General features: G+C 30.6%; 7 protein-coding genes across 19 annotated transcripts; 2 read left to right on the forward strand and 5 right to left on the reverse strand.

Moving 5' to 3' along the window:
• Positions 1–4263: 4263 nt before the first annotated feature.
• LOC107912945 (codeine O-demethylase) lies at positions 4264–6483 on the reverse strand. The gene is made up of 4 exons (XM_016841341.2): positions 6096–6483; positions 5756–5997; positions 5349–5673; positions 4264–4769 (listed from the first exon to the last, which is right to left on the reverse strand). The coding sequence occupies exons 1-4, from the start codon at positions 6366–6368 to the stop codon at positions 4506–4508; spliced, it is 1104 nt and encodes a 367-aa protein (XP_016696830.1). The 5' UTR covers positions 6369–6483; the 3' UTR covers positions 4264–4505.
• Positions 6484–10881: 4398 nt separating this feature from the next.
• LOC107912947 (uncharacterized) lies at positions 10882–15880 on the reverse strand. Of its 10 annotated transcripts, none has more exons than XR_005907774.1 (9): positions 15731–15880; positions 15070–15189; positions 14931–14974; positions 13991–14532; positions 11880–13905; positions 11695–11799; positions 11437–11614; positions 11076–11339; positions 10882–11008 (listed from the first exon to the last, which is right to left on the reverse strand). XR_005907774.1 is itself a non-coding variant. In XM_041085398.1 (9 exons), exons 2-8 carry the CDS (start codon positions 15175–15177, stop codon positions 11133–11135), a joined length of 3210 nt encoding a protein of 1069 aa, XP_040941332.1. In that variant the 5' UTR covers positions 15178–15189; positions 15731–15880; the 3' UTR covers positions 10882–11065. The 10 variants fall into 10 exon arrangements, 9 of the variants coding, with proteins under 9 accessions (XP_040941332.1, XP_016696837.2, XP_016696832.2 ...); XM_041085398.1 differs by having other exon boundaries at positions 10882–11065; positions 11133–11339; XM_016841348.2 differs by having other exon boundaries at positions 10882–11339; positions 13991–14431.
• A 641-nt stretch (positions 15881–16521) lies between these two features.
• Positions 16522–18096, reverse strand: LOC107912948 (pentatricopeptide repeat-containing protein At2g13600). Its single transcript, XM_016841349.2, has one exon. It carries the CDS (start codon positions 18094–18096, stop codon positions 16522–16524), a length of 1575 nt encoding a protein of 524 aa, XP_016696838.2.
• A 2474-nt stretch (positions 18097–20570) lies between these two features.
• On the reverse strand, positions 20571–22038 carry LOC107911340 (probable glutathione S-transferase parA). Its single transcript, XM_016839194.2, has 2 exons — positions 21672–22038; positions 20571–21186 (listed from the first exon to the last, which is right to left on the reverse strand). The coding sequence occupies exons 1-2, from the start codon at positions 21984–21986 to the stop codon at positions 20842–20844; spliced, it is 660 nt and encodes a 219-aa protein (XP_016694683.2). The 5' UTR covers positions 21987–22038; the 3' UTR covers positions 20571–20841.
• Positions 22039–38396: 16358 nt separating this feature from the next.
• LOC107912949 (WRKY transcription factor SUSIBA2) lies at positions 38397–44814 on the forward strand. Of its 4 annotated transcripts, none has more exons than XM_041085403.1 (6): positions 38412–38950; positions 40147–40308; positions 41518–42404; positions 42499–42657; positions 42793–43574; positions 44243–44814. In XM_041085403.1, exons 1-5 carry the CDS (start codon positions 38627–38629, stop codon positions 43544–43546), a joined length of 2286 nt encoding a protein of 761 aa, XP_040941337.1. In that variant the 5' UTR covers positions 38412–38626; the 3' UTR covers positions 43547–43574; positions 44243–44814. The 4 variants fall into 4 exon arrangements, with proteins under 4 accessions (XP_016696839.2, XP_040941337.1, XP_040941338.1 ...); XM_041085404.1 differs by having other exon boundaries at positions 44332–44814; XM_041085405.1 differs by having other exon boundaries at positions 44390–44814.
• Positions 44815–49371: 4557 nt separating this feature from the next.
• LOC107912950 (protein METHYLENE BLUE SENSITIVITY 1) lies at positions 49372–50157 on the forward strand. Its single transcript, XM_016841351.2, has one exon. The coding sequence runs from the start codon at positions 49633–49635 to the stop codon at positions 49945–49947; it is 315 nt and encodes a 104-aa protein (XP_016696840.1). The 5' UTR covers positions 49372–49632; the 3' UTR covers positions 49948–50157.
• A 4993-nt stretch (positions 50158–55150) lies between these two features.
• LOC107912952 (tyrosine-protein phosphatase DSP3) lies at positions 55151–57671 on the reverse strand. The gene is made up of 5 exons (XM_016841352.2): positions 57282–57671; positions 56821–56914; positions 56379–56436; positions 56239–56282; positions 55151–55903 (listed from the first exon to the last, which is right to left on the reverse strand). Exons 1-5 carry the CDS (start codon positions 57431–57433, stop codon positions 55646–55648), a joined length of 606 nt encoding a protein of 201 aa, XP_016696841.2. The 5' UTR covers positions 57434–57671; the 3' UTR covers positions 55151–55645.
• Positions 57672–72089: the final 14418 nt, after the last annotated feature.

Below are 72089 nucleotides of genomic sequence, written 5' to 3' on the forward strand. Positions count from 1 at the left end.
TACCCCTATTAACATAACTCAGACCTGGACGGATACACGGATCCAACCCATACACTGGGGATAATATACAGTGTTTCATCGGCCAAAATCGGAATACACCTTAGGGTAACAGTAATAGTTAGGTACGAAGTACCTCTTCGGAACGAATCCAGAACAGTCACAGTAGTCGACACATATAGTGTCTCATCGACACACAGTCGGAATATCCCTGAACACTTCCAATCCTATGGCATGCCAACTATATCCATCTAGCCGGACACTGTTAATAGGGTATTCAAATCATTTCATTTTGATACAGAAATAGTAACAATTTTCATCATTTTATTTATCATACATGCTAACAATTAAAAATAGCGATTACTTTTATTAAATTATTAAGCATGGTTTATAGAAATACAAACCGAAATTCTCGAATTTACTCGATATCCTCGTTCACTTTCTCCTTTCCCTTCTTCGATGATGTTTCCGGTGCTACGTTAGCTACGGAAAAATTAACATTTAAAATCATCAATACATATCATTTAATAATACACTCTTCTATTTTCCATGTAACTTTTATAAAAATTCCAATTTAGTCCTTCCGCCATAACCATTCTTTTTCTTCAAATAAATCTCGTATTTTCATTTAATACCTACTTTAAACAAGTTTCAGCTATTCATATTCAATATAAAACATCAATTCTACAATTTAGACAATTTAGTCCCTACATAATAAAACTTATATCTCTTTTTACAATTCAATCCTTCTCCCACTTCTAACTTGAATTTTTATCCCTTTATATCATAATTCATCTATTTATTCAACTTATTAAACATCTAAAATTTCACTATCTTCCTAAATTTCAACATAATTCAAGTAGGACTTTGTTCTAGGATTTCAAAAATATCAAAATTATAAGAAAAGTGACTAAATTGACTTACCACTTGAACTTCAAACATCAAAACCCTATTTTTCCTTTCTTTTTCTTTCTCTTTTTCTTTCTTTCTTTCCCTGCTCTGTTTCGTCCCTTTCTTCGTTCTTTTTCTTTATGTTTTATTTCTTTTATTTTTTTATTATTATATTATATCATTATTATTATGCTTTTATATTATAGATATTATTTCTTATTTAAAAAGTAATTACATATTTATACATACATTTGTACCAATCACAATAATGCAAATGCACTTATACATACCACACACTTGTCACATAAGGCTTATTTGCTAATTTAATCCCTTGACTTTTGTATAGTTTATAATTAAACTTTTACCGTATATTCAATCTAGTCCTTTCACTAAATTAGCTTTAATTCAAGCTAATTCACTTAATCAAAGTCTAATTAACTACACTACTAGCTTCGTAAATATTTCTAATAAATATTTACGAATTCATTTTGCGGAAATTATAACCCGAAAATTCAATTTTTTGATGACCTTAAAATTTAGGTCATTACATGTTTATACCGGAGAAAGCCGTGGGTAAACTTAGTCTTTCAGTTAGAAAATTGATCAAGAAGATCAACATAATTAATTCCAAAGAGGTTCCAACCATTGGAGTAGCATAAGGAGTTGAGCTACAAATCGGCGAGTGGAAAGGCAATGAAGACGTTGAGGTAATTCACTTAGATGATTATGAATTCGTGCTTGGCTTGAATTTCCTTACCCGAATTAATGCTTTTTTTTGTCTTTTTTCTGATTGCGTAACACCCTGTTACTGACCCAATCGCCGAGTCTGAGTCACCAAGTGTCAGATTTGTTGCCAGAGCAACTACAATCAACTACATTCCATTTATACTATTAAATAACTAATTTCAACCAATACATGCATACAATATGATATACAGTCGTTTCTACGTTTTTAACGAGCTTACGAAAACTCTAAAGCTAACTCAAGGTTAAATTAGTACCAAATTTAAAAAATCTCAAAACATCAAATTGACTGCAATCTACTGAGTGGGCCTTACCGCAACAATCAATACCGGACGTCGCGTTGTGGCATGGCAAGTTCTTGTCGTCACAAAAACAAATGTTACGTCGCAACATGACATACTGATTTCAAATGGTTAGGCCTTAATCTTTGGCCTCTTCTGCAAAACTCTAAATGTAGAAAGAGATAGAGTCTGTTTAAATTGCCTTAGAAGAAAAGTAAAAGGCAATGGCGAAGATCTTCAACCTGAATACATGATTCAAGGCATTTTGCAAAGAATTTTGCTTTCCTGCTAAAGAGAGATACAACTAAGGATAAGACAATATATGAAGGGGGAAGCAAAAGAAAAAGGAATAAGAAAAAGAGGGGGGAAATCTTTAAAAAGGATGAAAAGAAAAAAATGGGTTTTGAGTTATAAGAGAGATGCCATACAGTGCCTACTACCAGCTCATCGAATTGCAAAATTTAGGCAAAGAAAAGAAAGTGTGGAGTTGCATGCATCCATCCATACATGCATACATGTTTAACTTTGCCATTTTATGGCAAATATAAGATCAAAGACATTTCCTGGTACAAATATATTTTCAAACAATTCTCATTTTAATGTCAGGGATTATGTTAAGGATCAACTCAATTAAACAACGAACAAGTAAAAAAAAAGGAAAAAAATTTAAAAATTGAACACACAAATTTAATGTAGAAAAATCCCTCCAAAGAGGATAAAAATTAGAACAAATAAACAGAGCTTAACTGAAGCATTATTTCTCAAATTTGACTGAAATATGACTCATACTCAACAGATTAAAATTGATCTTTATGTATATATATATACTACTACTACAACTGTTGCTCTGTAGTTGTAATGAAATTAGCTGCCACTTCTTTCAGGCTCCATCAATCTTTGTTAGTTTTGCTCCATTCATTTTCTCTAATTCTACATCGAATTTTCTTCTCATATATATATATATATATTTGTTGATGGGATGATCCCGACTAGAGAAGTTTTATAAGTATAGTATGTTGGACAGCTGACTGAACTCTCAATAATTGTAGGTATTGTTACCACGTTAAGGTTGTCTATTTCTTCCATTGAAAGTACCGAGGGTTCTCTTGCGAACCATGTAGGTTGTGTCTTCACCAAGTGAGGTGTTCTCTTTCAGTGAAGTTCTCTGTAGAAGAGAGAGACCAAACCTTGACATAGGTGCGATACCTACCATTGTTGGAATGTAATTGACGGATTCTAGCTGCGTGGTTATTCCGATTTTCAATAATATTCTAGCAGCAAAGTTGTTTGGATTTGGAAGTGTTGGACACGATGATGTGGTTTTGTTCAATTTGTTTTAAAATATTTTCGTATATTTAGAAAATCATGTCACAAAATGAACCGATCATTGACTACTTTTTTTATTCTTTTACAGATTTTCCGGTGGGATCTGAACTCATTAATCAAGCAGCCAAACATTGAAGAATGTTTATGGCTGAGTTGGGATTTAAAGCTGTGTTATTATGCAGCGATGGTGATGATGATGAGACTGTTTCTTCTTTTCATCATCTTTAAGCACCAATTTACTAACAGTTATAGTGTTGTTTGGCGATACCGTTTAAAGGAGGTAGTAAGGATAGTGTTGTTGGCGAGCAAAATGTTTATCGGGTTGAAATAGTTTTATTGGATTAATTATGGGGTTCCATTTTTCCAAATGCTTACGTGGATCACCATCAAAGACCAGTGCTTTCACCGGTCGTCATCTTTGATGGTTTCAAAGTGCTCATCGTTCTTGCGTTCACAATTGGAATGATAATCTTGTGACTATGATGTATCCAAAGGTATGGTTGTCACCCAAATAAAATTTGCACCAATCTGATTTTTTATTCTTTTATCACTTGTCAATTTCGTTCATTTTCTGCTATTTATTTAGGTTAATTTTTGCAATTAGTTCATGCACTTTATGAAAATTGTGATTTAATCCTTATACTTTAATTTCGTAATTTTTAATTTTTATACTTTATTAAAATTTAAAATTTCAGTCCTCACCAAATTATAACAATTAGATTCGTTAAGTTCTACTATCTTCAAAATCTAATGCCACAAACATATTACTGCCATTTGTGTTAAGAATAAAATTTTAAATTTTAAAAAGTATAAGGACTTCGAATGGTTCAGTTGAAGAATATAAACTAAATCTATAACTATATGCATGGTATATAACAAGTTTGAATTTAATCCAATGAATTCAACTGCTATTGCTTGGATCAAAACTACAATATAAAAATTCAAAAAGTTCATGGACTAAAATTGATAAAATAAATTATAAAGACTAAATTCACAACTTTTGTAGAGTACATATACTAATTGCAGAATTTGACCTTTTATTTACATTATTTGATACAATAGTTATACACACCATATAAGGGTAAGGCTTAACAATCCCAATAACCTAGGACCAGTAGCCATATATAGGGGAATGACACCAACTTGACTACAAACTCCATGTATAAAAAAGCGTAAAAGTAAATCCAAAAACCCTTAAAAAGCTTCACCTTACACTATCATTTTCCTTATTATCTTTGTTCTTTCTATCAATAAAAAAGCATAAACTCAGTCGCCATTTTCAGAAGGTTCAATCCTCATATAATCCAAATATTTTTTTCCATAGATCTTGAGGGTGAAGAACTGTTTGAAGTATTCCTCCATTCCCACCCTTCTAAACAATGGAGGGTTTTCTGCATTTATAACACTCAATGAAGGCCCTACCTCCGCCTCAAAATTAGGACTCAAGTTGAAGGTAACTGTTATTCTTTCTCTCTCTTTATTGCAAGTAACCTTGTGTTCAATGCTGTGATAAACCCCGTTGCTAAATATCTGCATTTAACATTTACACATTTCTTATATACATGCATGCATAGGAATGTGTTTTGTAATAGTAATGTGAAAAACTGGGTAGACCTTACCATTATTCACTAAATTATAGGTAAGTTTTTGTTTTAGTCATTTAATTAAAAAAAGTTATAATTTAATCATTAAATTATTCAAAAGTTTTCACTTAAGTCACTGGGCTATTAAAATCGATGTTATATGACTTGTTTTGCTCGCATTGTCTGCACCAATAAAAAAACTATCTTTTCCTTTTTCTTTTATGAAATAATTTTGGAGGTCACGAATTTGTGAATCAAAATTCGAATAGATTTATTTCTGATCTTTGATACATTGGCAGCCAGATTTATTCTACTCATCAATGAGTATTGATTCATTGTATTAATTATATCATTACTTGGAGTTCGTTAGAGGAATTTAAAAAAGAAAAAACCCAGTAACCTAAATAAAAACTCTTAAAGAGTTTAGTGATTAAATTGTAATTTTTTCTAGTTAAGTGATCAAAATGAAAACTTATTTATAGTTTAGTGATTAATAGTAGAATTTACCAAAAAAAAAACTTTGAACCTGGAAAATGTCTCCAACATTGACCACAAAAGCATCTGGGTTGACGTTGAAAGGGAACCAAAGGCCATTTTTTTTAACCTCAAGGCCATCCACTCCATTAAGTTGGTGTAGGATAGTGAGGAGAGTCATATCAGAGTGTGGAAAAAGACCCATCACTGACTCTGGTTGTGGACATGGAGGATAATATGCCATCCTCACCGCTTGCAGCCCATCATCAAACAACTCCATCATCTCCTTTTCTTTTATTTTCAATGCTTTTCCCATGAAACCAATAAGTTTTGTGGCAAGCTTTTGGAGTTCCGATAAGTAACACTCCATCGTACTTCTGCATCATGATAATGATGACATCCATTAAATATTAAGTAAACATCACTTTATGAAAAGCTTAAAACAAAGAGAGAAAGAACCTTAAAGAAGGAGGTAGTTGTGGGAAGAGATGAGGTCTACGCCTATGGAGTGGGTTAGTGATAATATTGAAAGTGTCAACCCAATCATATTTGCCATCTCCTCTCGTCCTCCTTCCATACCCTTCCAACTCTCCTTCCCTTACTTTATATTTCAGTTTCTCTTCCAATGGCAGTCTATAAAATTCCTCCACCTCGTGCTTCAGTTTCTCCAGCAGTGATGAGCTAACCCCATGGTTCACCAACTGCACCGGTACGTACCACCATATCCATTCATTAACTACACTCAATCATACATGCATACATATATAAAATTTAGTTTTGGAGAGTGAAGCAGAAAAACCTGAAAGATGCCCCAGTCTTGGCAAGTAGCGTGCAACTTGTGGAGCTCAAGGTTATGGTGGTCATCTTCCAAAAGCAAACGAGACATGTCGATGGTTGGTGGCAAAGGAGTGGTGACAGACAAGGAAGGAGATTGTTGGTTTATACGAACAAATGGTTGTGGGATTGAGAAATCCGGTGCCGCTAATTTAACAAGTTCCTGGACGCTAAATGTTGAAGGATCGAAGGCAGAGGTGCTAAAATCATCTTCGGTGTATGATGATGATGACCCCATAGTGTTAAGGAAGGAGTCAGCCTCTTCAATCTACAACATACAGCCTATTGTTGGAGATATTTAAAGGGGAAAACAAAGGTTACAACAGTTTTCGTATGAGGTAAGAATACAGATAGGTATAAAAGAAGATATTGACATAGAAACATGATAATTTTAATGAAAAAAAATTGGAAATAGGGTATGACCATAGATTTTTTTATAAATATTTTACAAAAAAGATATTGATGCATATTTTTTCATTAAAGGTTTAATTTCTATTATAATCAAATTAAATGTATGATTAAAGTTTATGGGTGCATCAATAAAATTATGACTTAATAAAGTATAACTTCTCCTTACAGTTCACTTCTAACTTTTGCACATATAAAATAATTCTCGCCTAGATTAAAATAAATAAATTCATTAAAATAATACTGGTTTATTTGAAATCTCCACTTCCAATTGATATGTCGTTATCACAAATCTTTTCTTAAATGTATTTAATCTACTAAATGTAATTTATAAAATTAGTAAGTTGGTGGAAATTGAACAATTATGAATGAAAACATAATCAATATGAGATCAACAAAAGAGACGATATTAAACTTGGTTTGACTCCTTAATTTTAAGTTTGTGATAAGAAAAAAAGGATAAAGATATCTACACTAATAAAAACATTCCCCTTTTGATAGAGTTACAAGGCCTTGCAAAAACATCATGTACCGACTACTACTCTCCTATCCTTAATTTCATAACTGCCTAAACCCATTACAACTCTCAAATATTTTTATAGAATACATCATCTATCCATTACAAGTGCTAAACCCTACTTTTTACTTTTACGTATATATGTTCATGGACCGAGTCAGTTTTAGGTCATCTTAAATATGATATTAATACATTTTATACTTATCTAAACTTGATCCAACAAAAAATATATGCTTAAATTTTTATCCATGTTCGTTCATATTTGTAAATAGTTAACCCAAACTATTTTAACTCCACCCATATTATTTTTTAATTTTTAAAAATTATTTATACTTTTTATTTGTTAATATTATATATGTAAGATATTAACATTTAAAATAAAAAAAATTATAACCCCAGAACACTCATACTTAGCAGTATTTCATACTAGTAGACCCGAAAACATCCAATAAAAAAATCTTCTTCATACACCTAAGATACTAGAACAAAACACACAACCTTAGACTAGATTGAATTTACATTTTTTAAATATTTACATTATAATATTATAATATTATATATTATTATATATTTAATTTTTATGTGCTATAAATTATATAATATATATATAATAACATAATATAATATAATATAATATATTCTAAACATAGAAAATGAGTTGGGCAGGGCTTGAGCTTTGAATACTGAGCCCAAGCCTAACCCATAGTTTAAATCGACTTATTTTTTTTATTCAAGTTCATTTTTTAGCCTAATATTTTTACTTAGACCTTCTTAAATTTCAAGTGTGTCATCAAATTTTAACGAATAACTCAACCCATGAACAAATGTATTTATAGAATACTTAATCATTAAGGCATCCTTTCTATTAAAAGTACCTATTTCATTAATATATTTAATTGTGTAGCACCTTCCATTCAATAACATCAAATCAGAGTTGAAATTAAATCTTACCAATTAAAATCTAGACCAATATTTAATATCCATAACATTTACATATTTAATTAAAAGTTTAAATAATATACTAGATTTATAGTGCGAAAAATAAATTACGTAACAAATATATTTATTAAAAATTTACATAAAAATTAATTGATGCTCTAGTTAGGATGATAAAAAATTCAATTTTTTATTGATTTATTATATAAAAAGACAAACACTCTCATAAAAAGAAGATATTTTAATGATTTCATAATTAAATTTATTCTAGATTAATCCATTACACCAATTAAAAAAAAAGTTTAAAATATTAATCCTAATAAATACCTTTTCCAAACCTCATCTCCCCATAGCCTCTAAACTTAGCCATCTCTTTCCTAGCAAGTCAGGCTGTTCCCCCAACTCCCTTCCCCTTTTCTTTCTTGCTCTTTTGCTTCTATCCTGTTCTCCATTCCTTCTTTTTTTCCCTCAAATATGTTTGATCAAGGGTTGTACTGTTTTGCTTAAATCTGAAGGCACCTCTAAAATTAAGATTATTTTTAAAAAATATTATGTTAAAAAAGTTTGAACAAAAAAAAATAGACATATTTAAAAAAAATTTAATATCATATATGTATGAGAAAATTTAACTCGTCAATATATCTATTTATATAATTTTTTTTACAAGTATTTAAAACTATTTATAATTTTTTATCAACTCTTAAATGAGATAATAAACATACTTCAACATATTCGATTTCAGTATGCTTAAACTTATATTATTTTGTACCGACAATTATATTGATATTAATTGAATTAAAATTTAGTGTGGATATATAAATAAAAAAAGTTTGACTTGTAGAGATATGAGTGCATGATGTTATAATTTTATGATAAATGATCGTTTATTATGCCAAGAAAATTGGTTGGATTGATAAAAAAAAAAGTCATAGTCACAGATAGACATAAACCTAAAATATGTCATTTCATTGCGTCTTATTCAAGGCATGTATTTTATTTATTTTTGCTCTAATTTAAACGTGCTTAATTATCTTTTTATTCAAAAGTTGTTACATTTTGATGTGACATTATTACTTTTGATTTTATAATTAAATGAAGTGTAATGTTTAAAGTCCAATCACGTTTTGCAATTCTGACCATTCATTCACTATATTAAAGATTATGATTAGAGTCATCTCTTTGCTCGCATAGCCATTCATTTTATTCTTGGAAAGGATTTTTTTGGGATAAATAATTATTTAGTAATGTGTAAATTTTTAAAATTGAATAATTAAAACATAATTTTATATAAAGACTGTTGGTATAATTTATCTAAACTTTATATATATATATAATTATTGTGTTTAGTTACTATCAATTTATACATAAATTACTGAAGATCCAGAAATTTTTAAATAGTTTTTTATTTGAAAATAATGAATACATGTAATTTTTTAAATTTAAATAAATTAATAAAATACATACTTAAATGGAGAAAGTTTAATTAATTTTATATTTAAATAAGTTAATAAAATTATATATTTAAATAAGATAATTTATTAACTTTAAAAAATTAAAAAATATTTATTTTATAGCTTTAAAGTACACAAAAAATATGTACATATTGTATATTAGATTTTGATACACTCATAACATAGGTGAAAACAATTATACAAAAAATGTATAAAATTTTGGTTAAAAAAAGATTAAATATTGTTCTGGTTGAGATGATAAGAGATGGAGTGAGAGTATTTGAATCCTTTAAATTTTATATAAAAAGATAAAAATACTTCAAAATAATATATCTGAAACACGTGGATTTACAGTAAGAACACTCTAATTGTAATTTGAACCCAGATTATCTTTGGTAAAAGTGAACATCCGACCAATTAATCACAACTTTAAGTTCTTTCCTTTTCATTTCTTACCTGTATGGTTGTGCATTGAGTTGATTATTTATGCATCAAACTATAGAGTAAAATTTTGAAGGTTAAAATATGCTCAATGCCTCTATACAATTTGTACATTTAAAATTTAGTCACCTATTTTTATTTTTATGAGTTTAGTCCCTATGCTTTTTGAATTTAAAAATTAACATATATATATTCACTTTATAGTTATGTAACAATAAAAATAATGTTGAAAATACTGCATAGGATTTAAAAAAAAAAAGCACATGTTCAAATTTGTCATGATAAAATAAATTTTTTGTAGTATTTCTTTTATAAAATTTGACGCCAACATTGTGATTGAAATAATTAACAATATTAATTATTTAGACTAACTACATAAATTAAATTATATAAAAAATTAAAGCATATAAATTAACTCTCAAGTTTCAGCTCAGCTTAGTATATGAGCCAAAACTAAAATTTGACCATTCTTTTATAATATAAAAGAAAAAGTTGATACTCAAAAGAAATATTTTTAAGGCATTCAAATTATATAGGACCACTTAATATTTTAATAAAAAAGTTGATGATATTCACTTTTTGCTCTAATCAATAACATTATAAAAATATAAAAATCAAATTACATTAAAAATTAAAGTAGAGATTAAATCGTAGATTTAGATATAATAGAGGCCAAAATTAAAATTTAACAAAAAAAAAAATCACCATAACATGAGATAAGACATGTCAACAGAAGAAAGGTCTCTTTTATATATAATTTATAGATCTCTTTGAATAAAATAAAAAATTTCGGCATCATCAATTAATTTACTTCTCTCAAAAAACACTTGTGAACGTGACAAAAAGCATTTTGTGAGGCAAAAATCATATTTGGTGGGCAAAAGCCAAATGATCTCCTTCCAAACATGTTAACACCAAATTTAGTCAAATTAAATATATATATATATATATGCACACACACTAAATTGACTCCCAAAATTTAAAAAAAAAGAAAGAAAAAAAAGAAGTAAATATTCCTTAAGGAGTACAAAAGAACTCAGTCATGCAAACAACTGTACAGAAAAAAAAAATTCACAGGCCAAACAACACTATGAAAATGAACTCTCTATTAAGGCTAGCTTCTACCTGAACTATTTATCAAGCTGAAATAGTTTACTTGGTCAGTGGTTCCACATATGTTACCTATCGCTACCTGAACTATTTATCAAGCTGAAATAGTTTACTTGGTCAGTGGTTCCACATATGTTACCTATCGTTGCCTAGACATGAAGAACTCATAATCAGGGTGTCTGTTTACTGATGTCTGATTTCCCTTGATGACAACCGCCCTTGCCATAAGTGATGCAGTCTCCTCCAGTGTCCTTGATCGCTCCTTCAGTATTCTAGAAGGGCTAAGGCCCAGGTTTTCATACATAATGTTCGTTGTAGTGTGTCTCGGTTGGAACCAGCATTCCCCCTGTTCCAAGTGATGTGCATTTACATCATAGCATCCTCAGATATAAGCAAAGTAAATAACAGTACATAATAGCATTGAGTAATTTAATTATGGGTACCTGAGCATTGTAGCTCTTTAGACCCACAACAGGAGAGACAATACATGCATCCACGGTACTAGCATAATCAAACTTGGAACTTCTACAAACGAAATGGCTGAGTGAATGGTAAGTCAGAAATGCAGCACGAAAATTTCCGTCTGGAATTCTATAAATAGGATACCATGCAACAGAATACCTGTAACACAGAAGCAACCGAACATTAAAACGAGTCTTGGTCTATTTCATATAAAACCAAAACATTTTTTCTTCGCTAACCAAGATTGAGGATGCAAATCAAGCATGTTTATGGAGTTGAGATGAACTGGATCCCCATACATTTTGCATCGAGTAGATACATCATCATTAACCAGTTGTTGTATCCTGTAACAAACGGAACCAGTGTTATGTTTATATGTCAACTTTGATGAGTATCAAAGACATATAAGAGAATTGGTACTTACGTTTCATATAATGCTCGTCTTTGATGAGGCTGTTCGGATTCAAAATATTCAAAAACTAGTTCCATGTCAACAGATTTCATATCATATACTTGCGACTGATCGTTTGGATCCGTATCACAAGCCTCTGAACCTCTAGGGGTGGAATAAGTTTTAGTGTTCCTAAAGAGTTGAACTGCTGACAAGAAAGGCACAAAGTAGGCACGGAATTCGACCTGATCGATGCCCAAACGCTTTGGATTTTCGTAATCTTCTGCCTTTATTTCTAATCCATAGCTTCCATGTTTCTCATACCATGTCCATAAACATCGCAATGGGATGTTTGGTGTCTCATGTCTGCATAATAGAGCACTAGGAACCTTGTCTAGTAAGCAATGTTGACACCTTACTGAACTGTATGAATGGCAAATCACTGGAGAACAAAAGTGAAGAAGCCTTTCAAACTCAGCAATGGGGCCACCACTGGTCATCTGAACAGCTTCAGATGCCATTTGTGCCTTATAACCATCATTCAATGCCTTTGCTATCTTGTTTAAATCATTTGCACCTGCTGATAAATTTTCTTCTTTAGTTTTATTCCTAATGCTGCTACTCATTCTTCCAACATTCATTGAAGGAGAAAGATTCTTAGAGCATGGAGCAAATTTCTCTTCAAAGCTATTATACATACTAGTTCTGTCTTCTACATCTGGTCCCAGTCCATTACCATGTTCGAATGATGAATTGGCAGATCTAGAAGATGTAAATCCACAATCCTTTATCCCAATAGGTATCCATTTCCAGAGAACAGACCCCAAGGTATGACTTTGCTTGCCATTTTCAGCAACAGAACTTTTTTCTGTTTGAGCAACACCATTCACCATCAGATGAGGGAGGTAAACCGGAGTTTCCGCCTCAACTAAAGTTGACTGGTCTGAAGGGACATGCGAGTTTTTCTCTATGCTGTCTTGAATATTGAAACCAGAAGTAGCATCACAGGCATTTTCACATGGCTCCATGCTGCATAGACCAACTTCAAAGTCACTAACAGATTCGGATTTTAGGGTATCAACCCTTGCATAACCAGGCTGAGAACTAGACCTTGAATGATTTTTAATTACTCCATTGTCATCCATCGAAGACAAGTCATCAGATATTCCACCATTTGGGATGCTAGTCTTTGCATAAGCATTTAAGTTTACCTTGTTGGGAAGAGACTCTTTCCTGGAATAAATGCCGCTTTCTTGTTTCGGAGAAGGACTAACTTTTCTCTTCAGCTTCTTAGGAACCTTATTCTTTAGCTTCCTTTTGTCATCGGTAATAGGTACGGTTGTTGGACTGGAAGCATTATTACAATTTCTTTTCTGCAATGGAGCATCCTTTAGAGCGACGTCAAACTGTGAGCAGACAGGGCTTGTTTTCTTCAACTCGGTGTTGCATTTCTCTACACTGTTCTTTTGAACCCTTTGCCAAACAGAATAACCGTTCTCGATTCCTGTTCGAGTGTGCAAGTTCCCTGTGCTTCCAGGTTTCCCAGGAACAGATTTAAACTGCTTATCCCTCTTGCTTGGTGCAACCTTTCGGCCATCAAAGCATTTCCGAGCCATACCATGCTTGGTTTCCTCAGTATAATCACAAGTTCTTGAAATGCTACACGATGAGTTTTCTCGATACAAAGACCCCTTGTTGGTACTTGAACCTGATACCTCTAATTGACTGATTTCATGGTTGTAGTCATTAAATGGATTGACAATATGACCACCACTCATCCCTTCTTCACTGTTTGAACCAACAGAAATTGAGTCCAACACTAGAGAATCATGCATGTCTGAGAAAACCTTGTGATGTGAAGGATGTCTCCTCTCTATATCTCCTTGACACCTAGAAAGCTGCTGATCCTCACTACCAATTTCGTAGCTATCCGTATGATGCTCCCCTGAAAACTTGTGAGCTTTAGAAGGTGCAATAGACTCTGGTGTTTCGACTTCATCAATGTCACCTCTGCATATATTTTGTGACTGAGAACTTGTAACAACACCACTGCTACTCTCTGCATAATGATCAATTATAGTAAGCAAACCGTTAGATGGTAAAACTTGTAGCAAAGTTGAATTAATAATGTCATTGTTAGTTACCACAGATCTCCGATGTTGAACTTCCACAGGTGTACTCCGCACAAACCTCTGATTCCATGGAGCCAACATCGCACAAATGTTTCTTTTTATGCTTCCCTTTCTTTCTTCCATTCTTTTGCGAATTTCTCTTGGCAGACTTGTCTTCCTCGGGACAATCAATGAACATAGTAGCATTGGATCCTTTGGACGTAACGGCAGAGGAATCATTGGAACTATGAGTGGAAGAAGTGTAGGACAATTGAGTAGTGTTATTGGGAAGGGGCTTGTTTCGAAATTGTTGTTGCACATTGGAACCAGGCAAACTTCTGGTTCTAAAAGGCATGGCAGCATGAGGAATGTGATCAGGTTGAGGCCCTTTTTGAGTGTCGTGACCATCAAGCTTGAAGGTATTAATGGAGGGAGAGGAGAGGAGATGGAGGCCATTCATGTTCACCTGAGTTCCTGTTCCGAAACGGTTAGTGTGATCAAAATATTGCAAGGGTAATGCAACAATTCTCCACTGCCCATCACACTCAAGTGTTGGGAATGTCAATATGGCACACCTAAAAAAGATTAACAACAGATAAACCCAGTCAATAACCCACACCACCTACGTAAAACCAGCTCAATAAGCAACTCAAGCACACATAAAAAATGGCCTCTCTTGATTAGATGGGACAATTTCAATTTTAGCCCCTCCTAATAATTAATTATTCAATCTAAGTCTTCTTAACAAAAAGTCATAGCTTCGCCCATACAAATGTTATCTAAAGTAGAAAACATTTTCTATGTTTGAGAGTAAGAATTAAGGTGAAACGATTAAATATTTTCTACACACAAAAAAGAAGAAGATAAAATTATATTTTTGTGCTCCAAAAAATTCAATAATATTTTTAAGGCTTGGTCCCTATACTTGGTGAATCAGTTTTAAACGGAAGGAAACGTAAGTAGATCGGATTACCTCTGATCAATGTTCCTAAAATTGAAAGAAGAAATTCTGGAATCCTGAATAATATTAAAAATTAATTAAAGCTATTTTCACAAAGTAAAAGAGTAATTTTAATTGAAAGTAATGTAATAGGAAATTAAAGATAAATAACCTGGGGTGATCTTCTATAACCATTGAGCTGCAACCTACTACCCTTCCCCACTTCTGTCACTTTCGAATTATTATTATGAAGATGGTTTCCTCGAATGCCACAAGACATTTTTTATTGTATCTATCCAAAATTAAATACCATACACACATATAAATATAATATATATAATTTTAAAAAAATTTAAACATGTTATATGGTACAACACATAAAAAAAAAAGAAAAAGAAAAATGAGGTTGAATTAAACTCACCAGAAATCATGCAATCATCTGAAGGAACGAAATTGGGAAATTGAGAAAGAAAAAAAAAAGAAAAAAAGAACAAGGAAATTGCAGTTTATAATAAAAGTTTGAAAAAAGAGTGAGAACTAACAATTCTAAAAACAATAAATTAAATTAAAAAATAAAAAGGAGATTTCCCAATTTTTTTCCCGACAATCTATGAGGAAACAATCTAAGGATAAGGGGTAAGAAAATAAAGGGATGTTCCCCAAATATAGGTTTTGAGGTTCAGAATCAGAATCAATTAGCTAAAAAAAAAAGAAAGTATATAACTAAAATTGTCTTCCAATTTTCCACTTATTTTAAATATAGAAAATCAAATTAAGAAATTAATTATTGGAAAACTAAAGAATTAGATACAACGAAAGGGAGCGACACAAACCATGAATATAGATAGAGCTTTGAATTTTTTTAGGTTGTCTCAGACTTGACTCTTACTTCGCTGTTGGACTAAGTTTTTGAGTTCAGCTTTATTTATTTTTTCAATGATAATATTGGGGCTTTGCAAGGTTCCCAAGGTAATAAATAATATTAATTACAAGGTTACCTGGGCTCATACTTCATTTTCCTCCTCTTCTTCTTTTTTTCAATTGAGATATTATTATATATAGTCCAAAAATATAATAATCATTTTTAATCCATTACATTCAAAATATTAAAGGTTGATACTTTGAACAAAATATTATTGAAAGAGATAATTATGGATCTAAAAAATTATTTTTTAATAAAACGGATATTATAAGATAAAAAATATATATATGTATTGAAAAAAATCAATTTTAAAGCATATCATGTAAAGTAAATAATATAATAAACATTGATCTAAATGAAAAAAAAAAGAATGGTAATATTACCCAATCTATCTAATTTTGATAAAATATAAACATTTTAATAAAGAGTTTGATATTCTTAAATAAGGTCTAAGACTTGAATTTTGTGAATATAGAGTATTTAGTTGGAACTCATTGTAACTATGAGATACCAAAAGCATTGGCAATAAATAATTATAAAATAGTGCTTCAAACATATACCCAATATCATTAGCAAAGATATTATAAAGCTAACTATACATGATATAGTGCAGAGGTTTCTTTATGAAGTCCTCGCAAAACCATGCCCCCCAAAAGATTAAAGAGTTAATAGAGGAAAGCAGCGCAGCTTGAAGTGATTGAATCATTCCAACTCTAACCAAAGAAATTCTCTGTCGGTTTCATTAATGCATTGTAGAATCCGATAAATGTGAGTAGCAGCAACATATGATCTATCTACAGCAAGAAATTCATGAACACTACCATTCACCTCAATCCAACTACACCCAGGTCTTTTCCTTATCTTCTTATTTCTCATCTTCTTCCTAATCTTCAAACCATCTTCGTGCATATTTGAACTACAATACATGTGTGACACAAGTGCATACACCCCATCATCATCTGGTTCTAGTTTCATAAGCTTCTCTCCTGCCATCTCTGCTAAATCCAATTCCCCATGGATTAAACAAGCACAAAGGAATGACCTCCAAATAGCAACATCTGGCGACATTGGCATTTGTTTAATTAATATTTTTGCTTCTTCCAATAGCCCAGCTCGGCCAAGAAGGTCCACTACACATCCATAATGCTCAATCATGGGTTTTAAACCATAGCATTGAACCATATTCCTAAACAACTCCTGCCCCTCAACGAACAATCCTTCATGGGTACAAGCGGATAGAGCAGACAAAAAGGTCACCTCATTTGGTGCAACGCCTGATGCTAACATGTCAGAAAATAGCTGCAAAGCTTGTTTTCCTTTCCCATGAAATGCACATCCATTTATCATTATAGTCCAAGAAAACACATCTCTTTCCACCATTTCATTAAAAATCATCACAGAAACATCATGGTATCCGCATTTTGAATACATATCCGTCAAAGCATTGTTCAAAACAATATTATTTTCGCCCAAATTCACTTTCTTAACATAACCATGAACACTCCCACCAAAATAAAGACCCCCATTATCAGCACAGCCAGCAAGAACCGCTACAATGGTAACAATTGTAGGATTAACTTCCCCTTGACTTCTCATTTCCTTGAAAAGCTTCATTCCAACCAACGGTTCCTTCCCTTTTACATACCCAGATATCAAAGCCGACCAAGAAACTGCATTTCTCACAGGCATTTTATCAAATACCCGGTGAGAAGCCTCCAAATCGTTGCATAAAATAAAACCATTCAACAAACTGTTCCAAGAAGCAACATCTCTAAACAACATCCAATCAAACACTAGTTCAGCCACCATAATTTCACCATTTCTACTATACATATCAATAAGAGCATTGCCAACAATTTGATTCTTAAAACCCATGTTATATTTCAAAACAAGTCCATGAATTAACATTCCACTAATCAAATCTCTGTCTTTACCACAAGCTGACAAGGCAGCGACGACAGAATAACTGTCGGGTCTTAAACCGGCACGTATTAACTGCGAAAAGGCTAAGACAGATTTGAAGGGATTTTTGTGTTGTGAGAGAAGGGTAATGAGACAAGTCCATGAAACTATGTCTGGGTTGTGGATTTGGTTGAAGACTTTGGTTGCATCATTTGGATAGTTGAGATTGGCGTAGGTGGTGAGTATTTTGCAGGACAAGGCTTGGTTATGGTGTTGCAGTAGCCCCAAAGTTGTTGCCTGGGCATGGATTTTCTTCAGTTTTTTAAGATTTGGATATTTTCCTAGGACCGAAAGCAGCAACTTCTTGCGGTCCATTTATTATAATAATTTGTTTATTTTTTGTCTCATCTCATTCTAAAATGAACTCCTGCGGTCAATGCTTTACGGGGGGAAATGGAGTGAAAGATAAGGAATTACAAAATGATGAAAACGATGAAAATGTCAAAATGACGACAATGGCAAAAGTGCCAAAACGTTCTCTCACCTGTTGTGAAAGGATTATATTTATAGTGTTTTAATAATAGAAATTACAAAGCTACTAATTAATATTAATAATGTAATTAATTATTAGTTATAATTGCATTAATGATTAAAAAAAAGGATAATGAAAAGTTTTGTTGGTGACTGTTAGTAGTGAAGAAGAATTCACTACATTTTTAAAACGAATAAAAAAATCACTTAATATTATATTCCAAGAAAAGGCTAAGTTTTAACTATCTCCATATCTGATCTATCAAGCTAAACTTTTCGAAACATCTTAAAAGTGAAAATATTCCAAGAATCTTATGAGGGTACTTCTTCTACTTGGGCAAAATAGTATCATGTGAAACATCTTTCCCAGAACATCTCTTAAAATACAAGATGATGATTGTTTTTGGATGAGAGTTGTTCTTGAATAATGATTATTTTGACTGGTAACAAACGTGAATTATTCTTGACATAGTTGGTCTCAATGTAGATGTTGTTTCGAATAGGAGTAATTCTATGGCGAAGCTTTTTTTTATTGAAGCTTGTTTTGAATAATGATTATTTCGAAAAAACACAATTGCTCTAAATACAAATTGTTTCGAACAATGGTTATTCTAAATATAGTTATTCATGAAACGTTATTATTCTAACAAAAGTTGTTTCAAACTTTAGTTGTTCTCCGCTAGAGTTGTTCTCAAATAACAACTACTTTAGATGACAACTATTCTAACTTAAGCCTTATTCTGAGTATAGCTATTCTAGGAAATTTTTTTATAAAAATAACCCAAAAAAGTTAATTAATTACATGAATGACTTATTTTTTTAATTAAACACGTAAATGACCTAAAATCTATAATAAAAGTTGGTGGAGCCAAAGAGTTTAGCGCCACCAACATGGCACATCAGCAACCAGAAAAAAAAATTAATTGTTTAGTGGAGCCCGAATGGTACTACTTGTATAAATACGATGAAAATATTGTAATTTATAAAAATATGGGGATTTTAAAAAAAAATTCCATTTTCTGGTGAAGCCAATTAATTTAGCGCTACCAAATTCGCCTGACACACCGACTCTATTACTTTATTTGTTTTTTTTTGTACTTTTTTTAACTTTTGTCCTATTTTTTATTTTTTTTTAATTTTTTAAGTTTTGTCTTTGTCCTTATTTATTTTATTTATTATTAATTTTAAAAAACTTGAAATGTATATTTGAAATGTTTTATAATATATATTTTTTAAAATTTTAAAAATATATTTTTGAATATATTTTTTAAAAATTTAAATATTATTTTCAAATATTAAATATATTTTTTTAATAATATAAAATATTTAAATATTTTAAAGATATGACCTTTCAAATTTATTATTAATTTTATAATATTTTAAATTTTAAATATTTTTTAAAATTAAAATATTAATCCTTAAAATTTTAAATTTAATTTAAAAAATGTTTGAATATCTTTAAAATTAATTTTAAAATTAATAATTTATAAAATTTATATTTAAATTTTAAAATACATTTAAAATATGTATTTAAAATATTATAAAATAAATTAAAATAATATTTAAAATTTAAAATATACATTTAAAATATTATAAAACAAATAATAAATTTGAAAGGTCATATCTTTAAAATATTTAAATGTTTTATATTATTAAAAAATATATTTAATATTTAAAAAATAATATTTAAAATTTAAAAAATATATTATAAAACATTTTAAATATTCATTTCAAGTTTTTTAAAATTAATAATAATAAATAAAATAAATAAATAAGGACAAAGACAAAACTTAAAAAAAGTATAAAAAAAGAATAGGACAAAAGTTAAAAAAAAGTAAAATAAAAGAAAAAGAAAGTAACAGGGTGGGTGTGTCAGGCGAATCTGGCTCTACCAGAAAATAATTTTTTGTTATAGCCCTCCATATTTTTAGAAATTGTAATATTTTTCTGGTATTTATATAGGTGGCGTCATTCTATATAGCTCCACGAAAAAATTAATTTTCTTTTCCTAGTTGCTAACGTGGCGTATTGGTGGCGTCAAACTCTTTAACTTTACCAACTTTCACTGTAGATTTTAGGCCATTTATGTGTTTAATTAAAAAAATGGGTCATTTATATATTAATTATTTTTTGAAGTTATTTTTATAAAAAAAAGCCCTATTCTAGACATAAGTATTTTTGAACTACAACTATTTTGAACAACAACTATTCTAAATAAGAATTATTGGTTCTGAAAAGATACGTTTGGTAGCACAATTTCCTAAATTATTATATTCTATATCTCAAGAAAAAGATAATAAAAAAATTAATGACCAAAAGTGGGTATCTACATTCTTATAATAAATAAATTTTTGCCTAATTGGCAACAAAAACCACAATAACAGAGGAATGCATGGGAATGGGACAAGGAGACACAACAAAGGCTAAAACCTTGCTTACTGAACCTAATTAAGGATATATATATCTTTTATTCTTTGGTGTAATAAGGCTTTGTTTGCCTTGATATTATGTTCTAAATAGCACCAACAACCAAAAATACATATAGCTTACCCTAAAAATGAAAAACATGCAGATTGAACCCCAAATAATTTATACCAATCCAAGTCTCTTCTTGAGCTCCATCACATACTCATAAATCTGGAGTGGATGAGGGAGTGCCTCTGACACACTTTGATAATTTTCTTTACATCTTTTGGCCCATGCAACAAGCTTGGGGCACCCTGCCTCTATGCTGAAATTCCCACATGTCTCGTAACTGTAAAACCAAGTGGTGAAAGGTACAAGTGCAACATCCACTACCCCAATGTTTTGTCCCCCAAAATAGAGCTTGTCGCCCAGCTCTCTGTCCAAGGTCTTCAAGCATTGCATTAACTCTTCCTTTGCTTCCTCTTGGTCTTCTTTTCCCATCCATACTCTCCTCCCAATGCCATATATCTATAGTATTTTTATATGCATGGAAGAATTCAACATTTATGTTTAAACATTTGAAATCAATTCGGAAATTATATGCTTTAGAGTGTCTCACCTTTTTAATGATGGATGTATTGTTTTTAAAATGTTTATGTTTGGTTTTAGCCTTGAGTTTTTGTTTTCTACTCCAAAGAGAATTCAAAAGGGTTTACAGAATTTTGACAAAAACACCTAGGACTATCAAGATCAAAATGATTAAATATTTTTTGGGGAGCTAGGCATTCTGTCAAAATTCCATAAACCCCTCTAAACTCTTTTTGAAGTAGGGAGACAAAACCAGAAACTAAAACTGAGCATAAACACTCCGAGAACAATACATCCTTTGTTGAGAGAGTAAGACACTTTAAAATAGATACTCGCTCTCAATAAAACCAAATATAAAATGATTACTATAATATGCACCAACAATAACATAAAATAAAAAAACTTAACAAATAGCAAACACTCACCTTTTTATCAATATAGTCGGCCCAAAACAAGGCTTGTGAACGTTGGTAAGGATCAGAAGGAAGCAAAGGGGATTTGTGATTCCAAACTTGGTCAATATATTGGAGGATGATGAGGGATTCAGAGATGGGTTTTCCATTATGAATGAGAACAGGGATTTTTTTGTGGATTGGGTTCATTTCAAGCAGTAGAGGGCTCTTGTTAAACAAATCCTCTTGCTTGCACTTATATTTGATCCCTTTCTCACCCAAGGCTATTTTAACTCGCATTGCAAAAGAGCTTGGCCAAAAATCAAGTAGAACCACTTCATCTTCCATTTCAAATATGTTGAAAAATATATAAGTTTACTCTGAATTTAATCAAATATAATTATTGGTGATGGTGTGCAATTCATTAGTGAAATGATGTTCGGCTATTTATACTCGCATGTCTTCTCCTACTTTTGTTTTTCTTCACTATAATAGCAAATAAAAAATGAGGGTCAAAATTCAATTGGAAAAAGCTAATAAAAAAACCCATTTCACACTGAGAGTTTCACTTTAACAGGTCCTTTTTCTTATGCCATAAAAGGAAGTTGCCAGGAACACTCAGAAAGCAAAGCCAAGTAGAAATTTTGTCCTTTGAAAAGGTTTTAGTTTATCCCATTGCAAGTGAATGCACAGCGAAACACAAATGTTAAATAATAGTATCTTTGGCTGATATGATGGGCTAACACAATCAATTTAAGATAAAAGATGGGGAATAAATAAATGAAGAATTTTATTATGTAAAAGGTTAAATTTTGCTATTACTCCTTATACTTTATGAAAATTATGGATTTAGTCCTTGTATTTTAATTTAATCAATTTTAGTCCCTATTCTTTTTTGCTTATTCAATTTTAGTCTTTGTACTTTTCAAATTTTAAAATTTTAGTCCTGTTTCAAATAGTAGTTGTTAAACTCGTTTGATTAAATTCAATTACTAGTCTTGTATTACACATACAGTGGTAGGTTTAGTCCATAATTTTCCAATTAGATCATTTTAAGTCCCTATACTTTTGGAATTTTGAATTTTCAATTTTGACGCAAATGACAATAGTTAATCCATTAACTAAACTTTTAGTGAGTAATATATAGAAATGACAACCTAACATGGTATTCCATAAATAATAATATGTTTGCTGCTTTAGATTTTGGAGATAATAGAATTGGACTTAGTAAATTTAACGGTTACCATTTGGTGATGATGAAATTTTAAAATTTGAAAAGTATAGTGACTAAAAATGACTAAATTTAAGTATAAGGGCTAAATCCATACCTGTCATAAAGTATAGGGACTAATAGTAGAAATTTAACTTTATGTAAATAATCATAGGAGATAGAGAGCAAGTTTTTCACGGTATCATCGTATGAAACAAATAATAATGGAAAATTATGCGTACCAAAAAGTAAAAGAAAATAATGGGATATTGTGTGTCAGTTTAGAATTTTCTTTTCAGAAAATTGTTTAGTTTGATCTTACGAGTTAGAATTTTCCTTTTTAAAAAAGTATTAAAATATTGTTTATTAATATTGTTGTTATATTTCAAATTTATATATATATATATATTTTGAACAATCAAACTTGGGGCACAAGTCTTTTTTATTGGACAAGTTTTCTTTAGATTACTCAGAGTTAGACCTGTATATAAGCCGAGCTATTCGGTCTGACTGAGCTACTCGAGTAAGGCTTTTTTTTTTTTGCCCGAACTTGTCCTGTTTATTCAAAATAAAAAAAACTGCTGTTTTTTTTGTTTTCTTGCGGTTATTATTATTATTTTGTTGCTATTTTTTTTTCTCTTTTTTCACTATTTTGTTACAATTTTACAATTATGTTGTTACTATTCTGTTGTTATTATTTGGATATTGTATAACTCTTATTTTATTGTTAATTTTATTACTATTTTAAAGATATTTGCCTATTAAATTGCACTTATCTTAGTGTTATTTAAGTATACACATCTTTTTTATTTATTTTCAATTTTTTGAGAAACATTTATTTTAATGTTTTAGTATTTTTATTTATTATATATTTTTAAAAAATTATATAAAAATAAAATAGAAAAATTACTACGGGCGGACTAGGCCCAAAATTCAACATTTTATCTGGATCAGGTTTGGACAAAATTTTAATGTCATTTTTTGGGTTGAACCAGCAAACGGGCATAAAAAAATTTAAGTGGGCTGGGCCCAAACCCAGCCCGGCCCGTGGACACCTCTGAGTAACGTGTGAATATATATGTATAATTGTTTTTATTATTTAACAAATATTGTTATTTTGTATAATTAATATAAGTACTTATTATTATAGAAGAATTTAAATTATAATTAAAGTAATCGTAAAATATTAAAATACATATAATATTTAAAGTATGCACAGGTTGCAAATGTGGTTTTTATTCATTAATGTTGGATGTTTTAATTTGGAATAAATATTAATTTTATACATAAATTTGAATTTAATTTGTAAATTATTATATAAATTTTAATTTCGTGTAATAATATATAAAAAAATTTATCGTGATTTATATGTATACATGAATTTTCGATATAAACGTTTAAAAAAATAAATACATCCATTTATTTTAAAATTGAATTAATATAATTATTTATATATGCAATATATAAACATAAAATAATGTTACATCAATAATGTTGGTGGAGGTTTGTGAACATATCAAATCAAAATTTTATATATAAAATTATACAAAATCAAAATCCATATATAAAATTACACTATTAACTAAAATTTACGTATAATTTTGATATTTATTCCTTTTAATTTTTACAAAACTTACATAAATAAGATAGTAATATTATCAATGCACTAATTGTTTATTTGATCTAAAAGAAATATTTCATATTTATCTTTCTTATAATAACATGTTTATATATACCACATATAAAAATATTTCTTAAATAAAATAATATGAATAATACATGATAAAAACTATTTAATTAATTTCTTTTGTGATTTACCTAAATATTTTGTCAATAGCACGATAAATTATAATTTGCAATTAATTATCAAATTAATTATTAATCATTAACTTTAATGTCGAAACATTACTATTTAATTAAATTTAAACAAGTATTGATAAAAACTCATAATTAAATCTAAAAAATAGAGTTAAATTTAATTAAAATTTGAGAATATATATGATTGTTTTCCAAAACGATGCAAATAATAATAATAATAATAATAAATCCAACTTCCCAAAAACAACTAAAACAAAATTATATTAAGACAAATAAATAAATGTTATTTCCTAAAAGCAATTAAAGTAAAATAATATTTTAAATAATTATTAATAATATTATAAAAATATTTAAATGTTCTCGTTCTGTCACTCTTACATTATATTCGATTAATATGGGTTTTTGTTTATTAATCTCTTTAACATATAATGCAATTAGTTATATTTTTACCAATAAGTGTTGAGTGTAATGGTAAGACATATGTTTAAACCTTAAGGACAACAATATTGGAAGGGATAACCACGAACATTGAACATGAACTGTAGAACGAACATGAAGAGTACAAAAAATGCCTTTTTTAACTTTCATTCATTTATTCAACTTCACAATAAAATAAATTGGTAATATTATTAATACATTCATGCTTTTTTAATCTAAAATTATTGAGGCAAGTTACGAATCAACATTCTACGTGGCACTCAATAGTGTTCACTATTATCCATCATTGTAATAGTGAAGCAAAACTTGCCATATTTAGTGTTGAAAATTTATTTAAATGAAATATTTAGGCTATCAACTCTGATGATATTTTGAAGATATGGAAGCCCACTTATGAAAACCAATCTATTACCTTTGAAGATTGGATTAGAGTGGATTGAATTTATACAATCCTTGAATTATGGAGACTTGTTCAGATTGAGTTGTTGTTTTGCTAGAAGACTAAATCTCTCTCATATTGTGTTTTATTGGACATTATTAGTATATTATCTTTGCTATTTTGTAGCTACTAATTTCAAGGAGTTGCTTTGTATTCAATCTCTAATATGTTAGCAAACTTAATCGAATATATATGTTTCGAGGCTTGTATAGGTTTTGTATGAGAGAATATTGAAAGCACTTTATTAATTCATTATGGAGCTTATTGTGTAAGTGTAATTGAAGAGAAAACTTTTAGTGTTTGCAATCTAAATTCTCATGGGGAGGATTTAAAAGTGAGTGTTCTACTCTTTAGGAAAAAGGTGAGATCTTTATAATTGAGAAGTGATAAGGTGTGATTCACTTATTGTATTATAGATTAAAGATAATGAAATTACTTACTAAGTTAGGCTCTACAAAAGTAAGGAAACTGAACTGTGTAAATAAACCTTGGTGTTTTTCGTTATTTTGTTTACACAGTTTTCATAGTGCCAAACTGTAGTGGCCAAGCACTTCCATTCTAAGTTGATAGTTCAAGTAATTAACAACTTAAGGTCCCAACAATTGGTATAAGAGCTTGAGCTATGACATGAAAAGGTCATGTTCATTATAAAGGGCTATAAAGATTGGTTTAATATGAGACTGTCAAAGGCATTCCAAAGCTTAGTGGACAATAAAACATTTGTAGAGTAATCTCTCACAATTTAGGTAATGTCTTTAAATCTTCAAAGTGAAAACAATTGCGGTCATTCTAAATCATTCAGGTAATTTCTCTCGTGTGGTTTAAGCTGTCAAGAAATATAAACTATAACTTTTTCATCCTGCATTAGTACACAACCTAACCTATTGAGTGAAGCATTACTGTAAACAACATATTCTTTCCCGAATTCAGACTGACTCAACATTGAAGCTTCTGTTAATAAAGCTTTCTACTAATCAAAATTTCACTGGCATTTATCCGACCAAACAAAATCAACATTTTTCTACAACAGCTTTTTCATCAATAGAGCAATTATCGAGAAACTCTTAACAAAACATCGATAATAACCAGTTAGGCCCAGAAAACTACGCACCTTAGAGACATTCTTTGAAGCTTTTAAATTATTATAATTGCAGAAGTCTTACTTGGATTAACCCAGATGTCATCTGTAGAAATCACATGCTCAAGGATACTAACCTCTCTAAGTCAAAATTCTCATTTACTGAACTTTGCATTCAATTGTTTCTCATTTAAAATTTGTAGTATGGTTTTCAAATGCTGAACATGCTCAGATTCAGTTTTGAAATTGATCAGTATATCATTAATGAACACAACTACAAATATATCCAAGTGTGGTTGAAAAATCTAATTCATTAAATCCATAAACGCGGCAAAGGCATTGACTAATCTAAAACCATCATTATCTTTAACTCGCAATTAATAGTAGCCAGATTGAAATCTATTTTCAAAAATAATGTAGCTCCTTTCAACTGGTCGAACAGGTCGTCAATATGGGGCAGAGGGTATTTATTCTTTATAGTAAATTTATTCAATTGGCTGTAATCGATACACAGTCTTATTGATCCATCTTTCTTTTTAAAAAGATACTAGTGCACCCCAAGAAGATACACTTGATCATATAAAACCTTTGTCAGACAATTCTTACAATTGTATCTTAAGTTCCTTTAATTCAGCTAGTGTCATTTGGTATGGAGTAATAGATATCAGAGCAGTCTTTAGCACCAAATCAATCACAAACTCAACTTCCAGATCAGGCGGTAACCTATGCAATTCTTCTGGAAACACATCCGTAAACTCGTTAACAATCGGTACCTGATCAATCTTCGATCACAGTTCTCAATTATCAAGCATATATGCCAAAAATGCTTCATATCCTTTTCTGATAAATTTCTAAGTGGAGATTGCTTAAATGACTTTAGTAGCATAATTCAATCTATCAGACTCAATTATAATTATCTCACCATTCTGATATATCAGATCAATCCATTTTAGTTTACAGTTCACCATGGCATCATGTAAAGTCAACCAATCTATTCCCAAAATAATATCAAATTCGTGAAATGGTAGTAACATCAGATTAGAAAGAAAGTCACAGCCTTGAATTCTTAGTTAACACTTTTGACATATTAGGTTAACTATCACACTTTGACCTAGTGTATTTGTAACTCTAACATCAAATTCAGTTGACTCGATAGGTAAATTCTTATTTGTTACTAATGTTGTGCAAATATATGAATGAGTTGACAAAAGGTCAATCAGTGCATACAGAGTAACATCAAAGAGAGAGAAAGCATCAACAATAACATCGGGTGCAGTAGTTTCCTTCCTAGCTCAGATAGTATATGTTCGATCAAGTTCTCTAGCGTCAGACCTGATAGTTGTAACATTAGTTCTATTGCAATTAACTCTAGTATTATTGCTTTGACTAGGACGTCTACATTTATGAGAAACAGATTGTGGCTTCACATTCCAATCATCAATATCACTCATCTTTCTCGAGCAATGTCTCATTAAATGCTCTATTGAACCACATCTAAATCAAGCATCCATTTTGGTTCTGCATTCACCAATATGTAACTTTCCACAATGTTCACAAATAGGTTTAGGAACATTACGTATACTGCCAACACTGTCTATAGGCACAGTTTGAAATCTTAAGTCATTCAGTTTCGTTTTATTTCTTCTAGAGAACCTTGATGGTGAAGTGAAGCGACTGAAGGCTTCCCTCAATTTTTTTGATGGAGGAGCTAAAAACGGTCTAGATAAAGTTCCTTTACTGAAATCTCGAACTCTTCTGTTATTTTGTTTCTTACTATTACAGACTTCTTCTATCTTTTGTGCTCGATCAGATAAAACTACAAATTCTCACGATTCCATTGCATCTATTAACATATTGATCTCATCATTCAACCTATCTTAAAAATGAATACACATTTTCTCTTCAGTCGATACAATTTCACAAGCATATTTACTAAGTTGTACAAACTCTCGCTCGTATTCAACTATAGATTTATTTCTTTATTTCAATTCAAGAAATTCTTTTTTCTTTCTATCCAAATGTCATTTACTAACATATTTCTTTCTAAACTCAGTTATGAAAAAGTCTAGTTAACCCTGTCTTTCGATACTATAGCTATCAATGTTAGCCACTAATGATAGGCTTCATATTTAAGCAATGATACAACACATTTTAAGTAATCATCAGGAGAACATGTCATTTCATCGAACACCTTTTGAATATTTTCAACCAAGTATTCAACCCTAGTTAGGTTATCTTCCGTCTTACCTCTGAACTTTTCGATACCACACTTTCTAATTTTATCAATAGGGGGCCATCGTATAATTTCAACATTTTGAGGACACGGGGATGCCGCAGGAGGCACAATAGGGAATGGAGTTTGCGAAGCCACAAGATTGGCTCACATGAACTCTAAGAACTACTGACTCATCATGCTAAAAAAGAAATTTTTCATTTTATTTTTTGACATTTGTGAAACTAGTAGGCTGTGACTCGCTTCTTGTTCGGAAGCCAAAATTATTGTCTACTTCATCATCAATAACATGATTTGACTTTGTTGACATCTTTGAATCTATAAGAAAATAAGGTCATATCAGATCAAATAACTTCACACTATTATAAGTTTATGTGACATGTAATTTCTAAACCCAATACATGCTACATTCAGTCTAGAATCGAACAAACCGTGGCTCTGATACTACTAACTGTAACACCTCTCACCCGATTCGATCACTAGACCTGAGCTATAGAATGCTACAACAGTGAACAATATTTGTTACATATAATTTCGGATTTAAACATTTATTTAAAAAGTAAAACATTCCATAATCTAAGTATAACATAAATTACAAACAAAAGTGAGTATCAAACGAGCTTATGAAAGCTCTCAAACCAACTTAGAATCAAATAGGGGTTTAATTGAAAACTTAACAAAAAGTAGGGAAATTTTAAAAAATAAGGGTCGCACGGCTGTGTGTCCAAGTTGTGCAACAGATTGTGACTGTGTGTGCTTGAGTCACACGGCCGTGTTGTCAAGCCATGTAACTAACTGAAACTGTGTGGACCTAAATGCAAAATTTCCAACTTAAAGTCACACAGTCGTGTTCTTAGATCGTCTAACAAACTGAGACCATGTGCTAAAATAAAGACCATATGAATACTACCACATGAGCGTGTGGCCAGCCTATGTAACTTTTTGTAACCGTGTTGTGCAAAAATCAGCTTCCTTCATTGGTCACACGATAGTGTCACCAACCCGTGTAGCATGACCGTGTGTAACAAAATGACTTTTCATGCGAGTTACCTAATTCAAGCAATTCCAAACACATACCAATAATTCTATTCAAATATATACTTATTCAAATCATGTCAAAATACACATTAAAACATGGCTTAATCTTCTAACCAATATGCCTCAAGACACCTCACAACTAATAATTAAACCAAAGTTCTTCTCATTTTATACCAACAATGTGAATGGCTAACATATGCCTTAAATACAAACATATGCCAACTTCCATACATTTATTATTGACTAAAACATTACATACACAACATATGAGATAAATGTCTAAACTCATTCACATATCATTCCTAAAACATTCAATTTTATCATCAAGTCTTCATACCATAATTTTCAACTCAATCTCACCCATTTCAACCATTACACAACATAATTAACCATACCAACCATTCAAATGAATCTATCATTTTTTTTCCGTGCTTAGCAACCAGAATCAAGATTTACCATTTCAAATATTGATCAAGCATATTAAAAGGTCATCAAGCACACATTCATTATATAATACCATTTGCATTTTACTATTACAAGACACTTATATACAATTTAACCCCTATTACATGTCACATAATCGGATTGAATGTTCAAAAAGTCTACCAAAAAGTGGCTAGATAGTGTGATCTTCAAATTGATCTGATTGTTGAGTTTCGTAAAACGATAACTACATGAAATAGAAAATCAAATAGAGTAAGCTTCAATTAAGCTTAGTAAGTTCATAAGTTGGAAACAATATAACATACCTTAATTTTCACGTTTAAACAACAAAACAGTTTAATGAACATTTTACCTTATTACCACAATTCATATCAATAGGTGAGTTCATCACATTTAAGTCATATAACCTTTCATACTATACAAGTTAGTCCAACATCATATCAAGTCATCATATCAATAAACATAAAAAAAAATTAGATCATTCATCTATGCTTTACCACATTATACCCAGTTACCATTTATCAAATCTATTAACAACAGCAATTTAGCCCGACAAACTATTATGAACATATATGAATACTCAGTTATCCACCCAAAACATGCGTGAATGCTCAAACGAGCTTTACCATCTAAGAACATGCCTGGGCACTGAATGTCAAGCCCATAGGCTAAACATCCCTCCAAAAACATAGCTAGGCACTATGTGCCAAGCTAATAGGTTACACATCTTCCCTTAAAAAACACACAAGAATCATTATGGATTAGAGTTGATCATGGGCTGGGCGGCCCGGCTCGGCCCGAAGGCCCTCCCGAAAAATGGGAGAGTTTGGGTAAAAATATAGGCCCGAAAAATGGGCTTGGGCAAAAAAAAGGAGGTCTATTTAGAAAACGGGCTGGGCCTCGGGTAAGATTTTTTAGCCCGGGCTTGGCCTGGCCTGACCCGAATTATATTTTAATATATTTTTTATTTTATTTTTAATCATTTTAAATTTTTAATATAGCCATTTTTTTATTAAATTGTCAATTTGTGTATTGTTTTAAGAATTGTTTTAGTATCATTTTTATTTGTTTTAATATTTGTTTTATGTTTTTAAATATATTTGATTTATTATATTTTTAAATTTTTTTATTTAATGAAATAAGCAAAAAAATTTAATATGGGTCGGGCCGAGTTGTAATATCCTGAATTAGGGCTTAATCGGAATAGTGGTTTCGTGACCACAAATTCGAGATAGAAATAATTATTTTACAATGATTTTGATGTTTATGATATGATTTCATGATTGTGTGAAAATTTCGTAACGAAATTCTATGCCTAAAGTGCTTAAATTGAAAGTAGGGACTAAATCGAATAAGTTGCAAAACTTGCATTCTAGAAGTTTTTAGTATGAAATTGTTTTGGAATATTAATGAGAAGGTCTTAAATAGCAATTTGACCAATTTTAAGTTCATGGACAAAATTAGGACACGGAAGGAATTTTTGGAAAGTTTAGTAGTAAGGGTATTTTGGTCATTTAGTTATTAAAATGAATTAAAAACAAAATTAAAAGCCAATTTTTGTCCATCTTCTTCATTAGGCCGAAATTTCAAGGGTTCTCCATAGCTAGGGTTTGTTTCAAGCTTCCAAGCTCCGTAGTAAGTGATTCCAAGCCCCGTTTTTAATGTTCTTTACGTTTTTGGAATCCCGGAAGCTCGATTAAGCTTATGCTAGCAATAATTCAACCTAGGGTTTATATTTGGAAAAATACCCATAGGTGAAATTTGTGTATTTTGATGTTTTATGATAGAATATGGGGTTTTAAATTATGTTAGACAACTTGTGCTACTTGGTTTTTAGTGAAAACGAGTAAAAGGGCTTAATCGGCAAAAATACCTAATAGTCACAAGTATATGTTAGAGAGAGAATTTGATGTTGCCATAGAAGGGAAAAGTGATCAGCATGTTATAAAACATAAGAATAAGGAATAAAGTTTAATTCCCGAGCCTAGGGGCAAAAGTGTAATTATGCAAAAGTTTAGGGGCAAAAGTGTAATTTTTTAAAGTTCGTATTAAATGCTTTTTTGATAAATGTATGTATTAAATAAGATTAATTTGGTATTATAGATCAAGAAAAACGAGATTCAAGTCGTGATCGAGGAAAAGAAAAGATTGTGGACTAAATTGCAAAATCTTTATATTTTGGTACCAAGGTAAGTTCATGTGTAAATGTAGTAACATAGTTGTTGTTTTAAGGAATTTAATGTTGTTTATATGATATGATGCTTATTATTATCATGAAACGTTATGTTTTGTGGTTATTGTTGAATAATATGTAATTATGTGAATTACTTGATGAGTATGAACTATCACCGAGTATCGGTTCCGATATTCCGTGGAAGACGACAAAGATGTGAGATCGAGGAAAAAAGCCCGTTTGAACCTTAGGAATAGATTAGGATACAAGTGACATGTCACTAGGATGGTTGAGCATCCGAACTCGTTGAGTTGAGTCCGAGTTCACTTATGGATGCGAATGTCCGAACTCGTTGAGTTGAGTCCGAGTTCGTGAAATGTAACTAGGCATCCGAACTCGTTGAGTTGAGTCCGAGTTCACTTAGGGGCGGGTTACATGATTTCTTGATTACATATGAGGCACTTATGTGCAAATTATCCGTGTATCCGAGTTGTATTCCGATGTGTTCAACGGGTGAAATTTCTAGTTTAATGGAAGAGCACTTAAGATATAAGTGACGTTTTGGGTAAGTGTTGTGAAATGGACACTTTGGACAGGTATGTTCTTAACCCTCGGATTGAAAATAGATACAACAACGATAAGGTGGTAAGATGATGAATGATGTTTAAAGATGTGATATATGTTTTGGTGGTACCATGCTAAAGTTGTTTGGTATATTTGTATTGTTATGTTACTTGTTATTTACATATGAACTTACTAAGCATTTATGCTTACTCCTTCCTTTTCATTCACTGTAGTTTTGAACAAGCCGGCTCAGGAATCGGGACAGGTTGAAAGTTCGATCACACTATCCAAAGGACTTTTATCTTGGTAAATGGCTTGTACAACTACTTAAGTATGGCATGTATAGCAATATACCTATTTTGTGTAAATAATTTTATGATATGGCCATGTTTGGTTGAGAAAATGTTTGATATTGATAAGTCATGGTGATGGCTAATTTAGATCATGTTTGATATCATGGAAGTTTAACAGGTTATCTAGTTCATAAAAATTCATGGAAAGATGAAACTTGCCTTAAAACAGAATATTGCTGCAGCAATGACATGAATTTGAAAAATCACTAAAAATAGTATAAATAGAAATAAATGATGAGTAAGTTATGAAATTGAAGCTTAATGAGTCTATTTTCATATGGATTGAACAAAACAGGAATATAAATTATATTTTATGAGATATTTAAACTTTTGCGAAACAGGGCCAGAGTGATTTCTGGATCCCCTATTCTGACTTTAAAAATTCATAATAAATTTTACTAAAATAATTAGAAGTTTTTATTTATATGTACAGATTCCTTATTGAGTCTAGTTTTAATAAAAACAAACCTCATAGTCATTTAAATTTTGTATAGAGATATATCTGATTCGTAATACACAGAGGTCAGAGCAGTGGAACCATGAAACAGGGGATACTTTAATTAATAAACTGTACTAATTGGCCCAATAAAAAATTCTAGAAAAAAAATTAGTAAATAGATATATGAGTCTAGATTTAGGGAAAATTTACGGATCTTGATTTCGAGTTTCGTAACTCGAAATATGATTTTTCTTGTAACTGTGACACGAGTAGCTAGAAAGCTGTGAATGTAGAAACAAATGATTTGAAGTTCTTAAATTGATAAATTATGTTCGGTAACCCCTCAAGCTCGACTCCGGTGATGGTCTCGGGCGTGGGGGCGTTACACGGGCCGGGCTCAGGCTTAGAAATTTTATTTCAGGCCAGGATTGGACAAATTTTTAGGCCCATATTTCGGGCCAGGTCGGGCCCAAGCCTAGTAGAAGGGCCTAAATTTTTGTCTGGGCCCAACTCGAACCCGACCCGGCCCGGCCCATGATCACCTCTATTGTGGATACAACTCAGTAATCCACAACCAATGTTAGATTTCGGTACATTCAGTGAATATATACATATCATAAGTCAACATCTCATCTCATATAAAACTCGTATAGCGTGCAAATAACCCTATTGTCATACCAATTGTATCTTACCTCAAGTTCTTTTGGGCTTAATGCAAGTAATAGTATATCACTTTTCAATTTAATCCTTTTTTCACTTTTGTACCAATTTGCAACATTTAAGTTTACATTCAAACATTCTAATTATATAATTCAAATATAAATATTACAAAAATATATAGAACTATACCCGATGAACTTACCAGGGAATAGCAACAATAAAAGAAGTTTCAGGAACTAATCTACTATTTTTTTTCGATTATCCACTGGTTGATCTGTTTCTTGATATGCAAGGGTCAAATGGTTTTGATTGCTTGAAGCTTCTTTCTTAACAGAACAATGATGAAACATGTGGGAAAGAAGAAATGAGATAACTTTTAATTTTTTTTTTTTATGTTTTATTAACTTTTAGTATTAATTTACTATTATATCTATTATATATTTCATTATAAATCGTCACTAATCGTCCAACACCATTAAAAGTGGTTTAATTTCAACTTAGATCCTTGCAAAAACACTAATTAAGCCCTTTAACACTTAAAAATTAAAAGTGATTAACTTATGTGATTTTTACGATGTAGTTTGGATACCTTAATTGACTGACCAAACATTAAAATTACTGGACCAAACTTTAATACGACACTCTAATGGTTTTGTAAATATTAAATAAAAAATATTTACAGACTCACTCATCAAAATTGTGATCCCAAAACCATTGCTTTTGACACCATTAAAAACAAGTTGTTGCAACAAATACTCCCATTACAATTTTAATTAAGTTTCAAGCATATTTAATAACAATAATTTAATCGTCAAAAATTAAATTATCAAAAATATCATGCTTTAACTTAATAAAAATAAACTTTAGTTTGAAAAGAGCTCTAAAAGGAATAAATTTTTTTATAAAACAATTTATCAAAAATAAGAAAATAGGAAAGAAAACATACAGATAAGACAAACTAGTTTTATAAATTTAAAAATCTTTGAGTGCCTATATGGTAAAAAAAATTATAGGCGTTACCAATGGGCGCATGTTGGATTCTATTGTTGGGCAGTTTTTTTCTTCGTCAACAATTGGTTTTATAAGTTTCTGGACATAAACTAACAATGGTTTGTGAGTAGACAAGTGATTAAACGAACACGGAGACTTGAGGGACCCAAGCCTGACTCCCTCTAACAAGATGTATTTTATTGATTAATAGAAACATTATGTTTCTTCAACGTTTATATTTATATATGTAATAAATATAAGTGAAATAAAATTCTATTTTTAATAAGTATTTGAATTTTAAAGTATATCAAATTTATCTTGATTTTGATGAGTATTCACTTAATAGTAAAATATTTATAACAATTTTAATAATTTTTAAAAATATTTTTTGGATTTAATTAAATATAATAAGTAAGTAATCAATATTAATATCTTATTTTTTTTAAAAAAGTAATAGCTTAAATATTTTACATCCATAAAACTAAAATTTTAAGATAATTTCTTAGTTTTCCAATTTTTTTCTAAAAATTAACAATTTTAATTCAATATTGTCCAACAAAAATAATTTAGATTTTTATAAATTTACCCTTTATAAAAATATGAAAGATAAAAGACTCACAATTCTATTTAATCTTCGTCTTTTACGACAATCACATGAGGAAGATGAACAAAATAGGTTTCACATACAACTATCATGAGGATGGAAACTACTACATCAACACTTTTTTTTTCTCTGTGTACATATATTTAAACAATTTTTAAGGTGTGACAAAAATTGAATCCAAAGTTATTTGGATGAGATGTAAGTTACCCCTTAAATTAGTGGTTCCATCAATCGTTTTAATTAAAATTTTAAATATTAATTAAGTAATAAATATAATAATATATATATTTTTGGAATGTTAAAAGAAAGGACCTAACACTTCTAAAAATTAAATCCATAAATCAATTCTATCTTTAATATAAAATTAACAAAAAATTTAGATTAATAACGGATTTTAGGACTAAAATTTCGAGGCTCTAGTAAAGTTTAATCATAATTATTTTTTAAAAAATCTAATTAAATTTTTTGTGAGATTGAAGAAAATCTTTTAAAAATTTTAAGAGAAAATTTAAAATTTCTCAAAATTTTGGCAGCTAAACTTCCATAAGGTTCCGCTGCTGGTTTAGATCCCATCACTTAAAAAAAAAATCAATTTGTTATAGATTTAGAAAATATTCGATTTTATGTGTTATATCATATCGAACCCATTTTGAATTTTCGATTTATTAAAATTTATTTTTTTTAGAAAGAAAGAATTAAATAATATTTATTAACACATTTTGTAGAAATAGATTTTTGTTGGATTATGTGAAAATAAATCTTAATCACAAGTTCTGAAGCAACGAGGGTAACAACTTAATATATTATTCGTAAAAAAAATTAATTTCATTTCAAATATTACTATTTATTATTTTTTCAATATTTTTTTTTATTTTTCTAACTACACTTTAAAAATGTATATGTTACTTTAATATTGTTGTAACTTTCTACTGCTCATACGCGTGTTAGTATCAAACACATCATTAATTTAGGCGATGATTTCATCTTAAGTTGTATCTCCGAAGACCACTCGTTCTCAACCATTACTCAACTTAGAGATGCATTTACTCGTATTTGAGTGTAAATACACCTCCAAGTGTCTATTTAGGCATAATTACCTTATACATGATTATCCTGTATGCATTTTATGGGGCTAAACGTATATCAAGTCACGTTATGTCAATGGACAATGAGATCTCATCTATAAATCCCTAGAAAAAAGATAGAAAGTTGATTGATTCTTTAACACCTTAAAGTTATTCTTAGCAATCATCTTTTTAGTCAACTTGTTATCTTGTTCTTGTTCCGACTCTTAACCGTTTTTTGTGAATCGACCTCCATTATACTACTATAATTTCATCTTTAATTTTCCTCTTTACCCTCTCTTGTTGTGCCCTGTATCAACATATATCTTGGCTATCTTGGCTTGTATAATCTAAAATTTATTGAGATAATGTATTACATGATTTTTCAAAAGTTATTTTCAAAACAATAATTAAAAGAAAAGAAAGAAATTATAGAAAAAGGCAACGTTATTAAAAAGTTGATCAAGATTCAAATAAAAATTTAAAAAATATATAAATTAAAAAAATTAATTATATAAATAAATGTGATATCTGTCACACCCTCGACTTGTTTGTAAAGTCTCCAATTGTTACCCTTAATATATTATAAAATATATTATAAAATAAAATAAAAACTAAAAAAAATGATGTAATTAAAAAAATCATCACTCCTTATAACTTGAAGTAAATATCAAAATTATACATGAACTTTAATTCAATATGCAATTTGATACATGAACTATGATTTTGTGCAATTATACACATTAAACGTTGATTTTTGGTTCAAACACATACATAAAACTACTATTTGATTCAATTATACACATTTAAAGAAGTGAATACATCAATTTTTTTTATATAATATATGTATAATTATTTGTGTATGTAATATGTAAACACAAAATGATGTTATATCAATAATGACGTTAGTAGTTTGTGAAAATTAAATCAATTTAAAATATTATGTATAAATTTGAAACGCATTAAATCAAAGTTGATGTGTAATTTTAATATATATCCTTAAAATTGAATAAAAATATTTAATATTATATTTGCAGTCAATATGAAATTAAAAAAAATGATTTTGACGTTATTTTTTTTAATTTTTGGTTTCCCATTCTAATTATGGTAATAATGTAATTTAAAAAAGGAAATATAATAATAAGTTATCTTTTATGGTAAGTAAAGACAAAAAAATCACATAAAAGAACCGGTGAACCGGACCAGAATTTTTTATTTTCTTTCAAGATTTTCTATTTCAATTCAAAACTTGAAAAGTTTCTGAAAAACGTTTCTCTAAGAACATTTCAGCTACACACAGCTGAACTTCACCGTATCAAAAATTTTTTTTTTCTTGATTTTCATTTTTTAATCATTGTAAAATCCAAATCCTAATTCTTAAATCGCTGCTGATTGCTCTCTTTTTTTTTGTAAACACTCCCTTCTTTTTTTTTAATCTTTGCCATGGACCACAATATAACCGTTTTCACAAACCGCCAAGAATCCGTTACGGCTGATGACGGTAATGGTGAATCGGAAACCGTCGATCATGGATGTGGAGGCGGAGACGGAGACGGAGGTGTCGATGGTGGTAAGTCAGGCGTCAGCATTGCGGAGAGGAGGGCGGCAACGTGCGGATTCAAGGTGGATAAGATAAATACAGCGAGATTTCGGGCCTCCACTAGCCCATTGGCCTCCCCGCCGGTCCGTTTGCCTTATCTTACTATCCCTCCTGGCATTAGCCCCACGGCGTTGTTGGATTCTCCTATTATGTTGCCCAACGCTCAGGTACCATTTTTTTTCCGTCTTTTTTTTATTATATATTAATTTTTTCTCATTTAATAATTTTTCATGATAAAGCTTTGAATGTTATGGAAGCAATATTAATGAAAACAATGAAGCATTTTGTTATGATCGTCACAGAATCATGCTTCGTTTTTAGTGGCAAAGGTGTCATCTTTTAAGCTGTGTTTGGTTGCTGACATTTTTGATACTTTTTTTCGATTAGTTTATGAACTAAAATTGTAATATTTTCCTAGAATTAAAAATTGGATTTTCCTAATTAGTTTGTGAACTGAATACGTAATTTTACTGTACTATAGAGCTAATCATATTAAAAGTGGCATTGTCTTTTAGCTATAGAATCGGACTAAAAGATTGCTACATGTTTTACTTTTTAAATCTATGTTTCACCTGCTAATCGCTTCTTGAATTTAACAACTCCAGTTGGGCTAGAGGAGATAATTTCTCATGTTGAGTTCTAATGGAATCTGATTTTAGAACTGTTTGATTTTACTTGTTAGCACGTCTGTAAGAAACAGAAAGTGAATAAAAAGAAAGAAAGAAAGAAAGAAAGAAAGAAACCTCAAAATGTTCTTATAATGCGAAAAATCATGGCATATGGCTGTATACAAATCAGGCATTTGCTATTGCATTCATAGGTTTTGAGTTACATCAGTGTATAACTATTTCAGTTTCTTTCTGACATTGACGGCCTCAAATATTAGCCTCCAAGGAAATACTTTGGTTGTCTGGCAGTACCCTTCACTGGAATGCTAATAAAGGGTTACTAATTTCGGGTTTTGTTGATGACAGTCTTACTTGATTTTATTTGATCTGAACTCTGAACAACTTATTCAGGTTTATTTAAAGAAGTTCTTTTCTTTTTTGGCAATCATGAAGCTCAGATAAATTAAGTGAAGCATGTTAGAAAGCTTTAATAACTATTAAGTTCTCGTCGATCTGGGTCATATTTTTTCTACATTGAGTTTTATCTGTCATAATTAAAAAGAAAAAGAAAAACATTCCTTTAATATGTTAAATTGGTTGTCTAAACTGTTTAAATAAGATCATCATACACAAACCCAAGAAAACTGAATCATTTTTAACTGGCAGAGTAATTAACCTCTTGAAATTCTTGTTCCATGTTTAGCTATAGATTTTCCCACAAACATGGTCCTTGATGACTTCTGTTTCCAATATAGGGATCTCCCACCACTGGAACTTTTCCAGTACCCACTCTCAATCAGGATGGTCAAGTGCTGAGTGTTAGCAACACAGACAGAGGCAGCAAAATAGCTCCTTCCTTCTCATTTAAACCACAAAGTATGGATTCCCAGCCAAGCTTTTCTAGTTTAGAAGATCAGGTGAGTTCCTTCGATTCTAGGCGTAATTTGTCATAAAGTTTAATCCCTGCTGTGGGTTCCAGATTTGAAAACTGAATTGGCAAAAATTTATGATCATGACTTCTATGTCTTGATTTTCAACATTCATTTGTTACTTCAACTTTATAATCATGAATTTTTTGGCTTGCTTTGACATATTTTCTCATTTCTTTATGAGAGACCAGTTTTAGGGATGAAGGTCATATTCATTCTGCAATAAAACTACCAACTTTTTCTTTTGGTTAGATTTCTACATCTCTCCATGAGATTAATTCCTTCTCTTTTATGTTTGAAGAAACTGCCCTATTATTGTCAGTTTTTGTTCATTTTGGGTTTAAGAGTTAGTCTTGAGCATCCTCAGATGCAATACTTTAAGGTTGTTAAAATAGGATAGGAATACGAGGTGCTATTTGTGCTGGTAAAACTATCCTTCGTTGAGAAGTTTGGCTGAAGTGGAATTCAGCTGGTAGATAGCTCAGAGTGTTATCTTTGTTCACTGTGGTTGTAAGTTGATTGGCCTAGTTAATCACATCCAAATTCAGTTTGCATGTGGATTGTTCGTCTGTTCTGATTAACCTGACTTTCATTTTTTAGCATTTGGAGGAAAACTACTTTTGTTAGATAATATTGTAATCCTGCAGTTCATTCCAGTGGAATTGATGTCTAACATCCATCACAGTTCTTCATCATGATTGAGATGCTTGATCATATCATTATGGGAGTGACATCATCCTGCAGTTCATTTGTAGAGTAATTAATGTCTAACATCCATCACATATGTTCTTTTTTATGATTGAGATTCTGTTATGCGCCTTAGCGTATGATCTAGTCACAGGTCTAGACGAGAAAGAATTCTTTCTCCGACCTATGGTTACTAGAAGAGGCAGACTCGTCCTTGACTAAACCCCCTCTGAAAGTAACGTTTATTTTTTATAGAATAATTGCCTCCCTCTTTATTTCATATTGGCAGCCTTTAGACTGTTAATAACAAAGGAAAGAGTCCTAATAGAATTCCTAACTTAGAGTTTATGAAGGAAAAAAAAAACTAATATAATAGAGAAAATAAATAAAACTAAAACTCTTAATAAAACCTGATATAATAATCAGCTGCAGTCCCTTTCACTTGTCACATGCATATTTAGGTGTTCCATATATAAGAGTTTCTGTTAATGATTGATTTTATTTGTGTAGGTTTCTTCCTCTTTGAATCTAGTTCAGAGGGCCGAGGTCGATTATCAGCCTCTTGTCCATTTGGGTACACCTTTGGATTTTGAATTTCCTGTGGAATTTTCCAAAGAAGCTACTTCAAGGAGTTTTGCAGCAGATTCAGTCGCCGAAGTCAAAGTTTTAAATAACATTGTGAATGATAATGTTAATCTGGGATGCCATCCTTCTGAATTGGCTGGTGATCGAATGTCAATGCAGAAAGTTCCTTTCAACGGACAAGATGTCAGCACAAATCTTTCAGAAAGTGATCCAAAGGGAACAAACACCACAGCGGGAACAGCGAGAACATCAGAAGATGGATATAACTGGAGGAAGTATGGGCAGAAACAGGTAAAGGGTAGTGAATATCCAAGAAGCTACTATAAATGTACCCATCCAAATTGTCAAGTGAAGAAGAAGGTAGAGCGTTCACTTGATGGCCAAATTACTGAAATTATATACAAGGGTGCTCATAATCACCCAAAGCCTCAGCCTTGTCGCCCATCACTTGGATCCTCTTCATCGTCTAATGAAATGTCAGAGAGTGCTGAAGGCAATGGAACTTGTGTCAAAGTTGAAAGTGGTTTAATTTGGAAAAATACCCAAGCAGGTTCAAAGGATATTAAGCTTGGATCTGATTTGAGAGCCGATGGCCTCGAAAGAACATCCTCAACGTCTGTTATAACTGATCTTTCTGATCCACTATCAACTGCCCAAGGAAAATCAGTTGGTGTTTTTGAATCTGCTGATACTCCAGAGTTTTCATCAACACTTGCTAGTAATGATGATGATAATGATGATAGGGCTACCCAGGGAAGTATATCACTTTGTGATGATGCAGCTAATGATGATGAGTCTGAGTCAAAAAGAAGGTATTATTTTACATGTTAATGAATGTATCCTAGGGCTAAGGCTAGTAGTTTTTACTAACATATATTTTGCATTGTTATCCACTTCCCATTACAGGAAGACAGAATCGTGCTCGACTGAGATGAATGTGGCATCTGGGGCTCTCCGTGAACCCAGAGTTGTTGTGCAAATAGAAAGTGAAGTGGATATACTCGATGATGGTTATCGATGGAGGAAGTATGGACAGAAGGTTGTCAAAGGAAACCCTAATCCTAGGTACCAAAACTTGTCAGTCGTCTCTTTCTTGCTCTGTCTCATTTCTTTTGCATGTGAAGCTAAATGAACCATCCAAAGATGCAGGGGAAATTGAAAATGAACAATCCTATTTTAAAACATTTTGTTGTCTAATAGGAGCTATTACAAATGTACAAGTCCCGGATGTCCTGTGAGAAAGCATGTGGAAAGAGCTTCTCACAATCTAAAATGCGTGCTCACGACATATGATGGAAAACACAATCATGAAGTTCCAGCAGCCAGAAGCAGCAGTCATGTTAACTCAAGTGCTTGTAATTTACCCCCAACAGTGCCCAACAGTCAAGCTGCTCTGGCATTATCCAGAAATTCTCATGTTCTAAAGCCTGAAACACCAATCCAGGATATTGCACCTCCTTTTGATCGAAAGCCCGAATTCAAAAATGAATATATGAGACCTAGTTTTCTTGGGGATTTCAGCAATGAGATGAAGCTTGGGACTGCTTCTCTGGCTTCTGTTTACCAAATGAAGTTTCCTTCCTTACAGAAAGCTATTCCTTATGGCACCTTTGGACTGAACCCAAACTGCATTTCTACACGTTCACCTGGCTCAATTGCCTCAACAGTTCCAAATTTTCCAATTTCGATGCCATTGAATCTCCCAACATCTGCAAATCTTTCTTTGGCTGGTTTTGATATCAATAATGGTGGAAAACCAGCTGCTCCAATTCACTCTTTCCTTCCAGGGCAACAGTTCAAAGAGAATGCTGCTAGGTTCCATGGGATCAAACAGGAGCTAAAGGATGATAACCATTATGATCCTTGCCTTCCCATTGTCGACCATGCAAGTGCAACATCGTCATCATCATCATCGGTCTATCGCCAGCAGGCCACCGGAAATTTTCCATCCTAGACTGCAATTCGTTTCTTACTGGAGCCTGGTAAGGTGTTGGATTCTACTTGAGTTTGTTCAGAATTAAAGGTTCTTTCTCTTTCTATATTGCTGAATTATCATTTATAGTTTTTCTCCTTCATATCTATGCTGTTTTTTATACAAATCTTATACACCTATAGTCTATATATGTATGTGATCCTCTTGAGTTTTAATTTTATACATAGAAATATAATATTACAGGTTAAAAATGCTTCGATCTAGTGGTTTGTGCAGGACTGTTCAAATTGTTTCTTATTGTTCTATTATTAAGTATTATTGTTCTAAATTATTACTTGAAAAAATAAGTGTGAACTGAATGAATACATAAGGATTGAATTTGTATTATAGAAATTATTTGGTATATTGCTGAAGATTGAGAATTGTTTATGACTGTAAACGTTGAATTTTAGAAATTATACATTTCAAAATTTTAACTTTATTTTTATAACATTTTATAGATCTCTTGATGATTTTGAATAAAAATTAAAAAGGTAATTTAGGTGGAATATTAATTTATTTAAAATAAAACTGAGCTTCTATGCTAAAATGATAATCAGCTCTTTCTCTATTGTCTAGTATATATCAATTTGTTTTTGTTGCATAAATTTTTCACCCACTAAATCTAGTATATATATAGATAGAAAGAACTTGTAATATTAAATTTCTTGGCGCAAGGCCTTTGGCTTGGCTTCTCCAAATTCTTATGCTTTTCCGAGTCCCTTCTTGCTATTGGTTATCATCATCATTGCCTAAAGCTTCTCCAGATTCTTATGGTTTTTTGAGTCGTTTCTTGCTCTTGGCCATCATCATCACTGCTTGAAGCGTTAATGATGTCTGGGGATTGAGAGCTCGGAATGGAAGGACATTGAACTCAGGCCTCCTCCGATGGCATTTGACTGGGTCTCTGGTTATGTTGTTTCTGTCTGGTTAAGTTGCTTTGATGATTTTAGTTCTTAGGCGGTTCAGTTTGGTGTTGTGCCTGGTGCTGATGTTGCTGAAGTGAACTGATATCATGTGTCTCCGTACAGCAATAGGAATAAAACGATGGCCACTACCAAGGCAGTAGAGGATGTTACTTGTGGTTGTCGCCTAGTTTAAAAGGCTTTGACTTTCGGCCTGGTCCTTATTTATTCCTAATGACAGGGATATCTATCTTGTATCGGTTCTTGTTGACCTTGGGGGATTGTGATCGAATTCGAGAAATTCCTGTTGCTATTCTATTGCTCTTCTCTTTGTTCTTTTTGTTATGTCTGATTCTTGTCTTCATGGCTACTTGGTTCTCTTTTTTGTAACTTTTGTAACTTTTCTTGAGATGATGAATTTTATTGACGACAACAACAAAAAAAAAGCATTTATCTCTGAAGTTTGACACCAAAATAATATTCATTCTCATAGGTCGAAAACCCAAAATTTTAAAAGGTATCAAATAAAAGAAAAAAGACTATTTTTTAAAAAATCGACAATTATTTTAAGATATTTTTTAGTGACCCAATTATTAAAACTTACAAATTTATCTAATCCTATTTGTCTTTTTTTTTATTTATTTAATTCCGTTAATTGGGAGTTTGGGACTAACTTGTAATGAAAGAGGTAAGGTTAAGATTGATATAATAATAAATTCAATCTTCAATGATTATATATTGTCAATTTTTTATTATAATTTTTAAGAAATTAATTCTCAATATTTATACATTATTTCAATTTAATTTTAATTTTAAAAATATATAAATTTCAATTTATTAAGTTGGTGCTCGGTTTAGGCTTCTACTCTCAATAAATATTGGGTTTGGTCCCTTCCGAAGATTTTCTCTAATAAAAAAAATAAGGGTTTAATATTATGAATTTTTCTTCTATTTGGTTCTTAGAAAAGTACTACTGAGACAAAGAAGGTGAGGAATTTGTGTGAACGTACATGCAATTGCTAAGATTTATTTGTCAAACAACATAGCTCTTATCATCCAAAGCCTCTAAGTTTTGATTTATTGATCCATCTCCATCATGGCTGCATATGGTGGAAGGGCTGATTTGATAAACTTCTTCAACTACATGCATTTCATTCTATTCTTATCTAATTTATTTTTCTTTTTAGACCGCACAATATTTAACAATCGATCACACTCATACTCAGTGTCAATATCACTAGCTCCAATTATAACCTGCTTATTGATTGAAAGATTAATTATTAAAACGACATCATCTAGCATTAATTACTATCAATTCCCAACATGAAAAATTAAACTGTATGCATTTTCGACCTCCATCTTTTCAAAAAGGCAGAAAACGACTTCATATTAATAAATTTTGTCATATATGGCACATATAAATCATCACTCTTTAAACGGTCTAGATATGCCCATTGACCTACGTAAATTTTAAATTATGTCAATCACAAACAATTTTAACTTTCTATTATTTCAAACATAGTAAAAATTAATATTTAATTTCCCCAGAAACATTTTTGAAAAAATTATGAAAATAAAAAAAAATGAGTTGACAATTCATAGTTTTCTACATGCTCTTTTTGAAACTTTAAATCATCCATTTTTCTCCTAAGAAAAGAGAATATTAAGTTTTTTTTTTTTTGGAGAGTTTGAATTAAAAGGATTTTCGGTGGAAAAAAAAATAAATGGGTAGGGTATTTATAAGAGAGAAATTCTACTTCAATAAGTGTCAACTTCTTTGTATTAAATGAATTGGTTGGAGTAATGAACAAATGCATTTTTTACTCAAAACTTCACAACTCTAAATTCAACAATATGAGAACTTTGGGGTCTTTTTCTTTTGATAAACATGACATGCACTAAACTTGACACCCATTATTGTTTAAAGTATTGAATTAATATTTAAAAATATATTCTAAAAAACATCTTTGTCACATAATAAATATTAAAAGATGTAACAATATGTAACTCCTTTAGATTTTCCCAAAATGAAGGGAATCAAAATCAGGGTTGAAAAGAAAAGCAGTTGCTATGGCTGTCGCCATGGTTGATGCACAACAACATCAAAGAAGGCTTCCTAAAATTCAACCACTGATACTTTTTTTTTTTTATGGATTTCTGTTTTTACTGATTTGTAATGCTAGAAAAAGAGGAAATGATTAAACAATTTTTAAAAATTGTCGTGTAACCATTTCATTACATAATTATTATGAAATTGAAATTTTTTATAATTAGATGATCAAAATAAAAATATTCTAATAATTAAGTGATTACCAATTAAATTTATACTAAATTTTATAATAAGTTAAAGATATATTCTAATATTTATATTTGTTTTGTTTAGATCAATACTAACTATTACTTCCTTCAAACAGTTTAGTCTATTTTTGTATCTCCTTTAAAATTAGATGATGTGGCAAAGATGCCATGTCATTAGCTAATATAACAGCTTGCTTAGCCCACGTCATCTAATTTTAAAAGAGTTACAAAATACAATATTAAAAAATCGAATCCAACATTAAATCTGTCAAAGTTTCAGTTTAATGGTTCTACTACGATACCACAAGTCAACACTTAGTAATTGGGTTGATTTAATTCCAACCTTTATTAACTTCCAACCTATACCCATCATTCTTATAAGATATAACTAGAACTGATGATGGGTCGGATTATCTGTCTAAGTTTAAAAGTTCGTTCGAAATTTGAAAGTATTTGGACAAAATATTAAGCCTAAAAATTGAGTTTAGACAAAAATATAGGTACCTTTAAAATAACATAATATATTTTTAATGTATATTAAAAGAATTAGAATTCATTAAAAAAATAAACATATACTAAATATATAATAATATTTTAATGTAAATATTAAAATAATGTTAAGATGGCTATATAAAAAATTTAATAAATAAAAAATTATATAAATTATTAAATATTAAAATAATGATTTTAAAAAAAATTTAAAAATAATATGGATAAATGTAAAATGGGCTTGAATTAGTCTTTCGTAAATATAGACAGATTTTGACAAAATTTTAAGTCCATATTTTAAATTGAGTAAAACTTAAATAAACATAAAAGTATATTAATATTATGTTTAAATCCAAGTAGAATGGTTTCAAACATTTTTTTTCTAAATAAATTTGAAAGGAAAGAAACCTAAATTATAGCACAATAATTAAGGATGAAAACATGTGAGTGGCAGACAAAGTTATGAGTGATCCCCATAACCCTCATTTTCAATTATATTGCTTTGAGCTATTCCTACTCTCTCCCGTATCCCTTCCCTTTCACCTTTGATTTTACCTTCGATTTTATATTTGTGAAGACAAGAATGGGATATTCGTAATTTTGGAGTTTTTAATAGGGGTGAGTAAAATTTAATTCGATTCAAAAAATTTGATAAAAAATTTAAATTTTGAATTAAATAGTTCGAGTTATTTGAGATAATCAAATTATTCGGATCAACTTTAATAAAAATAAGTTTTCGGTTTAACTCGAATATGAATTACACAATTCGAGTTATCCAAAAATTCGAATAAGAAAAAGCAAAACTACTTGGTTTTGATAAATGTTTACCTTTTCTAAAGTTAAAAGCCAAAACCATTAAGTTTAAAAACAAAGCTACGTCTTTTTGATAAATGTTTACTCATTAAATTAAAATTAAAACCATTATATTTGTTTATCTAATTAAATAATATTGTACTTCGTCTACTAGTTAAATAATCGGTCCATGTAAATACAATATTGAGTATAAATATTAGGATTCGTTAACTTGACCTGAAATTTTTTGACTTTATTTGATTTGAAAAAAATTCAAATTGAGTTTGGTTGTTAAAATATGATTTGTTAACTCGACTAATTTAAAATTTTTTAATTTGAGTCAGTCGAATACTCACCTCTAGTTTAATTGGTGAGTGGAATTGGGATGATTTATATTTTGAAAAATATATATGATGAAAAAATTGGATAAAATTTGATAAAATAATAAAATTAAAGAATATACGATTATATGTTAAATTTGATGAGGACAACCTTTTCACTTTCTTCAATTGTTTTAATTGACAGTTTTTTTTTTTTTACTATTTAAAGAAAACTCAATTTTATATTACTACTTGGATTGTCGGACCATTTAGTTCTTAATACATCTTGTCCCATCCAATTCTAAAGTAAATATATATATATATATAACAAACACAAAATTTGAGTTTTAAGGTAGGTATTTAAAAAATTACTTAAAAATTGAAATTGAGTGAAATTGCTTGTAATTAAATTAGAATGATATGTCTAGATAATTAATGTAATTAGTGAGTCCCACTAAATTAAGTCTAATTGATTACACTCTCCGATTCTTAAGGGACAAATGAGAATTGAGATACTTATGGAATAATTACAAGTAATTACCAATTACCTTATAAATTTTTAAACAACATACATTATTTAAATTTTAAAATTTATTTTATATAAGCTGATAATTTTTTTTATACAATAATAAAAAATAAAATATTTTAATTTTAAGATATATTTTATTGTTTTTAAAATATAGTTATATATATTTATTTATTATTGGACCAAAAATATTGTGCTATTGAATATATGAAAGTTGAAATATTTCACGTAATTTTTAACCTAATAGCAAATGATTTTTACATCAATTTTTTGAGGTATTATTAAATTTTTTTATAATAATTAATATATATATATTTAAGAATTTTGTGTAATTATATAATTACAATTTATAAAACATAAAAAAAAAACAAAAACATTAAAAAATTTAAAATTTGTTGCAATTAAAAATTAGTATGGAATCCCAACATACCGTAAATATAAACAAAATTGAAATAGGAAAGGCAGTGGAGTGTATTGGCGGACGTCGACTACATCGAATAAAGCCTATAAAATATGAATTTCCCCCCCACTTGCTTTTCGCCCTCACTAACACCAATCATCACCCGATTCCATCTTGGACGATTCCTATCTTTTCTTTTATAATTATCTTCACCCCTTTACCCATTCTGAAAAATCCAATATATACCCACCAAAGAAAAAGCAAGAGCAGTAAAAATCCTTGATCAGCAACCCATAAGGTTTCTTTTCTGTTTTTGTTTTTTTGTCAATCAATCAATCATGACAGGCAAAGCCAAGCCCAAGAAGCACACTGCCAAGGAAATCGCAGCCAAGATCGATGCCGCCACTACCAACCGAGGTGGTGGCAAGGCTGGATTAGCTGACCGTTCTGGGGTGGAGAAGGGTGGACATGCCAAGTTCGAGTGTCCTCACTGCAAAACAACTGCTCCAGATTTGAAGACGATGCAGATTCATCATGATGCCAAGCATCCCAAGCTTCCTTTTGAAGAATCAAAGCTTGTGAATCTTCATTCTACTCATGGTGCTGATTCTTCCAAGCCTCGTCCCGGTGTTAGGGGTAGTTTAAAAAAGTGATATTAATAAATAAATTTAGCCGTTTTCTTTATGATTTGTTGCTTTGCTGTTGTTTTGGAATCTTGGTTTCATTTCTTAACTATTAGTTCTAGTAGGTTTGGGTAAAAAAAGATGATGATAATGATGTATGTTAACCCACCTTGAATATGATGATGATGTTGACTGTGTTATGGCTTCCTTATTTAATTCTAATGAAGTGTTTTTGGATCATATATGGTGATTATATGTCGCATATTAGCAACTAGGTTTAGTTTCTTTAGCTAGTTTATGGGGTATAACAGCTTGAATGAGAACTTTAATTGTTGAAATGCTTGGATGTTTCAGTCTAAGAGATGATTTATGGAGTACATGAGCTTGAATTTGATAATCTACAGAGGATAAAAGAGTAAAAGTGGGTGTTTCCTTGATGCCTCTGCCTTATATATGTGCTTGCCTGATTGTGCTTCCATTATTCCCAAGATTTGTATCGTTTAGTTTAACTTATTGTGGGATGCAGCCCAAAATCATGTCTAGTTACTGTTTTTTAGGGTTCAATTGGAGTTACTAATGTTATGTTATTGCTCAGGTTACTAGAGTATTAGTAATTTTGTGTTATATCTATGCACTTGAATAAAAAAATTTGCTCTCCATATGTGGGGTTTTACTCAAAGTCTTAAGAATGATCTTTGTGGTAGCTAATATGATACCAACCAAGAGTTAATAATGGGTAAAAGTATCATAGAGGCCCCTGTTGGAGGAATCAGATTATGTTTAACCTCATTTACTAAAAAAATAGACAAATTAATCACTGTATATTAGATTAAAGTGCAAACTGGTCATTTCTATTAAAATTTTCATCTATTTTTATTGTTAAAATCAGTGTAGTTGACAGAATAACCAGACAGTTACATGTGTTGTGTTATGTGTATTTTATGTTGGCGCACAAGAACTAATTGTTAATAATAGAAATGGATGAATCTTTAACATAAAGACTAGTTTGCTCTTTGATCTAATGTACAAGAATTAATTTGCTCATTTTTTTTAGTAGTAGGGCAAAATGCAATCTTGCATATAGTATAAGGATCTCCAAAGTACTTTTACCGTTAATAATGCTACTGTTGGGTAGATGAGAAGTGATGAAGAATGATGTGGATGAATGTAGAAGTGGATCGTAAAGTTTGTCAAAGTCGAGGACTTACCCTAGATCTTTAGACGAACGTAAACTGAAACAAGAAACAACGAAAACAGATTAGTTGTCACAAAGGAGAGTCAAACAAAATTAAAACGAAAGAAAGATGAACTGGCTGGTAAGGTGTCCAAAAGAGAACGAGTTAGGGTTTCTTGGATGGAAAGAAACCGTCCTTGGACCTCAAGAAAACACCCCAACCAGATTTGGAAAAATAAAACACAAACAGATTTGTTAGAAGTGATTTTAAAGACAAAATCAAACTGTTTTGTGCAAAAATGCTTGAAATAAAAACAAAAGATTAAAACTCCTAATTTTGATGTGTTTCTTGATGGAACAAGGTAGGAGAACATCTTTCTTGAAGCAACTTTAACCTAGAATGAAAATTAATAAAATCAACAAGCCAAAACAGCAAGAGCTAACTTAAATAAGCAAAAAATGATAAATTAAGAATAGAAAAGAGAAGATGACGTCCTAAGAAGCCTTGGGAACATTAAGAATCCACAATTCCTTTCAGTGGCTCTAATTCCCCCTCCAAGAAAGAGATTTTGGTAAGAAAAAGCTTGAAGATGATTCCCACAAACAAAAGATTGTTAAAATAGCTTTTAAAAGAAACTCAAAAGCAATTCTCAAAGAAATACTCAAAGAGAATTATTATTAACTCAAAAAAATATAAATCAATTGTATGTGTATAAGGGTGAACATCCATGCTATTTATAGGTCCCAAAATAAGTTTTCCTAACCCTAATAGAATAAATAACATGACAACTATATCAAATAAAAAAAAATAAAATAATTCTAAGTGTGGACTTTTAATCAGCTAAAGTAATTAAATGGGCTCTTTAGGTTGAATCCTTATATGATGATCCACCTATTAAAATAAAATTGAACCTATAGTTTAAATATTTTATAATTTAGGTCACTTTGATAATTTTGTCTCATATTCAATTAAATTACTTTTCAAACTTCAAGATGGGCTTGTAGATATCTTAATGGGTCATTTTTTAAAAAACTTGATCTTGTGATCCGTTTGCTCTCAAAATTGACTCGTTCAAGCTTGTACATGAAATCCAATGCGCCTTGGTTGCAAGATTCAGTTTCTTGGACCAAGATTTTCAAGATTTGAAATCTTGATTTTCCTGATTCTTGAAATTGTCCGAAACAACAAAATTGGACCAAGATTCAATTTCTTGATTTTCTTGAAAACAAGAAATTGAATCTTGATTTTCTTTTTCAGTCGTATGCGCATCTAGGGCATTGGTAACAAGGTCCTGGATGGTCTCGTTCAATCTTGCTCGGATTTGCTTGGCCTTTGACCTTGTTATTGGGTCTTGAGGAAATTTGAGCCCATCACATTCATGAACCTTATTTTGGGCCTTGAGACTCGTATCAAGAGGCTTCATTACTTGTTCTTCTTTACTTATTTAAGAGTTTGTTATAATCTTGTTTAATATCTGAATATGATTAGTCTTGTCAAGTGCCAAGAATGTTAGGTTATTGCTCAACTTAGGATTGAATTAGTAATTGAGTGTTAAAATGTTTATATATTGGATAAAAAAATTGTTTTAATAAGCTTACACTATCCTATTTTACATTGCTTATATACAGAGTATGTTAGAAATGTGATTGATCTTATCCTGCAACTTTGATGTTGTGAGGTGATCTGTTGGAGATCAAGAAGGTTATTTCTTAGTAATTGACTGCTCATGCTTTCCCTTTTAATTGTTTTTATTTTTATGCCTTTAATTGAAATATTTATGAAGTCCTTTATTTAATATCTATGCCCTGTTTTATTATTGTGAACAATGGTGAAGCCAACAATTTGTTGGTACACTTGAATTTATACCTAGTAATGAGTAAAAATTTGCATCTATGTAAATCATACATTGTAAATTAACTTAAGTATTTGTTAATAATAAAGATTATTGAAAATATTTAATTAAAATATTTGATAATAATAAAAATTATTGAAAATATTAAAATTTATTAATATTATCTTTTATTTAATAAGTGCAATTTATAAAATATTATTATAAGAAAGTATTGAATGTACCAAACGTGGTTGAGATTTTAATAAATACTTTTTACTACATACAAAACATTATAAATTAATATTTTTAATAATAACATTTGAGAAAATCATATTTTATTAAAATAATAATATGAAAAAGCATCAAAAGCCTCCTAAATATATCCAAAAGGACCAAAACTATACAAATGTCAAAATATTGACCCCATGTTACAAAAACTTAAAATTATAAGTTAATGTCTAAATTGCAAGGTATTTTTGAAAATTGTTATATATAGCTTAATTTTGTAATAAATGACACCTCTCTAAGAAATGAGACATCAACAATTAATTTTTAGATTATTTATTAATCCTTACCAAATTATTTATGAGTCAACTTGTAATAAATGTTCTAACAATTTTGCAAATAAAAACTAAAATGTATGGAAATAAATGGAAGTTTGTCATAAATACTTCAAAGTTGGTGTTTTTAGTTTTATTTTTATAAGAAAAAAACCAATAACCAATTAAAGTTAAATTACTATCATTCTATGTGTATCAACACTATTAAAATTATCTTTTATTTTTACATTTTTAATTCACGATGTTTTTTAATTTTTTTGTTCTTTAATAAAATTGGTAAACAAAAACGATCCCTTTTAAATTAAATACTATTACGTTTTTAATTCACAGGTTCACCAATTTCATAAAAAAATTAAAATATTGGAGTCGGACTCTCAAGGTGGTAGCAGGTGCTTTGCCTTTGTCACTTGGGTTTAGCGGGGTATGGTGCGGTTGGTTGTGCTCAGGGATCAGCTCGTGAATGTGCAGGCTGTCCATGCCTTGTTGGATTGTCAATTGGTTTTATCGTCGCCATGGTGCGTTCCACGCCACGAATTGTTGTTGCTTGTTTGAAGGGCCTTGGTCATTCAACTCCCATAGTTGGAACCCTAAATCGAGTTTGTTGGGGTCAAGATTGTCGCGGAGGCCGTGAGAGCCTGTTGCGCCTTGTTGTCAATTAGGAGGGTGAGGCTCGTTCCTTTGTAATTGGCGCTTGGTAATGCCCATGAGTCTATCCGGAGTCACCATGCGTCATGGTCGGTTGTCGTCCGGTTGAGTGGTTGCTTCATTGTAAAGACTTCATACTCCTGCATGCTACGATGTATATCTACGAATGCTTCATCATCGATGTCATACAAGAAAAAGGTGTCGTGCTTGGGCATTGTGGACTCTGTGCTGGAAATGACGTGGGGTTGTTGCGCATTTGGAAGCTAGATATTTTCACCATCTTGGCTTGCTTGCATGGGGTCTGATTGATGCATGGATGTTGCATGGTCCGATTGATCAAGCATATGGACGTAACGTTGGGCATCTGATCGGCCGTAGAGTCATCCGTTGCATGATTGTAGCCTTTATAGCCCATATAAGCATTCAAATTTGCATTTCGGATATGGGCATGATACCTTGGAAAATGGTTGATGTAAGTTTATGGCCATTTGTCTCAAGATTATTCTATTGAATATACAATCGTTAACATGTAATAAAGTAATGAGTAAAATTTATCGTCTCAATGACTGACCCATTCATTCATGATTTATGAGAAAATGAAGCTTAAAAAAGGAAAGAGGGGTTGGACGACACAAATATTGATGTAGGATTAAACTATTAGAAACAAGTAATACCCATGTTTCATACAATCATTCTTCTATACTTAATATATTCAGTTTTTGAGAAGTATTTTTTGTTTCTTTAAAAGTTCATATACCTCCTGTCATTTATGATTTATCTCAAAATTAAAATTCAAAATTTCCACATATATAAAATCTAAATATTATCGGAGTACAAGGAATTTCTGTTTTTTAAGGACTTTTTAAGTTGATTTTCAGTTTGGATTTTATTGACAGTTTCAACTTCAAATAATGATTCAATTATTCAAATTTTAAATTGAACATTTCCAATTTTTATAATTAATATTTTTATTTTAGATTAATAAGAAACTTTAAAAAAACATATATAAATAATAAAACAAATGAACCAAACCGAATAAAATTTGGATTAAAAAGCTATTTGTTTCAGTTTCCTTTTTCTAAAGACAGAACTATTGTCCTCCTTAATTAACCACGAATCAATTAACAAATAATGGTATTCTACTGAAATACACTCATCAACTGAGAGAGAAAAGCAGACCAATTTCTTCATTGAAATCTCCTTTCCAAATCTAAAATTGCTGTAAGTGAACCCTATATGAAAACTAAACTAGTCCTTTGAGAAAATGCTCCTCCTATGATTTATAAAAACTAATTTTCCAATGCCAAAAGCAAAGCAAGAAAACTAAGGTTAAAGATACTTCACACAAAATGTTCTATAAGCTAAACAGCAACTAAAAAAAAAACTGATTTTTTAAGAAAGAAACTATGAAAGAGCTGCTATGAAAGAAACTAAAAAAAAACTGATAAAATCTATATCTGTAACAAAGAAAGAGCTGCTTGCGAGTTGGGAAGTAAAATCAATGTGTGTAGGATCCTTTAAATTGAAGTTATTCGGGGCTTCTGTACATTGTCTTCACTGTAAAGTAAGCGCCTCTTTTTTGAACCATAGCCTTGGTATTGATATATGATGCTGTGAAGACACTGCCTCAGGCATACCACATCGAATGTTTCAATAAACTTCATGTCAGCATCCCGGGATTTGATGCCGGCAAAATGTTGGTACTCCTCAAATACAGATGATAAGCACCAATTCTGCAACTTCCTCAAGCAACCAACAAGGCTACCTGTCCGATGCTGCATTAAGAGAAAAAGAAAAAGAAAAAGGGTCAGAGCTACCATGATTTTCCTTAAAGAGAAAAAGAAATCAACCCCTTTGTGATGTCACTGGAAAAACAGTGAATTTTGAGTCAATTGAGTATCTCTTTTCCTAAAAAAACTGACAGAACACAGGACCGGAAAATCATACAATTCATGCAAATTGATGGATTATAGTAATATCTTATCAGCCAAGCTAAACCCTTAAGGAAAACTCATGCCTAACCGCACAAATGTACCACATACATACCTAATATTCATTTCATCAAGCAAAGCTAATAATTATAAGTTACACAGCTGAAATGGACTAGTACCTTTCCGCGTTTACAATGGATCAAAACTGGATGATTTCTCACATCTGTGAAGAAATAAGTTTTATCTTAGAAGTCCGCAAAGGTAAAACACACTGTTAAGGGAAAAAGATAGTCACTTCCACAGTTTATGAATTCCATACCAATTAAGATCTTAAGAGCTCCCCTGATGGCATCCTTGAGAGTAGCAAGTGAAGGCTCCTGCAAAACCAAAAAAAGAAGAAGCCCAAATCAGTTTTGGGAATCAAAATTATCATTTATGATTTATTCATATTCCATATCCAAGATTCCTGTTGACCAGCAGGTTTTGATATTTATATCATCAGCTAATAAGGCCCAAGAACTAAAGAAATATATTCTTGACCAAATTTCTATTGGTTGGATAGCCCGACTCTTAAATCGTTTTCACCAACAGTGACCAAAATGTCTCATCAAAATTTTTATTAGTTCTACAAAATTCTTCATAACAAATCTGTGTATTTCAAATACGAAAACGACTTAAATTTATTCAAGTAAATACTAAAAGTGATCAACATATTATGAAAATCTCTGTGAAGTGCCATAGAAGCATAGGGGAAATTTTACCGTTTTCCCTTCAATCCCAAACTGGAAAAGCCGGATATTATGAGATCGAATATACTCCAAATTTTCCTCGGGATAGGGCTCCGGGCACAAATATCTGCAAAATTGGAAAAAAAGGAAAAAGAAAAAAAAGAAGAGAGTCAATTTTCCAACTAGAAAAGGGCATATTCAGTACTCAACTCTGAAAAATTAATTCTTTTTTCTATTCTTCAAAACACAGAATATATCATGCATGTCAAAAATATAAAATTGAATCCTCTCAACCTGTCCTTTTTTTTCCTTCTTAGTTTTCAAGGAAACTAAACAGTTAAGAAAGAAAATCGAGATTTTTTTTTCTTAGAATATCTTAATTATTCAGAAAATGGATGCCACTAAGGTAAAAAAAAATAATAGGAAGAACCAAAAAAACCAATGCAACAAAATAAAATCGATATATAAATGCAAAAAAGGGGAAAAGAAGTTACATGATGGATCGAAGATTTAGGGTTTCTAAGAAGGAGAAATTGCAGGGTCGAGGGCAACTAGATCTGTAAATGCCTTCTTCCACCATAGAAAAATTAGGTGGCGGCTCCATTACGACTTTGTCTCCATCATCTTCTTCTATAATGCACCCCATCTTTCCGCTATAAAGAGGGAAAAAAAAGGAAGAAGAAGGAGAAGGAGAAAAACAGTGAAAGAGCAGGGATCAAAAACAAGAAAAGAAATCAAAGAGAAGGGACTAAAGCTGGTTTAGAAATAAAGAGAGAGGGGTGGTTTTATAAGAGATGAAAACGACACAGCATCAGTTATCGGTTATGATTCGAATTCTTCGTATAACGAAACTCCTTCACAAAGAGGGAAATAGTCTGCGAAACTGGGACTGGTATTTATGGTTGATAAAAACTCCTTTCTTTTTCTTTTTTTTTCATAATAATGAAAATAAATAATTTTACTAAAGTTAGAGGGTAGTAAAACAGAAATCCAAACCTTTTTTTTTAAAGTAAAAATTAAAAGAAAATTGGTTGGATTATTTTGATAATGATATAAATACATTAATTGATTAATATTATGCAGTATTTTAGGTTTTCAGTTGACGTCATGGTGTAAGTGTTGTACTTGTATCAAAATAAGTCTGAATGGTTATTATATATCAACAAAACTCTAAAAAGGAATAGTTCACCGAATTTGGTATGGTTAAAATAGGAGATAAGAATTGAACGAGGGGTAAAAGTGAGAAAAGAAGGGCGGCCTGAAAGGTGAAGAGGGATTAGATTTGGAAGCGGTCTTCAGGAATCCCAAGTTGACTTGGGTTTTGGATTTTGGCTCTTTTAAAATCAACCCCACACGTGGTAATTCTATTCCCCTTTTTTTGAAATTTCTGTGGGTTTGTATTTTAAATATATTAAACTTCTTTTTGCTAATAAAATATTTTATACTTTAACACCCACCGCCACACCAAAAACAATCAACAAAAATTACTTTTGTCTCACATTTTTATGATTTCAGATTAAATTTTGCTGTATCTTTTAAAATTTATAAAAATATATATTATTAAAATGATAATATTTTATTTTTATTATTATAAAAATATATAATTTGATTCTGCTCAAAATAAATTTTAAATTCATTCTTGTGTACCATTGTTTTTGAATTATTTTAGGTTTAAATAACATCATGTGTCAATCATATTTAGACTTATTTTAGTATAGTTCCAAATATATTTCAACTTTATATGCATTGTGCTTTGTATTAAGTTTAATATATTATATACAATATTAGGAGTGAGAGACGGAGGTCATATGGTTTTGAACCAGTGTGAAAGAGGTGTTTGATAAAAATTTTATATTAAGTTGATTCCAATTTTTGTTGATCAAACATTTATTATTTGTGATTTATAATATATATATATATATATTTAAAAAATATTATGCTAGTTATAATTGTTTTTGTCGCAACAACGAGTTCAAACATAGTTAAATACATCATATTTTTTAATTTAATTGAGAATTAGAAATTTATGAGTAGTTTAAAAATTGTATAAAATAAAAAATATTATTTGAATCTTTTTGAGTTTAAGTTTTCAAGTTAAAATTAAGAATTCGTTTAATGTAAAAAATTTATGGAAAACATTTTAATTTTTTTTTAATGTGAACCCCGAAAAGTGATCAAGTGTGTAACAAAAACCTCGAAAAATAATGAACGACGTGATACCGGAAAGCTTATTAGCGACGTCACACGAGCGTGTGTTAGGTCGTGTGTCAAGCCACGTGGACCTATTTTCTGTAAAATTTTGTTAGGGCCATATTTGAAATGGGATTCAAAATTATTCATTTTGTAGGTTCTAAAATATGTTATGTGTGTATTATGAATACGAAATTTAATATTTTGCCTCTGTTAATGTGGTTTTTGAAAGCATGATATTAGATACTGGTATCCTATGTATAACATTCGAGAGTATGTTTGTGGCATAACTTTTGCTTCTGATCTGTAATTTGAGATTCTATTTAAGCATGATTTATTTATGTGCATCTGAGTATGTAATATGTTTTGATATGTGCATTGGGGTGGGATATTGATGTGATAGAGGAAGTGGCAATTTAACTGCATACTAATATTAGTGAGCCATTATTGTCGGGCAACTGGGGATGGCAAGTCATCATTGCCGGGCAACCTGGGATGACTTAATTTGTGATATAACCACATAAATGATTTGGTGGCTTGTCCAAAGTATTTTATTTTGGCAGATTACTGCATTATTTTTGATAGCTTGATTGCGCTATTCTGAAATGTGACATACGATCACTTATAGGTGTGGAGGGTTGGATGGGTACTTGTTACCACATTTGGTGTGATTGGTAGGACGAAGATGGTGTGTAGCGGATAGGGGTAGGATTTGTTTCTGTGTCGATATTTGTATCTGTAACTGTATTTGCACCCGATTCTGTATATGAAATTGCATCCGTATTTGAAACTGATATTGTATTTGTATCTAAATTGCATTTGTTTCTGTAACTGTTACTGTATTTAAGTTTGTTCTATTTGTTTGGGTTAAGTTACACATTGGGCTTTTAAGTTCATTCAATTATACTGACTTTTTAAGTAATCGACAGAATTAGGAGTAGTCAACGCTTGGAAACTTGGACTGGTTTTCTCGTATAAGATGGTTTGATTTGTTAATAATTGAATTTTTTCTGACTTTTGCAACTTTGGATAAATTTTCGAGTTTAATTTTGGATTTTGTTATTTAATTTAAGTTTCTGCACGATTGCTGCCAATTTAAATAAATGTTTGATTTTCAAAATTAAATGAGTTAAGGTTTTTTCGTTGCAAATTTGAAATGAGTTTTACAAAGGTTAATAACGAAAGTTTTTGAATATGCTCAATAGGCAAAATTATACATTTTCACTTATTGAAAACACGGGTTACAACTTATCAACTCCGAAATTTTTGTTGCAAAATTAAGTGTCAAATAAGTGTTTTTCTGTAAAATAAATAAGTTTTGCGCGTATATTTTTCTAAATAACATGTGAGAGTATTGCCAAAAGTAATATTTTTGAATCACATGATTTTTAAAGTTAGATTTTAAATTCTGGGTTTTTAGATAAACTAATGTAACTCCTCCAGATTCGGTCATAATGTCTAGGCCGAGTTTGGGGTGTTACACCCAAGCCATTTCCTTATTAAAAATCTATAGCAATTGGACTTTACAATTTAGTCTTTGAGCCTTAATTAATCACAATTTCAACTAAAATACTTATCCAAATTTCAATTCATCTATACACTAACTTTGTAAATATTCTTATTTTATATTTACGGACTTAGTTTACTGAACCAAGTTCTTGAAACTGTATTTTTCGATACTACTAAAATCCGAATCGTTACAGAAGTTAATTAAATTAATATTTAAAGTAACAAATTAGATAAACTTGATTTTCAAACAAAAATATTATTATTTATTATGAATATGAAATAAAAAACTTGTAGAAAATGAAACGAGCTTTTTATATATTTGTATAATGAAAATTTTTTATTCTTATGAGAAAAATATAAGTTGAATTCAACTTTTACTATTAAAGGTATTATAATTTCAACTCATATAATTATTTTCATAAAATATAATAATCATTTAATAAATATATATTACTTAAATTTTAAATCAAAATTAAATTTGATAATATAAATTATATATTTTGATTTTAACTTTTAATATTAAAAAGAATATTTATCTTGATGGTTAAAAGCTTAAACCCTATTAAATCTAAGAATAATGTAATTTTTTATTTTATCGTTTTATCAATAATTGAAATAAGAGATTCGAGCTTTTTGATTTTTATATCAAGATAAGAATGAATTCGAACTAAGACATCTTTTATTGGATTTTCGATCTCAAGCTCATTTTATCATCTCTAAATTTAGCTAATGAAGAAATAGTTTTTTTATTTATTTAAAGTTAATTTTTAAAAGTCATTGTGCAAATAAAATTTGGAAGTTGAAAGAAAAAAGTTAAAAAAATTGAAACAAAAAGATATAAAAGATAAAGATGAATAATCTAGAAACAAAAGGAATCTCACTTCTATTTAAACAAATTTGACAAAACTAAGCTTTAAAAAAAATACGAAATTAATATTTTTTTTCTTAAATCTAAATATTTGAAACTTCTAGAAGAATTAGGATTTTATCTAATTAAGATTAAGGCCTCTTATTGGAATATTATGCAAAAAAATTGGGTGGCATCATTATTTGGAATATTAATTTACAACATATAATCATTTTTCAAAATAATAAAATATTCAAATTTTGGGTACACACTGTTAAAATATTTTTTTTTTAGAAAATAAGTTTGCAAATGAAAAGAATCCCATTTTAATTTGATGTGTTAATGAATTGCGATTGGATTACATTAATTCAAGTTGAGTTATGTTTGATTTTAAAATTTAATCGAATTTTAAATTTTAATAAAATTAATATATATTTTAATATTTATATCAAAGTATTATATATTATTATAAATTTATTATTTATGCTACATAAGTTATACTAATTTTTGTCACACTATAGATGAAAAAAATATTTTATTTAATAAGAAATATAGGTGGTATAATAAAAAATTAGTATTTTTAATATAATTGAACACGTGTTCAAACTTTAGATTTGAAATTTACTTGTTTAAAGTTGGTGTAAAAGTATATAAAAGGCAGAATACTAATACTAATTATAATTTTAGAGAAAAATTATTTTTGTAATTTTATTAACTCAATAGAGTACTTAAATATAAGTATTAGATATTAAATTGAATTAAATAATATACAAAAGAAAATAAACGATGTAATTAGAAAATAAATCGAATTAAATATGAACTTTAAATATTCATCATGTTTAATATTTTTATCTAAATTTCTTTAAATATTTTATTTTAATTTCCATGAAGAATGACTTAGCATTAAATCAACGTTGGTCCAACTGTCGGAATGGAAAAGTCAAAAATGGCACAAAGGCTGCAAACTTAAAACTATAATGCAGCTGGCAACCAGGGCTTGAAATGTGTTTTTGTATCTCTAATTTGATTGCAGTGTAAAAAAGAAAAAAAGAAAAAAATGGTAGAGGTGGGAGCGGATCAATGATCCATATCCATAATGGGATTTTCTTAAAAGAAAATGATTGGATGATGGTCTGTACGAGGGAACAATTGGTCAAAAAGGAGGCTTTTATTTCTCACTTGGATTTTTCTCTCTTTTTCTTGTGAAAATGAGTCACAATTTCAGTCATTTTACTTAAAAAGACCCTTTTCTAAATTTAATTATGGAAACGGACTGTTTTTTGAGTTATTTATCCGATTAGGCCGTTTTTCATAAAAACGTATTCACGTCACTGCGTTTTCAGAGTACGTGTCAGCAAAACACTTTCTTGAGGGAGCATTTTGTCCACGTCAGCAGAAAACGCTTCTTTGAGGGCGCGTTTTGCTGACGTGGACAAAACACTCTTACAGGGAAGCGTTTTACCCGTGTTTTTTAAGGTTAGAGTTTTTTAAGGTTTAATTAATTTTAAGGTTATGGCTTTTTAAGATTATGGTTTTTAGGGTTTAAAATTTAAGGGTTTTAGAAAAAATAATTGAATTGGGGTTTAAATTAACTATTAATTCTAAATACTAAATACTAAATTAGAGTTTAGGGGTATTAGGGTTAATTGATTAAATTTAAGATTAATTGATACATAATCGTTTAAACATACTATTTTAATATTTTATTTCTTATAATATTTTAGTAAAAAACCCTTAAATAACTCTTAACATGTAAACAATAACTTGGCAATTTGATTACTTCAGCGTTTAGGTTTTTTTCCCTTATTAATGGCTTAGATCATTTTATTTTTGATCCATCGGCTAAGTTTCTTTTACTTTGTAATAAACTCATTTCTGATTTTTTTTAATTATTAATTTCCAATATACATATACAAAAATGAAATTCTCAAAGATAACATGATTGCAGCATATATACATACTGATGCTATGCTAAGTTTAAGGTTTCAAAAAAATAATTAAATTAAGGTTTAGGGTTTTAGGGTTAATTCATTAAATTAACTATTAATTTTAAATTCATTAAATTAACTATTAATTTTAAATACTAAATACTAAATTAGAGTTTAGGGTATTAGGGTTAATTAATTAAATTAGGGTTTAATTTTTTAAAATAAATTTGTGTTTAGGGTATTAGAAAAAACATACAAGTAATATAAAATTTTATTGTCTTAGAGTTTAGGGTTTCTCCAAGAATAATTTTGAGTAGACGTTTCTGAACAAATAGTGTCGAAAACGCTTCAAGCGGGATGCACTGTCAGTAAAATTTCTGAAAAAAGCTCCCATGTGGACGCTCTTTTGCTACAGTAGTTCGTAGAAAAATAATTCTGAGTAGACGGGACATGTGAAACGCCCGTGTTTAGTAACAGTATGTAATACCCAACCCCTGTACGACACTCCGTTAGTGGATGGGACATGCACCTCAGTGGGTCGATGTTTGATACTAGAAATACATACTGGGGAATGACATCAACTTCTAGTGGTTGGCAATCCACATCTGATTGGAGACGTTGTGAAACGTTCATAAGGAGAGATGATGTACTCCCTACGATGTTCACCGGCAATGGGACCTTGTACGCTACATATGATGATGGGTCAGATGATGAGTACGATGCAGATCCACCTTGAGAGGCCGGCCCCGATGGTGCAGAAGCTGCATTATTTTCTGAACCAGAGTCTGTTCCAACCATACCTAAAGATGTTGAAGGGGGTTTAGATGATGATGAAGAAGATCCGCGATTTAGGACGTACTCGCCTCCAGCCCACATGTATAATGTCGATCTAACTCAAGATAATGCATTGGAGTTTTCAGATCTACCATATAGAAGGCGTAACCGTACAAGTTCTTCATTAGATTCGGGTGAATTAGAAGTTGGTAAGGATTTTTCCAATAAAGATAGTTTTCTTGGTGCATTAAAATAACATAGCATCATTAAACGGGGTTAACTACAAAGTGGTTAAATCTAAATCGGATAAGTTTGAGGCCAAGTGTGTAGTGTAAGACGGTACATATTCATGGAAAATCATGGCCTCGTTGAGGAAAAAGACAAGCTTCTGGGAGATAAAAAAGTATAAAGGTCTACATACATATGTTGCTGGTACAGTATCACTAACTGTTTAGAGTTTTTTAGTAGTACTGTTATAACGTACTGTTGCATTTTTTAACGTACTTCGTTTACAGGTGTTTCGGAAGATCATCCCAAGATGTATTCAAATATGTTAGCTACTTTAATACTATCGACGGTGAAGGCAGATCCCAGAACTTCAGTACCGGTCTTAATTGCCAATATTCGTAGCCAATTGCGGGACACGCCCTCTTACCGCAATACTTGGATAGCTAAGCAGAAGGCGTTGAAAAAGATGCATGGTGGGTGGGACACTTCATATAATAAAGTGTGGTAGTGGTGTTAGGTGCTGGAGAGATATGTCCCAGGTTGCGTAACAAACCTTGAAACAAAACCTGTGTACTACAACGACCGATTGCTCCATGGATGCCAAGTATTTAAGCGTCTGTTTTAGAGCTTTAAGCAATGCCGAGACGTATTTCTATATTGCAAACCATTGGTACAAATTGACAGTACCATTATGTACGGCAGATATACCCATCGACTATCGCTAGCTGTGACACAAGATGGCAGTGGGAAAATCCTTCCAATTGCATTTGCAATAACACGGGAGGATTCAGCTGATGACTGGGATTTCTTTCTTTCTAGGTTAAGGAGGCATGTCTGCCCCTAACCTAATATCTGCGCCATATCGGATCGGGGCACTGGAATACTAGCCGCAATTGAGCGACAGGGAAACCTGTGGCATCGCACACACCATCGGTATTGCCTAAGGCACGTTGCGTCCAACTACTACGAGCAATTTCGATTTACAAGTGAAGAACGACAAGTGACCAACATGCGTATTTAATATCTATTAATATAATTTCATTTGTAATATTAAATTTATTTTAAATGGAAAAGTGATATGTAATTTTCGCTATCAACTTATATTGGTAAGGTATTAAATAAGTAAGGACCGTTTTCATGAGATGTTGGTGTTTTTCCGTTCAGTTAACGAAGAAGGCGCAGACTACCACTGTAACATATCTTTTGAACAATGGACACAAGGATACGACGGCGGCCTATGATATGGTCATATGACCTCAAACCTGGCTAAATGCATAAATTCTGTTCTAAAAAGAACACGTCATTTACTGATAACATCGGTTGTTCGAGAGACATATTTTTATTTAGCGGCACTATTTTTGAAGCAAACAGCGAGTTATAAAGGCCAAATGCAAGGAGGCCATGTATGGTGCGTAAAGGTATTGCAAGAAATTAACAATGTGAAGGCGCGGACGAACACCATGTATACAGTCTGTCACGATCGAGACAACCTATGGTTTCATGTGACGGAGTTTGACAGACCGCACGAATGTATTATTGGCGGGCAATATCGTGTACACTTGAGAAATAGGACTTACGACTGTGGGAGGTTTGACGTACTTCGTTATCCATGAGCTCATGTAATTAGAACTTGTCAGAATCTCCCTCTAGATCCCATGAGATACGTCGACGAAGTGTACAAACTAGAAACCATGTACAACGTATGGAGACAAGTATTCCCACCTGTCCCAGATGAACGTAAGTGGCCGCCTATATTGCTTGCTCCGTTTAAGCTGTTACCGGATAAAAAATTACGTCGTAAACTAAAAGGTCAACCTTGCTCGACTAAAATACGTACCAATATGGATATTCGAGAAACAACCAATCAAAAGAAGTTGTTCAAATGGTGTAGGAACCCAGGCCATACAAGTAGATCATATCCAAAACGAAATAATTGATAATTGTCGTAAAAAACTATGTTGTATTATTTATATTTTATTAAATGAAACTATGTTGTATTACAATTGTCTTATTCAAAAGAACTTTTATTTTATTAAATGAAACAATATAAAAAAGTTTGTAAAAATATATTAAAAAAATTAATGTCCGTGGCGGTCGGAATCAGTACTACATGGGGGTCATCGACGGGTCTGTGCTGGATTCCTCCTTGGATCAACTTCTAGTGGGGGTTCTGGTTCTTCCGGTAGAGGATCTGGTTGTGGGTGTTGAAAGGGTGACCCACTTTGATAAAATAATGATTGCGGCGGTGTTTGCATCACCCATGGCGGAGGTGTTTGAATCCCGTAAGGTGATGGGGATTGGTAGAAAGAAGAGCTCCCCGATGCCGCCTCGTGTGATCCCTCATGCGACAGAGGCCTATAGATTGGTGGTTGACTCGGAGTAATTAGGAACGGATATGAATCGGGACATAGATTCCAACCTATCATAAGACTAGAAAAGGGAAACATATAAGGGTTAAAATACATATAAAGGCTAGGATACGCATCTAGCATAATTTGAAAAGGCTGTGACGAATGTGTCATCGGTTGAACTGTTGGGCCTGGTGATTGTGTGGGTGCTGTTGATGGGTCTGTGTCGTCGTCCATTCTTTTTAGATTTAAAGGGCCCATTCGTTCCCTTTGGGCACGAATTTGTCGTTGCCTCTTCTATTCTGATAATAAATATGGCTTGCCATGGATCCTAAGCCATGGCATGTATTCGGGTACGTACGCTAACACTGAAACGATGATTGGTTCCCGAGTAGGTATATAATCATACTGATTTTCCTACATTTCGATATAGTGTGACCAGAATCCCAACCAATCTATATGCAGTTGCCATAAGTCGACTTTGTACTCATCATCAAACACCTCGAGTGCCACGGAAATTGGTTTTCGAAATCTAAATTGCCGCAATACTCTATCTGACTAGTGCATCTCCACGGTAGCATAGTTCACCAATGGGACCTTCACATACCAAACGTTTAGATTTGAAGGAATTTATCTGGAATTACTGCCCGAATTGTCGGATCCTCGTGTGGTGTCCATTGAAACTATATGAAAATGATAAAAATATTACTTATATACATAATACATAATACATAATACATAATACATAATACATAATACATAATACGTAATACATAATACATAATACATAATACATAATACATAAGACTAAATACTAAATACTAAATACTAAATACGAAACAACTATTTTATTATGTATATATATTTTATTTAATACTTACTTGTGCTTCCGTTGGTCTAATAGAAGTCGTATATCTTTGAGAGAGGTAGGTATTCCGACATAACTCAATGAATGGTTCCACATAATTAAATTAAATTTTTGCATATAATTATATTCTAAATCTACGTAATAATTGTAAAATCTAATATAAAATTTACCTCGTTATGAATGAAAATATATATGGGTGGTCTACTCGAGGACGTAAAAATGGAAAGCGAAACCGTGCTAATGATTGCAGTAGTGATAGGCAACCTCCTATTTTGGCTTTGTTCGGTCTCATCACGCCGCACATTTCCTTGTACAATGTTGCCAACACGGCAGACCCCCAACTCAATTCGCTGGCTGCTCTAAAATCTAGAGTTTCAGCATCCATCTGAGATGTACGAGGTTTCTTGACAAGTCCAGCATCAGATAACCTCCAATCATCTTAAGAATGTATACCCGAGCATATCGTATTCTTTCGAGTTCAGTCGAATCATTATCCGGCTCCGGGAATGTTTCTCGTAACCAGCCCATCTCGATCCGACCTCCGTTAATATTATCCGGTATAGCACACAAATGCTTGTAGCATACGGCTCCCTAATCAGTAGATGATGTGGACTCGGTGACTGCATACCCATCCACCGGCAATCCTAATTGCAAATGCAAGTATTCTAAAGTGATAGTACACTCGGGTCCAACTTGCACACCTGGCCTATCCTGGCCACGTACCAAAATCCCGATTCCCGCAAGTAATTCTCGATCAACAGCGATGGAGGACCAAACATATTACGGATGTAGCATTGCAACACCTGATCCACAAACTATTTTAAAATTTTATAAAACAAAAATTAATTAAAATTGCATAAATTATTAATACAAACATCATAAATGAAAAAAAATCAAGCAGTATTGAAATTTTAATTATAATGATATAAATGAATAAAATATCAAATAGTATTGCAAATTTAATTAAATTTGCATAAATTAATAAAATATCGAATAGTATTGAAAATTTAAAATTATCACTTACCATTATCATTTGATCAACGGAGATGTACTTATTATCGAGACGGATTAATTCTCCGGCCATTGCTAACACGATTGGATTTTTTTAATTTAAAAAAATTAAATTCAAAAAAAATAAACAAATAAGTTTGATAGAATTTTGAGCAAATTTCAATGAAATTTGATAGATTTTTGAAGGGAATATTGAAAGAATGTTGAGAATTATGAGAGAATTGTGTGAAAAATAAATGAAGGGAAAGGAATTTTAAGAGAATTATAGAAATTGTGAGAGATTTGTGTGAAAAAATGATTTGGGGGGCCTTTTTATATATATTTTTTGGACCGTTGAAAGCCAACGGTCAAAATTTTAACCATTACACAGGCAAAACGCTTCCCTAGAGGAGTGTTTTGCTAACGTGGACACTAAAGTGCGCTGACGTCAGAGCGTTTTCGGGAAAAACGGCCTAATCCTGTAAATAACCCAATATACGACCCAATTCTGTTATTAATGTTTAAAAACAAGTTTTTTGAGTAAAATGGCCCACAATTTGAAGATTTTCCTTTTCATAATCTTGTTAAATATTGACAAGAAATAGTTTTCAACTTTATACTTTGAAAACAGATTCATATAATTAATCTTAAATTAAAAACATTTAGATTCAATTAAATATGTTTCTTCTATCATATGCTCCATTTGTTGATAAATAAGCACACATTATTGTTATTATAATAAGAGTTGAGTACAGTGGTAAAATATATTGTACTCTCAAAGAATAACATAAGTTAAAAGTTTGGAAACTAAATTGTTAAGAAAGATAATCATAGATTCTCAAAAAGATTAATTTTCTTGTACAGTAAAACAAACCTGAAAGAAATGGTGATTTAGAAACCAAAACATAAATAGTTGAAACTCCACCAAATTTAGAGTAAATACTGTGGTTGTTATGAAATAACTCAATGAATGACTATACAATTAAAATTGGATATCAGCAATCAATTTCACAAACAACTCATATTATATTATATGCTTATCAAGATAAAGCTTTAAGAAGTAATGCATAAATTGCCTTCAATAGTGTATATTGATTTTTTCAATTTCATACTTATTTGCACATCAATTTAGAACGTAAAGTTTATTTTCATTACACACTTCACCCCTAAAGTGTTAACAGAGTTTGAAAAAAATCAACCACTTCTTCCAGCTAATCAAAAACTGCCACATACAGCATCTTGGTAAAACCACTTTAAAATGATTAAAATTTTTAAAATGTAAAAAAAAATCATAAAAAGTATTAAAAATATAAATACTATTAAAAAGAAAAAATATTAAAAATCATAAAAATAATTTTAAAAAATTACAAAAAATTATAAAAAAAATTTAAGTAATAACTAAGAACATAAAACATCAAAATTAAGTAAAAATAATTAATGTATATACCAAACACCCACAAAATGTTTAGCTAAAATAGTTACTTTTTTCGAACCATATTTTCATTGAATTTTGGGGCTTTGTGCTGAAATTAATTAAAAGCAAAAACATTTAAGAAAAAAATCTCATAAATCTGTACTAAAAGATTGCAACTTGCATTCTCCCTTTGTTCTTATTCTATGTTAAAAGAATGCAATAATTAAAAATTAAAAATTAAAGAGAGGCAGAAGTGGAAATGAAAGTGGAGCTTGAAAGAGAGTGAAAATGGAGAAAATTATTTATAATTATTTAAAATATAAAAATATAAAAATTTATAAAGATATAATTTTTTTTATATTTTTATGGATTAATTCACTTATAATGTTTATAGGGTTACAGTATATAGGTTAACAAAGAGCTCTTCAATTTTTTTTTTATAAATTTAAAACTCTTAAGTTAAAAATTAAATTTATCTCTTAAATTATCTTTAATAATTATTTCATATCTTCCTTCCTATCTAAATAAAACAACTAACTTGGTCTATTAAGTAAAAGGATGAGGATTTGATATGGGGTTTTCGATCCTTACTCCTTTTCAAATTTTATTAATATCGTTGAAAGTGAATAACCGTTAAAGGTGAATAAAACATGATTATTTGAGAATCATTTTCAGGCAAAGTAACACTCCATAAGGATTAAAGTAAAAAAATAATGCACTTAGGCTATCTTGAAAGGCATGTTTCGATTATTGTCTAATGATTTGTTCAAATAACTATTCAAATAAGGGATATAACATAAGGACAAAACATGGAACTAAGGTACCAACAGGGTTACATGCATTAAAAACGAAATAGAAAATTATAACCCCATCATTAAGAGATTTGTATAACAAGAAAAAAAAAGACTAAAAGAAATTAAGTTATTGAATTGTTTTCCTTCAACAATTTCAATGTCCAATCCTAATTCTGCGTCGAGCAACTCTATTAATTGGAAAATCATATTATTATAAAAATTCAATTAATAAAAAATCAAAAATTATTTTGCATAATATAATATCAAAATAATTTTTAAATAAAAATCTTCAATGATATTATACAAATGATGATGTTGAAGATTTTTTTTTAATTACATAATGGTGTGATAATTAAAATGATTCAAATTGGATGTCCTTTTCAACTTCCAAATAATTCAAGTCATATACAAATGAAGGTCCAAAATGCATCATATCTAAAACACAGTTCAGTAATGGAAAAGCAGCAGTATGAAGACTAATATATTAAAAAAAAAAAAGAGGGAAGAAGTGGAAAATGGTGTGACTTCCCTTAATAAAGGACAATGATAAAATAAGCAAGAGCAGTTATATTATAGCTAATTCTAAACACAAAAGAATCTAGAAATAGGCAGACTTCTTCAATAATTCCATTTCTTTGGGCATACAACTTTAATACAAGTCAAGCTAGGTGTTCAAAGCATTAAGCATGTGGGTGTGGGTGGCCACCCATTGGAATATTAAATTGCATTCCATGCCTTTTTTTCTTAAATAAAAGGCAGCCGACTTTTATCTTTTTCTCCTCACTTCACCACCCATCACATAACACTCCACTTCCTCTCTCTTTCTTAATTAAATGTATAAATTTCATAATACAAATTAATAAGATACAACGCAGGCTCGTTCTTGATATTTTTGAGGCCCTTATTAAAATAATAAATTAAAATTTTTTAAAAAAGTTATAAAATATAATACAATAAAATAAAATCATATACTAGTAATTTTATTAAAATAGTACTTTTTATGACATTAAGTGAATAATATATATTTCTAAAAAAAATTAAAAAATATATATTTTTCATTCAATCTACTCCTATATCATGAACTACAAAAAACACAAAAAAATCATTAAAAAATGAGTTCTACGAGCATTTTGAGATGTAAAATCATTAATGATAAAATCCTTCTCAATTTTTTATTTTAAAATTAGTTACTATTAATAAAAGGGACAAAACTCAAAATATGCACGAATTTTAGTCTAATGTGTAATGTTATACATAACTATTAAATGAATATCTTTTTTATTTTAAAATATCATATTAGTGAACTTATTAGAAAATTTTGACGGAGTTAACAATTGAATTTTTTACTCTATTAATATTGGATAGAATAATTACCCTACTAAAAATCTATTGTTTATACCAAACAACAAATA

The sequence above is a fragment of the Gossypium hirsutum genome, chromosome A13, assembly GCF_007990345.1.
Source record: "Gossypium hirsutum isolate 1008001.06 chromosome A13, Gossypium_hirsutum_v2.1, whole genome shotgun sequence".
Lineage (NCBI taxonomy): Eukaryota > Viridiplantae > Streptophyta > Magnoliopsida > Malvales > Malvaceae > Gossypium > Gossypium hirsutum.

Bases quoted from the DNA above. Each gene is read 5' to 3' on its own strand.
- LOC107912945 (XM_016841341.2), bottom strand. From the start codon at position 6,368: ATGGGGTCATCATCATCATACACCGAAGATGATTTTAGCACCTCTGCC. The intron at 5,998-6,095 runs GTTTTTCTGCTT...GTACCGGTGCAG, and splicing joins AAGACTGGGGCATCTTTCAG to TTGGTGAACCATGGGGTTAG. The intron at 5,674-5,755 runs GTTCTTTCTCTC...ATCATGATGCAG, and splicing joins CAACTACCTCCTTCTTTAAG to AAGTACGATGGAGTGTTACT.
- LOC107912947 (XM_041085398.1), bottom strand. From the start codon at position 15,177: ATGTCTTGTGGCATTCGAGGAAACCATCTTCATAATAATAATTCGAAA. The intron at 14,533-14,930 runs GTAATCCGATCT...AATCTTTTTTAG, and splicing joins TTTAGGAACATTGATCAGAG to GTGTGCCATATTGACATTCC. The intron at 13,906-13,990 runs GTAACTAACAAT...ATCATTATGCAG, and splicing joins TTCAACATCGGAGATCTGTG to AGAGTAGCAGTGGTGTTGTT.
- LOC107912948 (XM_016841349.2), bottom strand. From the start codon at position 18,096: ATGGACCGCAAGAAGTTGCTGCTTTCGGTCCTAGGAAAATATCCAAAT.
- LOC107911340 (XM_016839194.2), bottom strand. From the start codon at position 21,986: ATGGAAGATGAAGTGGTTCTACTTGATTTTTGGCCAAGCTCTTTTGCA. The intron at 21,187-21,671 runs GTGAGTGTTTGC...AAAATACTATAG, and splicing joins CCGACTATATTGATAAAAAG to ATATATGGCATTGGGAGGAG.
- LOC107912949 (XM_016841350.2), top strand. From the start codon at position 38,627: ATGGACCACAATATAACCGTTTTCACAAACCGCCAAGAATCCGTTACG. The intron at 40,309-41,517 runs GTGAGTTCCTTC...TTATTTGTGTAG, and splicing joins TTTCTAGTTTAGAAGATCAG to GTTTCTTCCTCTTTGAATCT. The intron at 42,658-42,792 runs GTACCAAAACTT...GTTGTCTAATAG, and splicing joins AAAGGAAACCCTAATCCTAG to GAGCTATTACAAATGTACAA.
- LOC107912950 (XM_016841351.2), top strand. From the start codon at position 49,633: ATGACAGGCAAAGCCAAGCCCAAGAAGCACACTGCCAAGGAAATCGCA.
- LOC107912952 (XM_016841352.2), bottom strand. From the start codon at position 57,433: ATGGGGTGCATTATAGAAGAAGATGATGGAGACAAAGTCGTAATGGAG. The intron at 56,915-57,281 runs GTAACTTCTTTT...CCAATTTTGCAG, and splicing joins CTAAATCTTCGATCCATCAT to ATATTTGTGCCCGGAGCCCT. The intron at 56,437-56,820 runs GTAAAATTTCCC...TTGGTTTTGCAG, and splicing joins TTGGGATTGAAGGGAAAACG to GAGCCTTCACTTGCTACTCT.